Here is a 57,629-nt window from a genome sequence, read left to right on the forward strand (position 1 = left end):
TATATACGTAAATAAAATAAATAAAATACTTCAGCTAAAATACAAAGAGTATTAAAAACATAAATAAAATTCAAATAAAAGGGATAAATAAATGAAATACGAAAAACACTACTAATTGGTGATGATAGGTATGTGGGGATTTATTTTTGTACATATTTGAAATTTTTCATAATGTAAACATTTTAAGAAGTATTTTCTATGTCTCATAAACCACGGTTAAGATCACTAATCAAAAGTATATAAAAGCTAAAACACACAAAAGGCAGTTGCTGAATGTCAGGCTTGAAAATAAAGAAAAAAATTAGGGAATCCACGTTCTGAATTAGGAGTCTGTGAACTACATCCATCCCAAGGGACAGATTCAGAAAGCTGCCTGTTCTTGTCAATAATACCACAGTCTGGTCTGTTCGGTTAGGTATTACCTACGTTTGCTTTCACGCTACAGTACAGCAGTCGTACGACAGAAACTGTACCATCCACAGAGTCAAAAATTTTTACCATTTCCTCCTTCAAAGAAAGGCCACTTACTCCTGTTCTAAATTCCATATGTGTATTGTTTCTTGGGGAGGAAAGCTGGCCTCAAAAGATTTTCTGAGCTCTGTCCTTAGACTTTACCAAGATTTCCCTTGTGTAGCTTACAAATAAAAATAAAACCACCCACGAAGTAGGGTTTAAGTAACCCCATATGTTTTTCCCATAAGGGAATAAATCATTCCATAGCTTTAAGGTAGTTGCTACCTTTAGTAGACTTAGTAGCCCACTACATCTAGAAGCTTATAATGAAAGTAAACAAATAAGCCAAAAAAGCAGAAGTAAAAAAAATTTTAAATATCTATTATTATTATTTTACTTTAAGTTCCCTCAGTTTACTAAAGTAGCTGCAGGGAAACAATATATTACATATTTCAACACATTACAACCAAAGGGTGTTTCTATTTAGGGAAGGAGGGAGGGAGAGAAGGAGGAAACATATATACACAAACAATGCTGAGAATTTCCTTCTTATGAATCCAGCGAAGAACACTATAAACCCATGGGCCATTTTTTCTAACTATAAACTTCTGTATATTTTGGATTAATAGTTTAAACACATTCTTTGGCAGTCTTCAACTTAGCTTACATAACCTTCGGGTACACCCATGAGCTGATTAGTAATTTAAGGCCTGAGAAAAGCAAAGTTTCAAAGGAAAATACACTGAGACATGAATGAGTTTAAATATGCAAGTACACTAGCTAAAGGGCATAATTAAAACTACATCACTCCTTTAAATCTACATAATTATGTCCCAAAGACATTCTCATTAGTATCTTTTACTTTGCCACTAAACCAGAAAGAGCCTCAGGTCTACAGGGCTAGGAAATAAATATAAAATAAAAAGTTAAGGAATATTCAAGTCAAATAAAATACCTGCAAAATTCAATTACTGACCTTTCCTTTTTAAAGTAATTATAAAATCCACCAGTCAACCATTACAGCTAGTGAGTCCATATCAAAACATACTACCATAATATCTGAAGATCACCTTTGCCCCAAATTCCAGAGCAGAAATAACCAGAAAGGTTTAATAAACTATTTTTAATTTTAGAAGAGAGAAAGCAGCTTTTTCTGACACTAACACGACTGGAAATCTCTACTAACCAGCACTTCCTTTACTATGCAATGATAATTGATGTTCCTAATGATCAGCCTACAGCAATTCCAAATTCTGAAGTTCATTCTAAATCATTAAAAAGAAGATGGAATTATGTTCAGTTACTTTCGGTAGTGAGTGCACTTCATAATATTCTCATTATTTTAAGATTAGTAATATATTTAAGATACATAGGATAACTGTCCATCAAGGGGCTGTTCAAGTCAGATATTCACAGAGGCCATACTGAGAAGCTCTTACATTATGGTGGACAATACACAGGGAGGAAAAAAATCACTTCTCTCCAAATCTAGGGCACGAGATTCTGAGGTACTAATAGAAATTTTGTCTTGAAATGAGAGCAATTTTGTCTTTAAAGAATTTTTAAGTCCTTTCAGGGAAAATACTGGCCTAAACAGTGACCCTTCTTCCCCCTGCTTCTACTGAAACTGATTAAATCTTCTAAGACTGATTAAATCTTCTAAATCTTCTGAGAAGCAATTAGAAAGCTACTGTAATAATCCAAATAAGAGATGGTGATGGTATGTGTGGCCCAGCGTTGCGACAGCAGGGACAGTCAGAAATGATTCACCTTTAAGGCTGAGCCAAAAAAATTTGCTGACAGCATAGGTAACAGAAAAAGAAAGGAGCCAAAGATTGTGTACATCAAGGTCTACGAACTGCGCAACTAAGAGAATGGAACTGCCATTACCTGGGACAGAAAAGACTGCAGGAGGAGCTGGACTGGGGCAGGCAGGTGGACCAGGAACTCAGTTTTGGAGACTTCAAAGAAACATGACTGTGTTTTTATGAGCTACTGCACTTGGGAAATGAGGGCCTAGAGCTCAAGGAGAAGGAGAGGCTGAAGATATACTTAAGAGCCTTAAAAAGGGGAGTTCATCTACAGAATCGGTATTAAGTTTAAGAAAGACAAAAAAAATTCAAAACTATGTGTGCCCTGGGGCATAAACTACTGCAAAAAGAACAGAGTATTTCCTTAGGGATCTAGGACATCTAGGCATCTAGGACATCTACGTGCCCTAATATCTCACGAACTCCTCTGAAACATTTCTTCAAATTTTGATCAAAGGGTAAATGTGTATTTGCTGCAACTGAAGAAAGATGATCACCAAGACATCAATTAGATGGGACCCTGAGCTGAGTAGGTCACATACGACTTTGAGAAAGGCACAATGTGCTGCAGGTAGGAAGTACAGTTAAAACCAAAGAAAGACTGTGTGAATGCACTAGAACAAGTGGAACACTGAATCGGGCCATCATCACTTGGAGCCCCAAGAGATTTTTACTTCCACAGAGTCAACTTAAACCCTTTATGTGTGCAACCAAAAATTCAAGTAGCCAAAATGTGGGGCAAACATAAAGAGTGTGAGAGGCAATGACCTATAAGTTAGCATTCTGGCACTCATTGGAAAATTGATCTCTGAACAGATCCCATCTCAGCACTCCCCACCAACTTTCTTTGGATGCCTGGTATTTTAAAGGAAAATACAAACACATGCACCCAGTAACTATTTGTTTAGGTTTTCTACTCTCTTTCCCTGGTGATTAAGATCACCAGATAGCACTGAAGCCAGCCTCTAATTTCTCAGCATCTAGGAGGAATACTTTCACTGAGATTTAATAACATGCTCTCAGTTTTCACAAAGATTCAATATAAGAATCATCCTTAAGTGCCAAATCTATGTCTTTAGTCAAACCATAGTTTAAAAGGTCTTCCATTATGTACCCATAGCATTTCTCTAAACACTGTATAGATCATGAAATACTCACATGTCCCAATTCTGTTATGTCCAAATCCTGTCATCTTTCAAGGTTTGATTCAAGCACCCATTTCCTCAGGAAGCCCTCTCCAAGTACCCTCGGTGGATGTAGTATCTCTCTGGGGAGCTTCCCTCATACTACACATCATTTTCTATCCCACATTAGTGAGAACCAAGGGAAGATATTTTATTATCTACCATATATTAGTGTGCTGATGAGCAGTACACTAAGAGTATTATATGCAATTCCCATACTAATGCCATTACTATCTTTATTTGAGGAATGAGAAAAGTGAAATTTAGAGAGTATGACTCATCAGCCACACAGCTAAAAAGCAGCAGATGAGGTCTGAGCTCTGGTCTGATTCCAAAGTCTACGTTCTCCCTTGAGACTACACTGCCTTCCAAAACTACTGAACTATTCTGCTCAGGAGGCTAGTGAATTATTTATGAGAAAGGTTTCCAAGTATCCCATAAATGTTTCTTGAATTTAAATCTGAAAAAAGAAAGACAATCTTCACCCCTAAAAAAGCTTATACTTAACTGGAAGGTAATTCAATACTTGTATTATATTAAGATATCAGTCTAGTACAGACTACATTCTTCAAGGCTATGAGTCATGTATTCTGCATATTTTTTCATTCATAAACTCTTAAAACATTAGTATTTATAGAGAGGGTTTAATTAATATGAATATATAAGCTCTTCTAATCTAGAAAATTTATACATCTTTCCAAAAATGAGAATCATGGGATCTTCTTCCCCTTTAGCTTAATGTAGGGCTCACCTAGTAATTAAGTCACCTAGGTGTTTAACAATGTCTATTTCTCTGTTTCTTTCAATATTGTTTTTATTTTTCATCCTTCTATGTGAAGAAGTCAATACCATCAAGGCAATCGAGTATCGTGGTATGGTCTATCCAGAAAACAGCAAGATTATGTGAACCTTGCAGCTTCCAGTTACTAGGAAATTCACTGAGCTTCAGGATCTCTCTTTGCAAAATCTGAATAATAAGAATACTTACTCTCACATGATGACCTCCTGAAAATTAGGTAAGAATATTTACAGAAGGCGCGAAGCACACTGCAGGACTCAATATATGCTAGCATTCCTCGTTCTAATTACTACAAATGGCTTAACTATGCCAGAGGATAGCAAACTTACCCCAAATCAGCCATCTTTCCTATGAGTCACTTAAAATACTAAATAAGTTTTTTAAAAAAAGAATTTTTGTTTTTACTTCATTTGTCTCTATCATCAACCTTAAATATATCCCCTATGGATGGCTGCTCTTTCCTTCACTGTAGATAAGCCCTACAAACAGTAATAGAAAGTATTTTCCTTTAGAATTTTGGTTTATCTTCACAAAGAGAAAATACCACAAGCCATTCACCCTGGCACTCAGGGTCCACTTGCTCTGAAAATGAGCCACCTTAGAGGCAACAGTCAGAAGAGCAAATTATCTGGCTGGAGGGGTTCCCTGGAAGAATGACAACATGTTCCTGATCTTTTATGAGATTTTTTTTTTAAAGATTTTATTTATTTATTTGACAGAGAGAGGGATCACAAGTAGTCAGAGAGGCAGGCAGAGAGAGAGAGGAGGAAGCAGGCTCCCTGCTGAGCAGAGAGCCCGGTGCAGGACTTGATCCCAGGACCTGAGATCATGAGCTGAGCCAAAAGCAGCGGCTTAACCCGCTGAGCCACCCAGGCACCCTTTTATGAGATCTTTTATCTTTCATGTTCTTTACACTTTTTAGTTGAGAAGTGTATCTTTATTACTACAGCTAAATTCAAATGTGAAGGGAAAAGAAGAAAAAAGTAGCACAGCCTAGAACTTTTATTTTTTAAAAAGATTTTATTTATTTATTTGGCAGAGAGAGAGAGATCACAAGTAGGCAGAGAAAGAGAGGGGGGAAGCATGCTCCTTGCTGAACAGAGAGCCTGATGTGGGGCTGGATCCCAGGACCTTGAGATCATGACCTGGGCCAAAGGCAGAAGCTTAACCCACTGAGCCACCCAGGTGCCCCCTGGAAGAAAACGAATAGCTTGACATAGTGAAGACCATTTTCAACCAAATACATATTAAGGAAAGACTAGGTGTACAGCATTTTATCCAATGTAATGCAGTTGGTGGAGTCTCTGGCTACTTATAGATTTAAAATCTAGTTGAGATTATAAGGCATGTTCAGGAGGGTAGTCAATGCTGGCTCAGATATTCAGGAAAAGATCAACAGAGGGGCTGGGCTTTGGATGATAAACACAAAGGTTTCTTCGGCTCTTGTTTAAAGTAAATCTAATTCATCCCCAGTAATACTGAAATTAATTCCATCTAGTTGCCCTTTGATTATTCAGAATTCTCTCCCCCCCCATAAAAAAAATAAACCTCTCCCTCATTTCTAGATAATACACTTATCCATGCTATGGGAAGACTAAAATCATTTTTTAAAAAAATCAGGGCACCTGGGTGGCTCAGTGGGTTAAGCCTCTGCCTTCAGCTCAGGTCATGATCCCAGGGTCCTGGGATCGAGTCCCGCATTGGGCTCTCTGCTCAGTGGGGAGCCTGCTTCCCACCCCCTCTCTCTGCCTGCCTCTCTGCCTACTTGTGATCTCTCTCTGTGTGTCAAATAAATAAATAAAATCTATTTTAAAAAATCACATAAATTTTGTTAGCGACCTTGAATGTCAACATCTAAATCTAACAAAAATAGCACTTTTAAAATAATATTACATGTAAACCATATGTGCTATGGAGCCCATAAGAGAGGAATTATTATTGTTGACTGAAATGAAACAATATGGTTGTTAACAGAGACTAAATGGAATTGCCACAGTATCATTCAAACTGCATCTTTTATGTAAAAGGTCTCAAGGTTCAATCAACAAAATTAATAATTATAATACATAAAACTGTATCAGATAATCATCACCATAAAACAATGTTAAAATAATATATGTGTTGACTTATCAGAAAAAGCCTCTTATTAAAGACAGTTGTTTTTTTTTTTTTAACTATTCTTAGAGGGTCCATAAATTGGAGAACAACAGTAAGAGAAAGTTTTACATAGGGTAGGTATATCTTGGAAATCATCTTGGCTCTAGTTCTTTTCAGTAAGAATTTAGAAATTGCAGAAATACACAGTCTGAATTCACATGTGGACAAGGCAATGCTTTGCAAGGAATAAGGAAGCAATAAGAGGGGACAGGAAGTGGCCTTTGCATTATGACATCCTTGAAACTCCAAGGATCAAGCTAGAGTGTTTCCGTAGTCACAGTCTCACTGAAGAATGAGGACACCCAGACATCAAAGCAAGTAGGAGAGTCAAGGTTTTCATGGTAAGTTAATATAGGCATACCAGGAAGCAAGAAGAAAGGGCAACCAAAGTGCTTGCAACATTAGCCAAAAAGAGGAACCACCCCACCTTTAAAGACAGAAAGACTGGGACATTTCCTAGAAAATGAGGGAAAATAGTTCATAATCTCTTTTTGACTCATACTGGGTAAAATCGTATTTGTTACTGAATATCATATTCAAATAAACTGATAAAAATAACTATGTCTTAAATTTTTGATTTCCTAAATAAGTACTTTCAAGGGGAATTTTTAAATGGCTTTAAAAACTGAAGGTAGAATTCAAAGTGTTACTGTGATAAAATTCATATCCAAGAGAATTTATCAACATACATTTTTTCCTCCTGTGTGGGTAAAGAAACATCACATCTTTGATAAAATTTAAAACTGTCAAAGGGGAAAGCACAATTCATCTTTAAATATGTTTAAAAGTATTATCATTAGATCTAAATTACCATAGTTACACAAATAAAAATGTCTTTAATGCATAGTTCCAGTGAAATGTCAGTTTTTACCATTCTGACTTTACCTTTACATATGCATTAATTAAACATTATCCCTTAGCCACTACGTAAGCTAATGACAATGATGTATTGTTTCATAAATATTGATTCATTCTGACAAATGCTTTGTTCTCTACTGCACTGTCTGAATAAATTTAACAGGATAAAATACAATTTATTTGTAGAATTTTTAATATTACTATGCAGCATATCTGAAATGAATTTTCATCATGCAGTTTATTTTGAAAGGCTATAGGAAGATATGTGTTTATTTACAAAAAGAACTTCTCACTAAAAAAACTGCCCAAGGAAGAAAAAGAAAAGACAGGTGGAGAGAAAGCTGTGATTTTTTGCATGGTGATGACAAAGCTGATCTGACAGAGGCAGGGCTAGAACTTCAGTGTGTAAGAAATGATACTTTTCTGAGGTCTATGTGACAATTCAGAGAATGAGGATGACATATAGGAATCTATGTGGACAGCTGAAGAAGTGTTAAAACAGTGAGTCTGAACCGATGTAAAGGAAAAAAGAGAAAAGCTGAAATAAAAGTCATTTAGGAACAAAGATGTGGAGAAAAATTAAAGGACACAGTAGCTTAAATAGGATTAATTTAGCTCAAGACTCATGGACAATATTGTAGACATCAATCATTTCTCTCTTGGGGATATTTTTCCAGTGGATAAAAAGACAGGCAGAAGTTCTTTTGGAATTTTAGCAAGAAAGTCATCTTTCCCTGTCTCAAACTTCAGGACCTTAACTAATTCACAGTATCCTTAGGTCTTGGTATGATAATCAGAGTGTTACTCACTCCACTAAGCTACTAGGATCAGAGGGCCTGAGAAAGCCCCAATCAATCCAAGAGTGATCTCAAGCCTGGTACTTCATTTACAACTATAACCTTCCAAAACAAAGGGTCTGAAACCTGAGATGGAGTGAGCTCAGTATAGGCCTCAGTATATGCAAAGGCCCACCAAGGCCTGGCTTCTCACACGACTTCTAGTAAGCCTGCCCAAGTCTTACAGACTGGGAGTCAGACTCAACCTGTAAAGGTCCTTCAGTGTCCCTGCTGATCTCTCCTGAACCACTAACTTTGGGGCTAAATCTGGCTTTACTGCAGTTCAACTTTCAGAGATCCAAATCACTGTATCTAGGGTTCTAAAATCCAGTGCCTGGCTTTCTGGATACATTTGGATGGCTTTCCTGGCCACAAGTTTTCTTCATTGCAAAATGGTAAATACTGACATTTGCTTATGCCAATTCTACTAAGATATGATAAATAACAATAACGCCAAGCTGAGAGCTCTTATGCACAACCAAACTCAAGCTGTGGCTAAAATGTCATCTTTTGTTTAAGTTTTCCCTGACTACCCTATCCAAAACTACGTTCCCTATCTTTGTAAAACTGTCTCCATAGCATCTCTCACCAAAAATATATAATATACTTACTTTTTTATTTTATCTCTCCCACCAGAATATAAACCCTAGATAGTGTCAACATTTTTGTCTATTTTGTTCATTGTTATATCTCCAGTATCTAGAAGAGTGTCTGGGACATAATAGATACTCAATAAATATTTGTCAAATGGAAGAATCAAATATACTCTTAACATAGCCACCTACAAAAAGGTTAGCCTGTGCATATCTGAGATAGTACAAAAGAAAATGACAAGCTTACTCTGAGGACCCTATATCAAAAAGCAATCTACTTCTTAGGGCCCCTCATTAATATTATCCCCAAAGTCCAAATTTTCTAACCTGAGTATCTATGCCTCATCTTTCACTGAACCTAATTTCTCACTCAAAAGCCTTTCTTCACTGGGATTTTTGCCAGCCCAAAACATTAACCATCTAGACCTCCTCTTGAGCAAACTTTCTTCAGTGTCTTACCTGATTAGGGTTCCTACATTTCTGACTGAGCTAAATACGACCATAACCACACCTTTAAGGCATAATCATTCTCAGAGTCCCCACAGCCATGGAAACTTATAATCTCTTACTAAAGAGAGAAATGCAAGTTGACAAGTGCAAAATAGCTATTTGGTTATTTTTAAAATGAAATGAAATCCTACTTTATACAGAAGTAAACTAACTGGAAAGATGGTGCCAAGTATTTTTTTTTTTAAGTAAAACAAGAAAAAAATCAAGGAAGGTTTATAGGAACATGATCAATGATAGAGACATACAGGGTTAAGAAAGCCAAGAATATGCCTTCTCCATACACCACGCCCTTGAGAGTTCCTAACTTTAATAAATCTTGCAAAGGGGAAAAAATAAATCATTCAGTATCAGAAGTGTGACCCATTCTCAAACTTGTTCATACCCAATTTATTTGGAGACAATTTACCACCAAGACATGGTAATTAAGACATACTCTGTGAAAGGTTAAACTGGTACTTTCTTATTGTCATTCTCTCCTAAAAGCAATGCATACATGAACAACAAAATTTTTTAAAATGTCACTTTAATACAACCTAATCCATAGGCATCACTGATAAGACAACAGTTAAAAATAAATGATTAAAGTCTCCTACTCTTTATCTCATTTTCATAATTTAAGAATTGAAAAGCATTTGGAGTAGAACACCAAAAGCAATTAGACTTACTGAAGTTAATTTTTTCCAGAATAGTGTTGGGAGGGAGGAATAATAACATCTGTTTTATTCTAACGAAACACACTACATAATTTAATTGAAAATTTGACTAGCTAGCCTCTTGACAATTCATGAAATCAAGTCCAACCTGCTCAGTTCAATGTTTAAATATTAATTCTTATATTGTGTTATCTAAAATTTGTATTCCAAATGCAATGGAAGGCATGGAGATAAGAGATAATCCCTTAATATGCATACATCTTTATCATACATTAAAATGTTTAGAAGAGAGACTATAACAGATATTTTGCACAATAAGACTTTAAAAAATATACTCCAGATGACTTGGTAACTGCTAAAGGTACCTTTAAAATTGGTACCAAGAACAACAGAGAGATTATACTACTTTCACAAGAAACAATTTTTTAATCTCATTCAAATTACTTTCCTAGGATATCACTGATGCAAATATTCAAGCAAAACTAAGTTTGCTTTGAAAGAAAAACCAAGAGGCGCCTGGGTGGCTCAGTGGGTTAAAGCCTCTGCCTTCAGCTCCCGTCATGACCCCGAGGTCCTGGGATCGAGCCCCGTATCGGGCTCTCTGCTAGGTGCTAGGTGAGGAGCCTGATTCCCCCTCCACCCTCAGCCTGTCACTCTGCCTACTTGTGATCTCGGTCTGTCAAAAAATAAATAAAATCTTTAAAAAAAAAAAAAAAAAGAGGAAAGAAAAAGCAAAAATATAATTATTGTAATTAACATAACCAATTAGTAAACTATTATTAAGGTTTTAATCTACAAGTTAAAGGCTTATAAACACACCAAGAAAACATGTGAATGATCATAGAATAACATTTTTTAAAATTATTATTAACTAAAATTTAACACTTTACAGATTACACAGTATTTGACTTATCTACTTAATTCTTTGCAACACTTTAGCAGGCATTACTACTGTCCCCATTTTAACTGATGATATGATTGAATACCAGGTGATTAAACAAAACTGAAAACCTCTGTTCTTAATTGTGTCCTCTCAAGTCTTTGTAGGGTTGGCACACCAATGTCAACCTCAACAACATTATCTGTTCTTGAGAGTACTGAGGAAAGCACAGGGTTTAGAATAAAACAGACCTGGTTTCTAACTGGGGTCTGATCATGTACCACTTCTGCCACCTGGGGAAAACTCATTAAACTCTCCATAAAAGCAAAGTTAATATTTACCTTGCAGTGTTGTCGTGAGATTAAATGACATAAGGAACATAGGAAGGATTTAATAACAGCATGCCTATTTTGCCAGTTCCTGAATGAACAAATTTTACCTTCTGCCCTCTCTGCTTCTGCTCTAAGGCCAAAAGACATTCCTAAAGAAAGCAATACAAAGTGCTGACTTAGCCAATTACAAATTTATGGCCTAGTATAATATTCTCATTAATAAATGAGACATAAATGATACCTATTCCCTAGGACTATTTTAAGGATTCCATGAGACAGTGCATGTAAAGTATCAATTACAGTGCTTGGCATATGCTAGGCTCTCAGTAAATGATCAAATTGTAATCATTTCTTAGCTTAGCAATCGTTTTATTTATTTTAGGTGAACTCCTTAACATCTTTCCAGAAAGTGTTATCCTACAATATTTTCAACTTCCCATAAGCCTTAACTGGACCAGATCCTTCTGGTAAATAATTTGCCTGCCTACTTTACTGAAAAGCTGGGCAGGCAGCATGAGCTTCCCCAGCTCTTCTTCCTTCCTTCAAACACATCTTTACCAACTTAAAATCTCTCATATATTCTTCAGGTCTCAGACAAATAGGGATCCTCACTAAATTCTTATGTGATTCATTCATTCATGCAACATATTTTATTGAACATCTATGACCTTACAGGTGCTATGCTAAGTGCTGAGTGTCTGGTGGTAAAAAAGGCAGAAATGGTCCCACTCTCAGGGAGCATGATATGGGAAGAGAGATTTACACTACAAATGTATGTTTACAAATTACCTTTCCTTTTCCTTGAGCCTTGTTTCCTCAACTACTCCCAGCACATCTCCATTTCCAAGAGTTTGGAAATGATTCTGCCCAAGTGAGCATGAAAACAATCTTTGCTTGGCCTAGTTGTCCTCTACAGCTAATGTTCTATTTCTTTTCTTCCTGACTTCTCAAGACTTCCAGAAGAAATACTCTATTTCCATCACCTCCATTCTACATATGGTCAGTAAGACTAGGAAATTTGTCTTCTGTTCTTTTCCTAGAATGACTTCCTAAAAACAATATCCATGCTGAAAGTAACAAGTATGCCTTACTTGTGAAATTCTCCTCTTTTTCATTGCCTGGAACTCCAGACTGTTTTCTCCCTTTTACTCTAATATTTCTGATAAATTCTGCTTTTACTTGTGGTTCTTTTATTTCCATTTCAAACAGTGCATCCCTCACAGCTGATTCCTCTGCTCTCTAAATTTCTCTCTACACTCTCCATTCAGCAGCTTTTTTACCTTCAAAGGATTTTTCTTTCATTTTATTTCAGTTACTCTCAAACCCATATGTCCATGTTTCTTCTCACAGAATAGTACCTTTCACAATATAAGTACTCAATAAATAATCACAGAATGAAGTCAGGAACAAACAAGCCAACCAACCAACCAAAAAGACTTTCTACTTGGACATCATTTCAAATTTACACCTAAAATCGAACTCCTGATCAATTTCTCCTCCACCCTAATCCCAGACAATTCAGCTACCTGCCTATCACCTACCTATGTTAATGGAACTTCTAACCTTTCTAATTACTTAGGCTGATCACTTGAGTTTAATTTCATTCTTTCCTCATTCTACTCTATAAATTACTGCTCAAAAATTACTGCTCTTAAATCCACCTTTTCCACTTTGTTCTTATCACTATCACAGTAAGACCTAATCCGGTCAACTGTTTATCCTATTCCTACTCTCTCCCCATTTCAAGTGTGCATGTTTTCTCCAAATCAATCTTTTAAAAAATAATTCCCCTCCCCATTTAAAATTCACTAATGATGTCTTTCTCTTGACCAAAACCAAAGTTCATTTAAAGCAACTACATTCTGGCACTTATCTTTCTTTTTTTCTCTCTCCCAATCCCCACTATTTTTCTAAATTCTATACCACAAAGAAACTAGAACAGTATTTAAAACATTTTTAAGTAGCAAAATCCTCCATTTAAGTGAAATATTACACAGAATTCCCACATATGAAAGTAGATGAAGACATAAATATACTTGTTAAAGGTGGGGGGGGGCACAAATCAGACAAGTCAATCTCCCTGTGAATTTCTGTACCTTTTGCTCTTTGAACCCAAGAGCTCCCCAAAACACAGCCTGAAATCATTCCATTAGTAGATATCCCTTGAACATTTCCCAGAACAAAATATCTCTGTTGGAATTTGGTCCCTAATTCTCTTCTTCCCCCTTCACCTCCCTCTCCATTCTAGGTGACATGGAAACCTCTTAATAAGCCAGCACTAGGGCGCCTGGGTGGCTCAGTGGGTTAAGCCGCTGCCTTCGGCTCGGGTCATGATCTCGGGATCCTGGGATCGAGTCCCGCGTCGGGCTCTCTGCTCAGCAGGGAGCCTGCTTCCCTTCCTCTCTCTCTCTGCCTGCCTCTCCGTCTACTTGTGGTTTCTCTCTGTCAAATAAATGAATAAAATCTTTAAAAAAAAAAAAAAAAAATAAGCCAGCACTAACTTTATTCCACCTTTACTGATTACTCCATGTCAAGCTAATCTCTCCTTCCCAGGAATTGCTAGAATAAGAATAGTTAACACTTACTATACATAAGAATCTATACCAAACCTTGACTGCATCCTCACCATAATCAATAAAGAATAGAGACATATCTGTATATCTACATACATATATGTATATGTAATTACCATCCACATTCCATAGATAAGGACACATATCAGATGATTTGCCAAAGGTTTGTTACAATGGAACCAAATCTGAACTCAGTCTGACTCCAAATCTCTACTCTATACTTATTAGTTCTTTCCGACCTTTTCATGTCACTAAGTACATAGAAAATGATATTTGTAAAGCACTCTATAATAAATGGAAGAAACTACTCACAACGAAAGCCAATTAGCTCTGAGTAACCCAGGTCCAGCCCAGCTTCCTCAAGGGTTCATGGGATCAACACTGGAGATACTGGAAATTCATTAAGCAGTACACAGATGAGAAACTACTGTACATATTCATTCATTTAGTATATACTAGTACCTGCCATGTAGTAGGGATTCAAATATGTATGTGTGGGTTACTGATAAAGGACAACATATTCAGCTCAAATTGCCCAGAGGAGAACAAATAAGAGCTGAAGATTTTCAGTGTCTATATTTTGATAAGCTAATAACCAATTTATGTAAGTACAGTATCTAAAACACTGGTCCCTGATCATTAGTGTGTATCAATTTCTCCTGGAATTTTTGTTAAATCACCAACTGTGGGATGCACCCCCACAGTCTGATTCAGAGTGTGTGTATCTCTAAGAAATTCCCAGGTGATGAAGAAGCTCGTGCTACTGGGATGAGTCTTGGGAGAACCACAGGTTTTAAAGACAGAAACCTCAGCAATAAATACAACTCATACTCACACCACCACCCTCATCCAAATATTTAATCCTATGCTGGTCAAATTTTAATGACATAAGTTTGTTTCAAGTCATGATGGAGGCAGTATTCTAGGACAAAAGCTTATTTTTGGCTTTTTAAACAATGCTAAATGTCCTTTACCCAATTGTAGTAGACCTTAAGTATGTGATCATCAGGGACAGGAATTTCAGCACTATAAAATGTACATGATATATATTGTGCATAATATCTAATAGAGCCAGATCAAAGTAATTCAGAACAACACTATAAGCAATCTGATTAAGAGGACACATTGCTTTGAATTTATTAGAAGAATTACCTGGTTCAGTTTAATTCTTAAAGCTAGTGGCTGATACAATTTAATATTCAAGTTCCACGTGAAAAAATGTTTTAGGGGTATTTTTTTTCAGGCTTTAAATAGAGATTTGATTAATTTTATCTCTTTTTTCTCAGATAGTCTGGCATGTAAATTAAAATTACAACTAAGAAAAACTTGCATAAAACTGTACTATAGTTAATTAAATCTATTTTACTTCCATAAAGCATAGGTACATTTATTTTAGGAATCTAAGAAATTTTTTAAGGAATAAGACATTTAAAACTTCAAATACCTCTTGGAGAATCATTCAAAAATCCAAAGAATCCAGTTTGACAACCTAAGTGCAATTTTAAAATGTCCTCACCACCCTCCCAACAACAAGGGTAACCGAAAAGGCTTCGTTTTTGAAGTTCAGGTCCAAGAGAGTGACACAGAAAGAACCTTAACTCACTTCCTCCGTGGACACACCAAACCCACGGTTCTTCACAGAATCTTAACTCCTGAAGAAGAACCGGGGACTGACTGAACAGCTTCTGCATGACAGGAGAGAGAATGGCAAGAAACAACAGCAAGAGAGAGAGATACACGGTAATGAAGGGAATTTCCAACATGAATGCTGCAGCAGGGAGGGATAGAATTGAGGCACCAGGATTAGATTCATCTCCCTGGGGAAAAGGGGCGGGTTGGAGAAGCCTGGTTTAAAAGAGCAACTAGCATATAAAAGAGCCATCCCTAGGGCGGGGCTGCTGCGGGAACTGTCTCTGGGTCTAGGCGACACCACGGTTTACAATTCCCCTCCACCTTGAAAGGGCACCATGGAGCAGGATCCAGTCACCATAGCCAGCTTGCTATCTCATCCAGCTCCAGGTTCCTAGCCCACAGCAGCCCCAGAGGCACCTGGGCAAGGAAAAAAAGGGCAAAGAAGAAAAGCCATGGTTTCTAAGGGCAACTAGCAAACAAAAAGAGCAGCCCTGGAACTCAGCCAAACAGCAGTTAGAACTCTGTCCAGGTTTAGAGGGCTGGCAAAAGCCTTGATTTATGCTCCCCCCTTCACTTTGATAATGTGAAAGTGGGCAAAGTCCACAAACCCTAACTGATGCGCCACCTCAGTAAGTCCTGCGCCCACACCAGCCCTAGCCATTCAACTGTGTTCCAGGGAGTGTACACAGGGATACCCCTGAACACACCAGGCTCATATCACATCAGTTTCCGACAGCCTGCAAGGGTACATCCAGTGTAGAGCACTCTGGGATCTCCCAGACAACACCTGCTTCAGTTCTAGCTACCCTGACAAGGCGCAACCTGTGCAGAATGCCCAGAACTTCCAACCCAGGGGTACCTGGCTTGGAGCAAACAGAGCATGTGACTCTTGATCTCAGGGTTGAGAGTGAGAGTTTGAGCCCCATCACAGATGGAGAGATTGCTTTAAAAAGAAAAACAAAAACAAAAAAACTCAACCCATACCAGCCTCAGCTCCAGCTACCCTGCCAGGGTGATCCCTGCGCTGAGCACGCTGGGACACCTGGACTTACACCCACTTCACCTTCAGCTATCCTGCCAGGGCACCCTCTGCATGGAGAGCTCAAGGAAGGGCCACACTGGCCCACACCTACTTTAGCTTTAGCTGTCCTACCAGGGCACCTTCTACACAGAGAGCCCCAGGATCCCCATTTTGTATCCCCTTCAGCTACAATAGTCCTGCCAGGGTGCCCCCTACACAAAGAGTCCCAGGAAACCCCCTTAGCCTTCAACTTCAGCTGGTCCTGCCAGGGCATCCTCTGCAGAGAGAGCCTTAGGACCACCCCAGCCTAGACCTACTTCAGCTCTAGCTCTCTCACCAGCGTGGCCCTGTGACCCCTAGCCCATATCAGCCACAGCTCCAGCCAGCCAGCCAAAATCATGAGGCATACAAATGGGCTACACAGAGAACAACCACACACAAAATCATTTCTTCAAGTTTAGAAGTAACTGTTCCATCTAAATCATAGAAACAAGCACAGAAGGTAAAGCAAAATGGGGAGGCAGAGGAATCTGCTACGCCAACAGCACAAAACAAAACCTCAAAAAAAAAAAAAAAAAAAAGAAGAAGAAGAAGAAAGAAACAGAATATGCCTGAGAAAGAAAGAAAGAGAAAGAAAAGAAACAGAATATGCCTGATAAATAGCTTAAAGTAATGATCATAAAGATGCTCACTAGGATGTAGAGGAGTGTGGAAGGATTCTGTGAGACCTTCAACAAAGAGAATATCTAAGAAAAGAACCAATCAGGCTGAAGAATACAATAACCAAAAATAAACACTAGAGTGAGGCAAGGTAAATTCCTGGATGAAGGAAAGATCAGTGACTTGGAAGATAAGGCAATTAGAAAGCACCTAGACTGGGGCATCTGGGTAGCTCAGACCTGCCTTCAGCTCAGGTCTGGTGTTGGGGTCTTGGGATCAAGCCCCGCATCAGGCTCTCTGCTCATCGGGGGAGACTGCTTCCTCCTCTCTCCCTGCCTGCCTCTCTGACTACTTGTAATCTCTGTCTATCAAATAAATAAACAAAATCTTTAAAAAAATCAAAAAAGCACCTAGGCTGAAGGGCAAAGAGAATAAAGAATTTTAAAAAATGAGGATAGGTTAAGGGATATCTTGGACAAAATCAAGCAACCCTTCCCATAGCAGGGGTCTAAGATGGAAGAAATAGAAAGAGACAGAAAACATATTAAAAAATAATGGCTAAAAACATCATTAAGTTAAGGGAAAAATAGACACTCAAGTTCAGGAATCACAGAGAGTTTCAAACAAGATGTCCATGAAAATGAAAGAGGAAAGAAAAAGTCAGGGTAGCATTACTTCCATCAGACAAAATAGGCTTGAAAAGAAAGACTGTAGGGTACCTGGGTGGCTAAGTAGGTTAAGCCTCTGCCTTTGGCTCAGGTCATGATCTCAGGGTCCTGGTATCGAGCCCCACATTGGAAATGTAAATTGGTGCAGAAGTTAAAAATAGAATTAGCATATGATCCAGTTATTCCACTACTGGGTATCTATCCAAAGAAGATGCAAACACTAATTAAAAAAAAAAATGTGTGCATCCTTATGTTGATTGAAGTTTTTATTTAAAACAGCCAAGATTGGGGCACAGAGGTGATTCAGTTGGTTGAGCATCTGACTCTTGATTTCAGCTCAGGTCATGATCTTGGGGTTGTGGGACTGAGCCTCACACTGGGCTCCACACTTGGCTGGGAGTCTGCTTGGGAATCTTTCTCTCTCCATCTCCCTCTAACCGCCCTCCCTGCTCACTCTTTCTCAAGATAAGATAAAATAGCCAAGATATGGTAGCAGCCCAAGTGTCCATGATAAATGCATAGATAAAGGAGTGGTGTATATTGGCGAGGATGCGGAGAAAGGGGAACCCTCCTACGCTGTTGGTGGGAATGCAAGCTGGTGCAGCCACTCTGGAAAACAGTATGGAGGTTCCTCAAGATGTCAAGAATAGAGCTACCCTACAACCTAGCAATTGCACTATTAGGTATTAACCCCAAAGATACAGATGTAGTAAAAAGAAGGGGCACACACACCCTAATGTTCATAGCAGCAATGTCTACAATAGCCAAACTGTGAAAGGAGACAAGATACCCTTCAACGGATGAATGGGATAAAGAAGATGTGGTTCATATATACAATGGAATATTATTCAGCCATCAGAAATGATAAATGCCCACCATTTGCACTGACACAGATGGAACTGGAGGGGATTATATTAAGTAAAGTAAATCAAGCAGAGAAAGACAATTATCATATGGTTTCACTAACATGTGTAACATAAGAAATAGCACAGAGGACCAAAGGGGAAGGGGGGAACCCCAAAGGGGGAGAAATCAGAGAAGGAGATGAACCATGAGAGACTATGGGCCCCGGGAAACAACGTGAGGGCTTTAGAGGGAAGGAGAGTGGGGGTACGGGATAACAGGGTAAAGGGTATTAAGGAGGGCATGTGCTGTGATGAGCACTGGGTGTTATACTTAACTAATGAATCAATGAACACTACATCAAAAACTATGTACTATACAGTGGCTAACTGAACATAGTAAAAAAAAAGAAAAAAAGAGACCATATGTTGAAGACAGAAAAGCAGCAAGATAAAAAGAGAAGCCTTAAACGTTGATAATCACAGTTGCGCCATAACAGTTCTGAACTGCTCACCCACAGACTCTATTTTCTAAGGGATAAATAAACTTTTACCTTATTTTAAAAGAAGAAGAAGAAGAAGAAGTGGGGTATACTTATAAAATGGAATATTACTCAGTCACAATAAAGGATGAGATCTTGCCATCTGCAACAGCATAGATAGACTGGAGGTTATTATGCTAAGTGAAATAAATCTAACAAACAGAAGACAAATTCTGCATGACTAGACTTTTATGCGGAATTTAAAAACAAAACAAATGAAAGAAATAAAAAAGCGGACTCAGACCTATAAATATGGAAAACAAATTGGTGCTTGCCAGAAGACAGGGCAGTCAGTGAATGGGTAAAATGGGTGAATGGGAGTGGGAGACACAGGTTTCCAGTTAAGGAATGAATAATTCATGGGAATAAAAGTACAGCATAAGGAATATAGTCAGTGATATTATAATAGTGTTGCATGGTAACAGATGGCACTTTGCAGTGAGCCCAGCCTAAGTATAGGGTTGTTAAACCTCTATGCTGTATACCTGAAACTAAATTAACATCATGTATTAACTATATTCATAAAAAGTCTTTATTTTAAAATTTTAAATATATCATAAATATTCATACCCAATACAATTAAATGCAAGAATAAAAACCCTACCTTATCAAATGAGCATTTTGGGAGTCAGGTATACCCTAAAGCAATTAGTTCACACGATCATTCATAACCACAAAATATTCTCTTGGGAATGGTTGATGTTTTAATACAAAAATCTCTTCTCCACTAGTTCAATAGGCACCCAAATAAAAATGGTACTCAAATATACTGATAAAAAGTCTTCAAAAAGAAGCCTGAACACAGCAATTTAAAAACGGTAACAACCAAAATCTCAGTAACTCCCAAATTAGCTGACCAAAAAACTCCCCCTAAAACAAAACTTAAAAAGTCCTCAGTGAACAAACAGTAAATAATGGAATAATTATCAAATAATGAAAAACAAATAAGAGGAGCATGAACAATAGTTTGCCTACCTTTCTTTCATTTCTTGTTCATTGTACATTCTTTTCCTTCCCTACCTCTATATTCATCCATGTCATTCACTTCCTTCAAATCCTAATCCAAGGGCGCCTGGGTGGCTCAGTGGGTTAAGCCGCTGCCTTCGGCTCGGGTCATGATCTCAGGGTCCTGGGATCGAGTCCCACATAGGGCTCTCTGCTCAGCAGGGGGCCTGCTTCCCTTCCTCTCTATCTGCCTGCCTCTGTCTACTTGTGTTCTCTGTCTGTCAAATAAATAAATAAAATCTTTAAAAAAAAAAAAAATCCTAATCCAAGAATGATGTTCAAGAAACCTTCTCTAACACGATCCACTCTAATAACTTCCTTCCAGCAATACTTCCCTTTTCACCACTATGTTTTATAATTGTTTTCTAGTTACTTCTACCACTCAACTCACCTTGTTACCAAAGCAGACGAAAATCCTAAAGCAAAAGCATATTTAAAAAATTAACACTGGCCCATATAATCAGATATCCATATTTAAAGAAGCTAAATTCATTTGAACCAAGTGGAAATGCAAGTGGAAACTTTGTACTATTTTATATTTCTCAGTAAATCTTCGGAACATCTCATATTTACTATACAATTTTAGTAAATATTCAAAGTTATGAAGTTATGTACATCTAACTAAACTAAAATCATCAGTTGACCTTACACAGATGACCTGATCCCAATTAGCAGTTACCTATCTAGCAAGACCACTTCTACTGACCTACTAATCCAACTAACTTTAGTAACTACATTAAAATAAAAGCCTGTAGCTACAGAGTCATCTCTAGCCACAATTACACTTTCACAGTTCAGGTTCCCCCACCTATAGGAGAGGCCACACTCTTTTATCTAAGGGTCCCTTGAAACTCAGTCCCCCCAACATGGAACTTCCTTCTTTCTCTCTTACTTTACCTGCCAAATATGACATCCCCACTCAGTGACACATTCAGGAACTATTCTTTGTCAGCCCCTCTGCTCTGTTCTACTACAGAATCCTATGACCATTTCTCTACCATACTGATTATCATACTGAATCTGAATATTTGCATTTATGTTTTTTCCAGTAGTCTGTAAAATCTTCAGAAATAAGGGCTATGACTTTTATTGCAGTATCTCCAGAACAACACCTGCCGTGGTGACTCAATAAAAATCTGTTGAATAATCAATGAATGCAAAGTAAATGGAATAAGTATGTATGTATGTATAACCACACATGCACTTTTCTTTGTACTTTTAATGAGAATCAGAGTTTGACTACTATTATTATTTAAATATCTAACTGAAACTATATTTCTGGACATTAAATAACAGTGATGATAACTGGTTACCACTTCCTTTGCAGTTATATTATTCCTTCAATCTATAATTTTGATTTAGAAAAATACATGTAAGACAACAAATTTGGTTAGCTACTAAGATAACTGTTATTGTTTCATAACTTATTAGAAATACACCTCTATCTAAAAAGAAACAAAAAAGATTTATACTGAAAGCCACTTTTCAAAACTGTGGCAGAATTTACCATGTATTCACCAAACATCTAACAGCTACCAGGTCTTCTGCTAAGCCCCTGAGACCCAAAGTGGAAAAGTCATAGTCTCTGCCTTAAGTAGCTCAAAATCTAGTCATAAGACACACATGCAAACAAAGATATTACAATTTGATAACAGTTCTAAAGATGGTATGTACAAAGTTCAATGAAGATAGATCAATATTGGTATTCTATTCCTAAGACAGCAGGGAAAAAAATGGAAACTGAAATTACTGAATAAAAACTAAGTATAAGAGGGACGCCTGAGTGGCTCAGTTGGTTGAGCAGCTACCTTCGGCTCAGGTCGTGATCCCGGCATCTTGTGATCGAGTCCGACATCGGGCTCCTTTCTCAGCAGGGAGCCTGCTTCTCCCTCTGCCTGCCATTCTGTCTGCCTGTGCTCACTCTCTCTCCCTCTCTCCCTCTCTCTCTCTCTCTCTGACAAATAAATAAATAAAATCTTAAAAAAAAAAAAAAACAACTAAGTATAAGACAATAAACTAGAAGCCCTATCTTTTGCTATGATAACCTTTAAGAGTTTTTAACCGTTTTTATACCATGGCCCACTTAGGCAAGCCCATGATGACAAATCTCTTCTGATTCATAAAATAAATATGTTATTTTAAATTTCTACTATAAATTTCAGGTTCCACTAAAATTCTTGGTTTAATTCAGCTTCAAGTCCACTACAAGTAGAATAATAGCACATGAATAATCAATCATACAGCACTGTGCTCTGAGTTATGTGAAGGAATCTGGGGAAAACAGATGAAATTTTCTAGTTTTCTATGTATTTATTTGTATGGAGACTTATTCTTCAGTTCATTCAGTAAACATTTACTGAGTGCCTACTGTAAGTCAGGCACTGTTCAAGGTGATTGGACCTGCAACAGTGAACAAGACAGACAAGATACCTGCTTTTATACAGTCTTTGTTCTAACCGTAGGATATAGATAATAAACGAACAAATAAACAGTAAATATGAAGTAGTGCTAAGGGCCCCAAACTGTAAGCGTATAATCTGGTAGGACCAAGGAACTGGCAGCTATATAAGGCGGCATCTCTGCATTGTTGTTGTTGTTGTTGTTACTAAAGACTGTGTTAGTCTGAAAAAAGTTTTAAAAGAACAGGGAAATAACCAATCCAAACTAATACCTCTGAATAAACATTTTTACAGTCAGATGGCTACCTTTTTTATGCATAGAGGCACTGACTTAAGACACTGAATTCCTAATAAAAAATAACTAACAGTGAGCATCAGAACCTTAAGTTGCTTCCACAATCACATCACTACTATTCAAAAATGTTTATAAGAGAAAATAAGAATTGTAGAGTATAATACAAAAATTGCTAAACCTGAATAAAAGATATCTAGGGACATGCTACTTTAATACTTATACTCTTGATGACAGTTACAAAAACTACTACATTCAGATTTAAGTCATTTTACTCTCAAATTCTCCTCCAACATGAAGCATAACTTAGAAAGAAAAGTATTCATAGTATTGAACAACAACAACTAAATGAGTATCTGCAACAAGCACAAGCAAGGGAAGATGAGAGAAAGAAATAGACACTAATTAGGCAGTCAACTGACTAAGAACAGAACAACTTAATGTTTAGAAAGGAGTTAGGAAGAAGAAATACATAGGTTTAGGCAGTGCAATTAGGGAAGCTGGCAGTGGCAACAATGTTGCAGTTCCAACCTGCTGGAGACACAACTAGTTTCTCTGCTGCTTCAAAAGTAATGGCTAAGGACCCATAATTTTTGCTCAGATGCCCGAAGCAATGTATCCCAAATAAGGTACAATAAGGACATATGCATAAAGAGAAAGAAATCAGACATCTGGTCATTTGGAAAGCAAAAGCACAGAAGAATTTCAACTGAAATGGCCTACATCCCCACAACACATTTCTTGCATTGTCAGGAAATAAGCTATTCAACAGACGTGATTGTTCCAAATCATTCCTAGGTTTAACACCGAAGTCCTTTCATTGGAGCACTACAAAAAATGCCTAACACACTGTGTTCAAAATCATTCCCTGTAAACAGTATTTTAAGTCATCAATTTTCTATAATTCTTAAAAGGAGTATTCAAAAATTTTTTTAAAGATTTTATTTATTTATTTGACATAGAGAACGATCACAAGTAGGCAGAGAGGCAAGCAGATGGGGTGGGGGGAAGCAGGCTCCCTGCTGAGCAGAGAGCTCCATCTGGGCTGGATCCCAGGACCTGGAGATCATGACCTGAGCTGAAGGAACAGGCTTAACCCACTGAGCCACCCAGGCACCCCTAAAATTTTAAATAATTATATGTGTCAATAAATGGGAACAGTAATTAAACTGAAGAGAACATTTTAATAAACTAAGGGATACTAAATGACATCTCACTGCAAAAATATTTAAGAAAAGATATAATTGAGAAGAACATCAACATTTATTTACAAATACAGATTCTAGGGGCACCTGGTGGCTCCATCAGTTAAGCGCAACTTTGGTGCAGGGCATGATCTCAGTGTCCAGGGATCGAGCCCCGCATCAGGCTCCTTGCTCAGTGGGGAGTCTGCTTCTCCCTCTCCCACTCCCCCATCTTGCGCATGCTGTCTCTCTCTCGCGCGTGCTCATTCTTTCAAATTAATAAAATCTTATTAAAAATTACAAATACAGACTCTAACAGAGTCTAACTAGACAGACACAGTTAATTATAAGTGTAACTTAAACTCTTCAGTCAAAATAATATATTTGCTGTAATCAATAATAAGCTAATGAAAATACAGACTACAATATATAATCCAGAAAGGTAAAATTATTGGTTTTCTTTTACAATAATTTTTGAGGAAACTACTGTAACATTACAAAATAAAAAAGCCCATTTAAATTTTTTTTTTCAAACACACAGGTTTGAAAACAATTAAATACTCAGGACACTGATACACAGGCCATTCCAGATACACATTAAAAAAGGTGCTCAGTGAACAGGCACCTAGCACTTAAAGTAAGCTTCCCCTTCTCTCACTTTCCTCTTCCCCTATTAGTTCACCACACAGACCAAGCTAAAATGCTAGCTTAACTTTTCTCTTTCCACTCTAAAACCATGGTCTAACTTTCTCCACAGCTCATAAATATTTAACTACTGTGACAGTTACTTTTAGGTATCAATTTGATGGGGCCACAGCGTGACCAGACATTTGGTCAAACATTATCCTGGGTGTGTCTGTCAGGGTGCTTCCAGATTAGATTAGCAAATGGTACACAGAGTAAAGCAGACTGCCCTCCCCAAAATCAGTGGTTCTCATCCAATCCTTTGAAGAACTGAATAAAACAAAAAGGTTGACATATCCTCCTTTGAGTAAGATAGAATTTCCTCCTGCCTGACTGTTCTGAGCTGGGACATGGGTTTTTCCTGCTTTCAGACTCAAACTAAAACATTGGTTCTGCCTAGGTCTCAAGGGCCAGTCTTCCAACTGCAACTAGACTATCAGCTCTCTATTGTCTGCAGGAGGCTGACCACAGATCTGGGGACATGTCAGCTTCCCAAATCACATGAGCCAGTGGATATAATAAATAAAATATCTTTTCTTCCTGCCCTCTCTCACTCTCTCTTTCTCTCTTGATTCTGTCTCTCTGGAGAACCCTAATACATCTGCCTACTTAGTACACCAAATTCCTAATAAAAAGATCAAAAATTATTTTAAAATAATAGTATATAATGATACCAGTGAGAGAGAAAGACCGTCATAAAGCTTGATAAGAGTCTAATTTTAAAACCTTTTCAAACAGTCCTTTAATATAACATACATCAAAACTTTAAAGCTATGTATAGGTTTTCCCAGGTAAATTCACTCCCTGGTGAATATATATACAAAGGACATAATCAGAACTATAATCAAAGATTTATGTGCTCAGGATATTGGTTGCAATAACATTTATGACAGAGTCAGACAGACGCAATGAAATGCTCAGTAATAGGGGAATGATTAAACAAATTGTAATACTTTCAAAGAATATGTTATCATGCAACTAATCCAAGTATTTTCAAAAGTTACTGTAAACCTGGGGAAATTAACATAATAAAATGCTGACTTTTAAAATGGGGGGGGGGACCACATTGATTTGGCTAGCTATCTACACTAGAGAGAAAGGCTAACTAGTGACAAATAATTAGTTCTGAATGGGGAATTGGCAAGTAAATTTTTCTGTATTTTTCACATTTTCCATAATCAAAATATTACCTTAAAAATAAAATAACTATATAATAGAGGTCTAAGGAATATTATTCAGAATTGTGTTTAAAGAAAACTATTAAATGATAAATTTAAGAGTCTGTGGATAATTATCAATTGACAATTTAAAAAACTAAGGGATGCCCGGGTGGCTCAGTCGTTAAGTGTCTACCTTCAGCTTAGGTCTGATCCCATGGTCCTGGGAGATCGAGGGAGCCCCACGTCAGGCTCCCTGCTCGGTAGAGAGCCTGCCTCTCCCTCTTCCTCTCCCACTCCCACTCTCCCTGTCTGTGTTCCCTCTCTCACTCTCTCTGTCAAAAAATAAAATTAAATTTATAAAACACACACACACACACACAAACCTGTAAAAATTGAGTTTTTTGTAATATATCAAAAGAATCTGAACTTGTTAAAAAATATAAAGCTAGAATGTGTTATAAACTGAACTGTATCCTCCTTAGAGTCATGTGTTGAAGCCCTAACAACTCATGTGACTATATTTGGAGACAGAGCACTGGAAAAGGTAATTAAGAGAGAGAGGCAAACCAAAAAGCAGACTTTTAACTGCAGAGAACAAATGGTTGGCGCGCGCGGGGGGGGGGGGGGGGGAGGGAATGGGTGACACAGGTGATGCGGATTATGGAGGTACGTTTGTGACAAGCACCAGGTGATGTATGAAGTGTTGACTCACTATATCGTACACCTGAGACGAGTATTACACTGTATGTCAACTTAAAGTTAAATAAGAACTTTAAAAAAAAAATTAAAATGAGGTAATTAAGAAAGGCTACATAAGGTTGTAAGGGTGGGACTCTGACCCAATACGACTGGTGTCCTTATAAAAAAAGGGAGAAATATCAGAGAACTGAACACATAGAGAAAGGGCCACAAGAGGACAGACCAAGAAGAGAGCTAGCTAGCTAGAAGCCAAGGAAAAAGGCTTAAGGAGAAACCAAATCTGCCAACACCTTGATCTGAGACTTCCAGTTTTCAAAACTGTGAAAAAATAAGTTCCTGTTATTTAAGGCACTCGGTCTGTGGTATTTTGTTATAGCAGCTCTAGCAAACTAATAGAAGAAATAATTAAGTATCATTATAAAATTTAGTTGGTAAATACTCTTTGTTCTATAATTTATCTTTTCTAGGAAGAAGCAAACCAAGAAATAAGCATTTAAAAACTTGACTCATGGCACAGAAGGTACAAAAAAAAATTTCCAAAATAAAATGTTAATAGCTAGTACCACTACAGAGAAATAAGGAATAGGAATGGAAACCTGAATACTATGCATAGATGGAAAAACAGCTCTCAAGTTCCTAGTGATGTCTATCTAAAAATGCTCAATGACAGAATCTGTATAACACAATACAAAACAGCTAAAATTGTTTTATTTGTTCTCAATATCTCCTCAGCCTGAAAATAACACTATGTAAGCATGTTATATCCACACATACTATCTTAAAACTCAGAACCCAGTTTCAGTGTGATAATGACCTGGCTGTATACCTACAATGAATCACACCCTTCTTAAAGCATTATTAGACATCTTACATTGCTGTTTCATTCTTAACTCTTCAAATTAAACTTTCTCAATCTTTTGTTTAGCATCTTTTAGATTAATACAGGAGTTTCTTTTTACCTGAATGAAATTGTAGACACATTTATCTTTCAGAATTTTAAACTACATCTCAGAGTTATTTTAAAAATAGACAAGAGACCTTTAGTTTTCTAACCAAATCAAAATTTCAGTTACCACTCTGATTTTTCAAAACTACCTTGTCTGGGTCCATCTTTCCTCGGATAAATTCTTGCTTCCAGAACTGCAATGCCTGTTCCAGTGTTAAACCAATGCCCTTCAGGAAGAGGCCATACTGCATCCGGCCTCCATGACGAAGATGGTGATTTTCCCGCAAGGCTTTATGTAACTGACGCATGCAAGGTGGGAAGGATCTGGTAGAAAGCTACAAGACAAAAAAGTTTTTTGTTAGGTGGAAGATTTACCAGGTCTCTCACAATATCTGTTACAAATCCAATCTAATTTGCAAATTATAAATTCATTCTTATTAGAGTAAAAACAAAAATGATAAGGAAGTATTATTTACTGTAATTACAGACTAACTATTCTCTTAATATTTTTATACTGATTACATGCTGAGATGACAATAACTGGGATATACTGGGTTGAATAAAATGTATATTAAAATGTATTTCACTTATTTATTTTTAACTTTTAATTAAACTTCTTGAGATAACTAGATTCACATGCAGTTGAAAATAATACAAAGAAGTAACAGGCACCCAGTTTCCCCCAGAGGTAGTATCTAGCAAAACTATTATCACAACCAAGAAACTGACATTGATATAATCCACTAGTCTTAGAGATCTTAGCCCCTACTACTCTCTAACACTGGGTAACCACTAATCTGTTCTTCATCTCTCTAATTTTGTCATTTCAAGAGTGTATTATATAGTAAATAATATTTTGGCTTTTTTACTCAGCATAATTCCCACAAAATTCATCTAAATTGTTGCAAGTATCAAGCATCCATTCCTTTTTTTATTGCTGGATAATATTCCATGGTAGGGATGTACCACAAATTGCTTAGCTATTCACTTGTTAAAGGAGCTAGGTTGCTTTGAGCTCAGGGCTATTCCAAATTAATGAATGTACAGGTTTTTATATGAATATGAAATTTCATTTCCCTGGGATAAATGTGCAAAAACACAATTGCTGAATCACAGATGAAATTTTAGAATAATCTAAATACAAAGTAGAACACAAAAGTAAGAGAAATCATTCTCAAAAGGTAAGTTCAAAAAAATGTATTAAACAAATCATTAGTAAAAAAGAACAACTTTTCTATTTATGGTTTCAGCTGCATTCTCTTTACTTTCTCAATATCCTTCTTCCAAGACTTAAATTCTCACCCTCTCATGTAATCCTTGGCAAGTTCAACTTTGCCAAAGTGGGAGCAGGTCTCACTTTGTTTCTCTTTGCTGCTCCCTGCAGAGGACATTCAGTTTTTTCAACCTCTCAAATTAACAACTTTGAAATTCTTCTATCCCCAACCTAGTCCAGTCAGGCCTCTATCCTGCCTTGCCAGGACTACTGTTTTCATGCCTTCCTTCTTGTTCCTTCATACTATTACCGAATTATTTTTCTTAAACTTTGTTCCAATCCAAAAACACCACTGAAATTTAACATCCTTAGTAGGAACAAGCAAGGTTCTGTCAATGTCTGTAACTAACTACTTTTCAATTATATGTAACAGAACAAACAGGTATTGGGTGGTTTGGGAAATAAGAAGAGTAGCATGTAATTTTCCCCTTTACTTCACTTAAGTGAAATAAAAGGAAACAGTCACTACTATACAAGTTAACTCTCATAAATCAATTATAATGGGAGCTCTAACAAAGGCATAAATCAAGGGCCATGGAAGCACTGTGAGGGGTTAAAAAGGCCAGTATGCTACTATGCCAATATAAAGCCTTTACTCCAGTCAGCTAGATTATTCCATGATCACACAGTCATGTTTTGTACCTTCTCACTTTTGTCACTCCATTGACCCTGCCTGGGATACTACCCCTTCTCCTCCCCAGGCCATCTAGTCAAAGCCAAACCATTTGTTAAGACTCAGTTCAACTTCAGCTTCCTTTGGCACAATTCCTTAAATACTTTTTACTCACTCAATCACTAAATATCAACTGAACACTACTCTGTGTATAGCTTTGGGAAACCAGCAGTGCAAGGATCTTACATTCTAATGGGAAAAGACAGACAGTGAACACAGACATAAATAGAGATAATTCCCAAATCCCTGGAAACAGAGTTATGTGATTAAGTATAAAAAAGAGAGGAATGCTTTAATTTAGGTAGCCAATGAAGCCTCTCTGAGGAGACGGAATTGCACTAAGATGTATATTTAAAGTAGGATTCTAGTCAAATGAGATCCAGGTAAAGGAAACAAAAGCTAAGACCTTGAGAAGGAATGAATAGGATATGCTCAAGAGATAGCAAGAAGGTCCAGTGGCTGGAACCTGTGAGCGGGCCAGAACAGAGAAGAAGTTAGAATATTAACTGTACATGACATTATAGGCCATAGTTATGAGTTTGGATTTTAGTCTAGATGTGATGGAAACTCAATAGAGGGTATGTCAGAAAACTGACATGATCTGAAAACAAAGAGAACTCTGGCTGTTGTATAGTGAACAGACTATATAGAGAAGCAAGGAAGACACTTTAAAGAGACTTTGGAAGTAGCTGAAATAATAGAAATTTAAAACTTAGGGTCTAGGGTTGGCAACAACGGGACAGAAAAATGATTGTGGATACTGAGCAGACAAAGGAATTATAAGACCAGGTTATGGATGAATTATTAACATGGATATTGCAGAAGCCAGGAACAATAACAAGAGTAGTGCTAGTACAAGAGACCATGCCAGCGTGCTACAGTGGATGAGGGCAGGAGGTGGGGGCACCAGCAACAAGGATAACTATCAGTTGGCATAATGGGATTACAGTGCTTTAAAGGAGCTGGAGCAGGGTGCCTGGGTGGCTCAGTGGGTTACAGCCTCTGCCTTCAGCTGAGGTCATGATCCCAGGGTCCTGGGATCGAGCCCCGCATCGGGCTCTCTGCTCAGCAAGGAGCCTGCTTCCCCCCACCTCCGCTTGTGATCTCTGTCTGTCAAATAAATAAATAAATTTTTATTTTTTTATTTTTTTGTTTAAGATTCTATTTATTTATTTGACAGAGATCACAAGTAGGCAGAGAGGCAGGTAGAGAGAGACGGGGGAGGAAGAAGGCTCCCTCCTGAGCAGAGAGCCCGATGCGGGGCTCGATCCCAGGACCCTGGGATCATGACCTCAGCTGAAGGCAGAGGCTTTAACCCACTGAGCCATCCAGGCACACCAATAAATACAATCATTAAAATAAAAAAAAAAATAAAAAAAAAAAAAAAGGAGCTGGCGCTTTGCCAGTGGAAGGCAGAGAAATGATTTGGAAATAGTAATATGGAACAAGGAAGACATTCATCTCATACCAAATTAAGATGGTGGAGGGCCGGAGTGTGGGTGGGGACAGCCTCCACTTGAGAGGACCACTGGAGGAACAGTGTCATTGAGGGAGTCAGATTTCAGTTAGTAGAAAAATCTAAAAACATTTGAAGAAGAAACTGAGGATATCAAGGGATATGTTAATGAATGAGACAATATAGTTAGGAAGAAGTCAGATAAAGATGTATCTTTATCAATTTAGCACAGGGTCTCACACAGAAACCTATAGATAGGATTATCATAGCAACTTAAGATAATTTATCATGACATTGCTTATTTATTATTTACTACATTGTCTACACCTCCCTCAAATAAGGTCCATGAAGGGAGAGGAATTTTTTGTTTCATTCACCTCTGCACCCACAGCACAGTAGCTGGTACATAATTGATGGGCTCAATATATATTCAGCAAATGAATTAATGATTATATTTCTATGCTCTCCCACAGTATCCACTGAAGTTCATAGCTGCTTATGAATGGGAAAACATCTTGATAGAATTAGGAATAAAATTAACTTCTAACCATTCACATAATACAAACATAAATCGTATGGCAGGGAAGAAGTGTTAGTGATAATAACTGTTTGAGAAAAGTAAAGAATGCAGCATCCTTAAGAACAAATTCCAATTCAACTGTACAAAGTGGGCAACTTATTGTTATTTCTAGACATATTAACTGCAAATACTTGATTATAATTTTTCCAAACAGGAAAACAACTTATTCATTCTGGTCTCTAAAAACTCCTGGTCTCTCCCTACTCACCTTTTTCTTGTGTCTAAGCATTAAAATATCAGTATATTTTTAATTTATTGTAAATAATTTGTTAACTATCTAAACAAAGATTATTTATGGCTGGTGTGTTTTCCCTTTTTGGGACAGAGCAGAAATTCTACAATGCATTCAAGAGAAATTCTATAAATTTTAGTCAAGTATGCTACCCTTTCCTTCTACTATAGAACCACAGAGTGAAGATGAAATGAGCTGTCCACTAATCTAGAGGCAATACAAGCACAGGAGCCTATACTCAGTGTTATGAAATGAACTGTAATCTCCCAAAATTCATATGTGGAAGTCCTAGTCCCAAGATCCCAGAATGTGACTGTATTTGGAGATGAGGTCTTTAAAGAGGTAATTAAGGTTAAATGAGGTCATAGGGTTGGGGCCCTAGTCCAATGTGACTGGTGTCCCAAGAAGAGGAAGAGTCGCCAGGGATCCAGGAGCATGCTGCGAAAAACACGTGAGAACACACGAAGAAGGTGACCATCTAAAATCCAAGGAAAGAGTCCTTGGATGTGCCGACACCTTCATTTCAGGATACTAGCCTCCAGAACTGTGAGAAAATAGAATTCTGTTTTGTAAGGCATCAGTCTGTAGTATTTTGTTATAGCAGCCCTAGCAAACTGATATACTTAGTATTTCCCATTTCTCCTCTTCTCCGTATGTAAGGATGGTAGGTAGGTAGGTAGGTTAGTAGGTAGGTAGGTGGGCATTCACTCATTCACTCAATTTATTTTAAAGCTTATATATTTAAGTAATTTCTACACTTAATGTGGGGCTCAAACACAACCCAGAGATCAAGAGTCACATGCTCTTCCAAAGGAGCCAGCCAGGTACCCCTCAATGTATAAAATATTAAAATATAAATACACAAACACTTTTTAGTTATCATCAATTAAAGGAATTCCCCTTTGAAATAAATGCTTAAAATCTGTTTATCAGGGACACCTGCCATGTCTTGGTCAGTTAAGCGTCCGATTCTTGGTTTCAGCTCAAGTCATGGTCTCAGGGTCGTAAGATCAAGCCCCCCATCAGCTCTTCACTGGGCTTGGAGAGCCTGCTTCAGATTCTCTCTCTTCCTCTCCCTCTGCCCTGACCCTGCTTCCCTCTCTTAAAAAAAAAAAAATTCTATCACAATACAAATAATTTTCTAACTAAGTTTGGTTTTTCTGTAACTAAAAAAAAAAAAAAAAAAGCACATGTATAACATAGAGGATCTCCTTTAAAAATGATTGGCAAGCAATGAAATGACAATATCTCCCATCTTCTCACCCCAAAATAATCTCTGAAGAAAATCTGTGCTTCCTCATTGACAAAGGTCTAAGTTTTATTACAAGGATGTGATGCTTACCGAATCAATCTGATCCAAAGAAATCTTCCCAGCATTTTTCTGTGTGCTGTAATCTTGACCAGTGTAAGAATGACTAAAATAAAAAGAAAATATTAAAATGGGTTTTGTATGATATATTTTAATCACTTCAAAGGAAATTTATTCTGATACAGATTAAAATCACAGTAAGACATTTTACATATCAATCTTAAACAGAAACATAGCCAAGTGATTTAGAGATATTTAATAGAATACACTTAAATAACTTACCCAAAAGTAATACAAAAATATAGTGACTGTCTGGATCTCCTAATTCCTAGTATAACATTCTATTTCTATAAGCATAATGCAAACTGTTGTTAAAGCTCAAATCTCTACTACTGATCCCTTATTAATAGCATGGCAGCATAGCAAAGAATAAACCGGAGCTTAAATGAGGAACCATCACTTACTAACATAGGTCCTTCAGTAAGTTCTGTAAACTCTCTCTATCCCAAGTTATAATAATTTGGTATTTGGTAATTATTTGGTAAATAATCTGTCAAATGGAGACAATAATGCCTGTTTTGCATTGATAAGAAGTCTAGCCTGCAATAATTTTTTTTTTTAAGATTATTTATTTGAGAGAGAGAGAGAGCACGTGTGAGCACAGGGAAGGGGCAGAGGGAGAGACTGACTCTCAAGCAGATTCTGCACGGGGCATGGAGCCCACGAAAGGCTGGATCTCATGACCCAGAGATCAAGACCTGAGCCAAAATCAAGAGTCCGAAGCTTAACCAAGTGCACCACCCAGGCACCCCTGAACTAATTTCTGTTCAAGGACCTGACATATGGCAATCACTGTTTAGCAAAGCAAGTGACATCTGAATAGCACTTTTCACGGGTAGAGACTTTTATCCTCTAATTACATCCTCACAATAACCCTGAGAGAGTATGTTTATTTTATATTTGACAAATGAGGAAATGGGGGCTCAGAGGAGTTAGAAACTTGTTAGATCAGAAAGGAAGTCAGCAGTGCAGCAGGAACTCCACCTTTTAATTCTCCATTCCAATTCTTCGCTATTCCATTCCATCCTCTTCCCTGCAATACATTTCCTGTTGCATTATTTACAAATTAGGAAATACAGCATGGTATATACTATCTAAAGCCATCTACCTTTGCAAATTATCAGCTCCTTGACACAATGCCCACCTCCATCAACCCTGATTCAGAGGCAGATATTCAGGTATGACATAACGAACAACAGCTGCTAGATTACATAGAAAACCACAATCAAACCAAAGTTTATGCAGATCCACAACTAAAGGGAAATTCTGGAGTAAATCATCATTACAATCATAAAGAATTCCAGACTCTCTGCTTAATACTTGCTCAGTACAGATTCTTGCTGAACAATATGCACACTCAAGATACTCGGCAGAAAGGCTACAAATCTTGTAATCAGTCCATCTGCTGATTAAACAATGGGTATGAATTATGAAGCAAAACTAGAGTATATCTTGGGATGCTGAAGTCACTGGTTGGGAGACTGTTCAAAATGCAGATTTTCCCTCCCAAGAGTCCTCCCTCCATGGGCTAAGAATGGCCTGAGAATTACTCTGAGAGCAGGATGAGCGGAAGGAATGCCAGAGTAGTACAGAATGATCCCATGCCCTAAAACACATCCTCTTGCCCTTGGTATTATTTCTCCCTTCACATATTTTTGACATATTTCTGACAATTATTGTATCATTGGATTCCATCCATTCCTTTTATCAAAGTAGCAGCATGGCATACAAACCTCATGCTGAATTAAGCCAACAGTTGTCATTTAATGTAAGTATTTTACATTTTAATTCAGAGTCCAACCAGAGAGTTGTTTCAGTAGAATCCCTAGAATAAAGACATCTTTCACTTTCCAACATACCTTACAGTAGAGCAAAGAGGCAGCATGAGGCAATGAAAATAGCAGTAGGCTGGAATCTGAAGATCCATTTTTGGTTTTGTTTTTGAATGTACTGGTTTGGCAAACTAAGGCAAGTCATTTACTAGCCTGATTTGTAAACTGGAACTAATGATGCCAGCACTGCCTAAGTGACAGAAATGCTGGAGAAATGAAATGATATATTCAAAGTGCTAAAGAAAATCAGAAAATCATATTCCAGTCCACAGAGCAACTGCAATCTTGGCCGGGAAGTACAAAAAAGACAGGACAGGGGAGGAAGCAGCATGAGCCTGTGGAGGAGCCATTACTGCTGTGAAAGACCAGGCCACTCTGCTGACCTGGCTTCTCTTCTCCAGCTACAGATTGACCACAATCATCTAAGCTTTTTTTCAGATCAAAAAGCTTAACAAATGCAAATGTTCTCTTACAAACAGCAACATGATGTATAAACATAAGTGTTGTTACTGAGTAAACAGAGACAAAGGAAAATATAGCATACTACAAGAAAGTTCTCGGTCCAGATTATTGCAGGATACAAACAAAAAAAGAAGACATTTAAGAGGACACACACATGCCTGAATGGCACTGTAAAATGCCTGTCCCTTAATACTTTGATGGCTATGCAAAAGAGCTAAATTCCAAGGGGGAAAAAAAAAGTTAAAGAGAATGGTAACAATGATTAATGCAAAGGCCTACTGGAGGATATAAATAACTACCGACAATATAAGGAAACTGTATATAGACATCATACTTCTAAAAACATTAATAGAGAGATGGCCACCAGCCAAACCAGTAAGGGCGAGCATGAAACCCATGGGAGCAAAAATGATGCAAATGAAGATGTTAAGCATCAGAATTAGGATTGAGATTTCTCCTCCGCTCATTCATGACCGGAAGGCACATCCCATGTCTCGGTTAGGGAGTTGGTCTATCACAGCTATTTAATACATGTCTGAACTAGGAGTGGATAGATGAAACCGAGATGACAGGAAACCTCAGATACAAGAAAGGCAAATCACAAGAAGCACTGTATCCAACACTATGGAGGCAACAAAGAATTAGGAAAAGATTACAGGCAAGAATTTACAAAAATATTTACATTTGAAAAAGCAAGCAGTGTGGAGAATGACTAAAAAGGGTAGGGGCTAGGCAACAGCAATTTAGTTAGAATATTGCATTATTACAGGCAAGAAAGGGTGAGAGGCTGAAGTGATGGCAACAGGTGGCGAAAGGAAGGCAAAGAACGAAGAAAAAAACAAATAATGCCACCATAATGAATAAAAATCGTTAAGAACAATTCACATTAGCTCATGAAACTGGATCTTGGGGCTTTTACTTGAAGTGTCAAGGGATGTCACTAAATGAGACTTCTAAGAGGTACCCAGGAAAGGTGAGGCACCTTTATACCACATTCAATGTTCAAGTCAACTTTCTATCATCCTACTTCCAAATGAATGCAGCTGCTACACTAATGAACAAAAACATAAATAATGAACTGTCATATTATTTTCTTGATTAAAAAAAATAGATCAATTTTATGAATACTTTTTAATCACTGTTTGCGGAAACACAGGCATAGTAATTTTTAACAACAAAAACAATTTCCAGGGGCGCTTGGGTGGCTCAGTGGGTTAAAACCTCTGCCTTCAGCTCAGGTCATGGTCCTGGGGCCCTGGGATTGAGCCCCGCATCGGGCTCTCTGCTCGGTGGGGAGCCTAATTCCTCCTCTCTCTCTCTCTCTCTCTCTCTCTCTCTGCCTGCCTCTCTGCCTGCTTGTGATCTGTCCAATAAATAAATAAAATCTTTTTTTTTAAAGATTTTATTTATTTGACAGAGAGAGAAATCACAAGTAGGCAGAGAGGAAAGCAGAGAGAGAGAGAGAGAGGGAAGCAGGCTCCCTGCTGAGCAGAGAGCCGGATGTGGGGCTCAATCCCAGGACCCTGGGATCATGACCTAAGCCAAAGGCAGAAGCTTTAACCCACTGAGCCACCCAGAAGCCCCCAAAGTTTAGTTTTTATCATACTCTCTATAGCAGACTTTTCCCACATCCCAGTCATTGTCCTCACCTAATTCTAATTACCAAAAACAAAACAAAAATCCAAACGAACCAAAAAAAAAAACCCCAAAAGTTTTAAGAGTCCCTTTAGCCACTCAATCATTTATTAAGGATTTCCATGACAACTCAGTCATATTTGAGGAACTTTTCTCCTCCTTATTACCTTGATCGTTAAATAGTAAGAGGTAAGCCCAATTAGTTTTCCAATACAGCTAAAAAATCACAGTAAATAGAAAATTATAAAAATAAGTTTTGGGGCGCCTGGGTGGCTCGGTGGGTTAAGCCGCTGCCTTCGGCTCAGGTCATGATCTCGGGGTCCTGGGATCGAGCCCCGCATCGGGCTCTGCTCAGCAGGAAGCCTGCTTCCTCCTCTCTCTCTGCCTGCCTCTCTGCCTACCTGTGATCTCTGTCAAATAAATTAAAAAAAAAAAATAAATAAGTTTCAAATAAGTTAAAAACTCAAAGGTTGAAAAGCCTTTCAAAATATACATAATACATATTTACATGACCAAATTTAAAATGACCCTATTTTAAATCAAATTCACTCAATCCAGCGGGGGTGGGGGGGGGGGGTGTGGAAGGATGACTGTCACAGGAAGGTATAATCACATCAACACAGACTGGAGTTTTCCCCAAACACTATACACAACATCTAATTTATAGAATAAAAATACAGTAGATATACATATAGATAAATCTGCAACAGATACATCTGCATATATCTGATCTGCGAATCACGAGTGAAAGGCAGAAACAACAGAAATTCAAGTCCTGTTCAATGCACCACAAATATCAATATGAGCACTTAGGTACTCAACAGGGAACTGTTTCTGAGTACTGAAACTGAGAGCTGAAAACAAAAAGAAGTAGTTACATGAAAGTGGATTTGTGAGTCTCACTGCAAGATTACCGGGTTAAGAAAAAAAAAGGAAAAAAACAGTCGTTTCATGCTGTGGTGTTGATCGTTAGCAGAAGATGAATCATCACACCTCGGCTCCAAGAGTAGTATTCACGAGCTCCACTACTGTGATATAAATGCCACAGGGCATAACTGACAAAACAGAAGGTCGAAAGTAGCTTTTCACAGGTAATCACTTCATTTTCTCCTTTTCTAACCAGGGATGAAAACTCGAGGGAGTAAACAAGGAGTCATGGCATAGTTACAACATTTTAGGAATTAGCTCCAGCTCCTCTGTGTTTGATACATTTTCCAGGTCCAATTTGTCCAAGCCAGACACGGCGGCACAAAAGAATAAGGGAAGAAGCAGAGTGATGAAGATTACAGGTTTCAGAATCCACTAGTCATGGGCTTGCATACACTCACTATCTGTGTGACTTGGTAAACACCTTTTATTCTCTTTGTTTCCCCACTATTAAACAGAGATCATAAAAGGGAGCACAAAAGTACCTTTCTTAAGGGCTGTTGTGAGGATCTAATGAGATATCTTTTAAAAAGTTTATCACATTCTTCACTCAAATTGCCATCATTATTGTCATGCTCATTCAGTCCTAAATATATTAGGTTATTGATTTTCTTTATTCTTAACATTTACCAGTTTCTTCTCCTGAATATTGGAAGAAAATACATTTTCTTTCCTACTTCCTTTATACTATCATATAAAATATTTAATCTTGAAGTAAGAGAACTTAGATGTCCTTGAGTAACCTCATGATCTGGAAAGTTTTGCCTATACTCACACTCTTAGAAAGTTTCCGAAGTGTAAAAATTCAACCTTGAACAGAGGAAATTTCAAGGGAATCCAATCTTGTAGAGTTACACTGGCCAATATAGCAGCCATTTGCCAAATATAACCACTGAGCACTTGAAATGTAGCTTAGTCTGAATTCAGAAGTTCAATAAATATAAAGTATACATGGGTTTCAAAGACTTAGTATGAAAAAATATTGTAAAACATTTCATTAAACATCTTCTGTATTAATTACATGTTGAAATGATATTTTGGGTATGAGTTAAGATAGTATTAAAATTAATTTCACTTAGGTATTTTTAAATTTGGGGGTTCCTGGGTGGCTCAGCCAGTGAAGCACCCTACTCTTGATTTCAGCTCAGGTCATCATCTCAGGGTTGTGAGATCAAGCCCCATGTCAGGCTCCACAATGGGCATGGAGCCGACTTAAGATTTATCTCTCCCTCTCTCACTGCCCCTCTCCCCCTCCCTAATAAACAAATAAGTACATACATACATAAGATTACATATGAAGCTTACTGTTGGGCTGGCAGGAAGGGCTACCAAAGATGGCGAAAGTTCCCGCCACAAGACCTGAGCTCGGACAGGAGAACAAAGGCCCAAGCAGGAACCTGAGACCCCCGCCCCGGGCTCCTGTGGACCAATGGGATCCCGATGAGCAGGCGGGATATCCAAATAAGGGAAACTTGCCAAAAGACCCCTGAGCTTTCCCCAAGACCCCTTAAAAGCCCCCTCCTCCCTGCCTTGGGCGCGACTTCCGCCACTCTGCTTTCCAGAGTGGCGGAACCTCGCCCGAGGGTGCCCACCTCCTCCCGGCGCAACTTTCCTGGCTCCCCTTCTCCTGAGCCCTGAAACTTCGCTGGAGAGCGTTTTAATAAATCTTGCCTTGCACCCACTTTGCCTGGTGTTGTGTTTATCTCGCTGGAAAAAAACCTTACACTTACATTTGGTTCAACTGGCTCTCATGTTTTTACTGGACAGTACTGTTACACAGTAGGAGGGGGGCATAACAACATGTAGCAATCAAATAATCCTCTTGGGCACTAGGCATACCTGTATGACAGCCAACTGACTTACCCTTACTTCAAGTTAAGATTGGTATCTGCTAGTCATAAGCAGAATAAAACTGCAATTGGGTCCACTAAGGGAAGTGTCTCAAGTCTATTCCAAATGTGCTTATTTTCACATTTTATTTAGGAATCAGGTTTTTAAACTTTACCCACAGTTTGCCACCTAAAGTATTCGGAATGCAATCTTGAATTCTGATTAATTTGGAGGTAACCTGAAATGTTTCTTTTTTGGAGGGGAAGCTCTAATACATTTCTATTTGGGAGTTTGGGAAGCTGCCGCCCACTTCAACATCTAATTATAACTGTCCATTCTTCTCTCATTTGTAAGAAGCCGTGCATGGTAGGTAGGATATGAATACGGATGACAGCAAAACCCTGGGCCAGACTGGAAAGAATTCCTCTCCCATCCTCAGGGAAGGTCTCTCTGCCCTCCTTCCCCAACAACAGATAGATTCTGAAGGTCATAAAACAACAGCATATAAAATATATTTCCTTTCTTTGTCAAGCATTCCCAGTACTCTTGAACCTAAAGAGGTTAACACTATTTCTGTCTGGCAGCCTATAGTTTATCATATCTTAAAAACTGGTATAAAATAAAAAAGCCAGTGAAGAATGCATCACAAGTAATCAAAACTGATCTCTGCATCAAGGAAACATATTTATATGAACCATTAAGAAGTAAGCTAATACATCTTTCAAAATGCACTGTAATCTCCTACATCATTCTATAAAAGTATATCAAGTTCCAATACAACCTTTTCACATAAAGCCAGGTGTGATCATGGCACAAATGAAAAAACAATTTCAGAAAAGAGGAAACAAAGGTTTTGTGTATCACCCATATATCCACTTTTACAATTACAATTTTACCCACAATTTTGGATTTTGAAAAAAAACAGCCTGCCCACATAAGCTAGGCTATTCAGACATTTAGAAAGCACAGTCCCTATAGTTTGGATTTACCGGGTGGTAAGATATCAAGGAAGATGAAGTTACAATATATCATTTCCTGCTGTGAAGGATATCACAGGAAAATTCACTCAACAGCTGTCACCACTGAAACTGAAATGAGTTTCTTTTTACAAGCTAAATCCCTAGTAAATGGTATCCAACTGGTGTTAGCCCAGGTGATTTTCCCTGCAGTTATTCCAAATGAGAACACAATCAATAAAATTCTTTATAAATTGAATGTAAATTATTTTTCCACAAGCATGGTTTACTCAATTTTACATTTAAAAAACCCCCCAAAAACTACTGCTAGACAATACACAGTGTAATGATCTATATTTCTCTACAACTGAGAGAATCTGTATGATTCCAAGAGACTATATCCAATAAAAATCAGGCTCATATATTCCTATACTGGGTAAGAACTATACACAGCACAACTTCTACTTTAATTTAGGTTGGCTTCATTTTTCCATATTTTCCTATTTATTCCAATTTCTAAGCTGCAATAAGCCAATTAACTGTAAGATAACTAAAAGCTGCATCTCATTTCTCTATCAAAAATGCCTCTACCTTACAAAAGTTAAGTCATTATACCCTAAAGAGTATACCCTTAAAATTAGTTCATTTCATTGTATATAAATTATGCCTCAATAAAATTGACTTAAAAACTAAAATACAAACAGCCTTATAAGATACAAACTATAGCCTTACATAGGTATTTTCAATATACACATTTTTTTGAGGGGGTGTGAGGGGCAGAGGGAGAGGGAGAGAGAATCTCAAGACTCCGCACTGAGCATGGAGTCCGACATGGGGCTCATTCTTAACAACTCTGAGATCTTGACCTGAGCCAAAATTAAGAGTCAAATGTTCAACCAACTGAGCCACCCAGGCACCCCTCAATATACACATTTAAGCCCCCAACAACATCTCCATTTTTGTAAGTAAATTTGTTATATTCCTTCATGTTCTTAGTGTATATTCTGGTAATATAATGACCCTTAAAGAGAAGCTCTTCTGATTTGGTGTTGACCTAGAACAGTCAAATGACTACAGTAAGAAAACGCTGCCTGAGAGAGTGGTAATGAAAAATTGAGGGGTGGAGGGACCATGGAATAAAGTTCCAACACTGAACAGAATTAATACATTAAATTAATGGGTACCTTCTCATTCCCTCAAAAGTAATTTACAGAATGTAGAATGTTTCTGAAATTGGCTATCACCAGTTTATGTCATTCTAGGATTACCCCTCACATCTGTTTCCTAATAATAGCAGAGAACCAGGGACATAAGATTTTGGGGGTTCTGAGAGGAACAGGAGAAAGATGAGATGAAGGGGAGAGCTAATGAAGACCTAAATTAAAGTCACGGTCCAGAAGTCACATGCTTTCCCTATATAATTCTTTGGCTTTGAACAGCCATTTATACTGGTTCATAATACTTAAAGCTTTCCTTTAATAGATAAACCTATCAAAGTACATAATGGGTTTTTTTTTTTTTTAAGATTTATTTATTTATTTGACAGATAGAAATCACAAGGGGGCAGAGAGGCAGGCAGAGAGAGAGGAGGAAGCAGGCTCCCCACTGAGCAGAGAGCTCGATTTGGGGCTCGATCCCAGGACCCTGGGATCATGACCTGAGCCGAAGGCAGAGGCTTTAAGCCACTGAGCCAAGCACCCCTTTTGTTTCCTTTTTAAATGCATGTTTTCAAAATCTGAATTTATTGGGGAGGGAAACAGGGGATTTCTCTTCTGAGGTCACCCTGAAAAACAGAAAGTACTCTCAGTCGTCCATGATTAGTTCCTGATTTCATGAGAGTCCCAAACCCCCAAAGGATAAAACCAGCACTGAATTTCTGCAAAGGTGGAATCTTTACCAGAATTTTTCCTTGGAAATGAGAGAAAAGCCACCAGCTTTCTGTCTCAACTACCATCTCATTCATTCTCAAAATTTAGGAGTGTTAAAAATAAGACAACAGGTCCCAGAATGAAGTCACTTACACTAAGCCCCACAACATGAAATTAAGACTTCAATACATTTTGCGCTCTCTCAGAAATGGAATCTTAAACCAGCGAATCAGGAATCACCTAATCAGCACTAGTTAGGTAATCTGCCTGACAGACGCCTTCCATGCCCTATAGAAAAGTGACCTTGCAATAGTCAAGCCTCTTTTTATCTAGTATAATTTCCTTGTTCCTACTCCATTTTGCCTATGGAGGTCTTCCATTCTGTACAAGCTCCTTACAGCCCGTTTCTGTTAGACTAGAATTCTGTTAGACTAGACTGTTAGACTAGAATTCATGCCCGATTCATGAATCACTGAAAAAAAGCCAGTTAAGTTCTTTAAAATTCATTCAGTTGAATTTTTAACAGTAGCTTTAAAAAACTAAGTAAGAGGTAAAATTTTTAAAACCTGAAAGTGTTTTCTCCCATTCATTCACCCATTCAAGTGTTCACTTATTTTGCCAGCCATTGTTGTAAGTGATGGAAAGATAAGAGAAAACAAAGTTGACAAATTTCTTGCTCTCATGGAGCTTATGATGCAGACAAATAAACATTAAACTAACAAATAAAAATGATCATTTCAGCTAGTGACGTTTCTGTGAAGAAAAAAGACTAAGGTAATATACAGCACTGGGGAAGGGGCTTTAAATCGGGTGATTACAGGCAGAGCTCTAGAAGATCTGGGAAGACAGCTCTTAGACTCATGTGATGGATGTCCTTAGAAGCCTCCTTTAGATTGCATGTACACAGTATGGCACGGACCAAGGTAGCTCAATTAAAAATGAGTTTTTAATTCACTTTGTATTATCTTCTATAGAACAACTTTCCAAATAGTGGTTATAAAACAATTGAGAGGGCATTAGACCTCTGGTAAGTCTCAGCAGTCTGTCTTTCTGCACCCCAGTTTATCTAATTTTGTTTTGTAAATAAACCGGGATGGACCAGCATAGGTACAACACTTCCATCGTTACAGAAAGCACAGCACTAAACAAATTACTTTCTACCTGTTAATATATTACGGTTACCATCACAATGCTTTCTCGGTTTTTTAAGAAAGTTATTTCATACAGCATCATTTTAATTAATTTTCTTTTACTTAACTGGAGGACTATCAATGTTTTAAAGAAAAACACTAAGTGAAGAATAGGAAACTTCATAAATGCAGGTAATAAAACTACTTGAAAAGCATAAGTAATCATAAATTTTGCATTCGAGGAAGACTACCAGCATCCACAATCCAGAAATCGCTAAGAAACTATGGAATCAGGTGACTAACAGAAACCTAAAACCTCTAGTTATAGGTAAGCTGCAAGAATACTCCACAAGGCTTATTTCCATGACACTATGTACTCACACAGAAGCCATTTCTCTACAAGCATTATTATTTATTGTCATTACTTTAGTTAAAATTCTTCAACTGTTTTCTGATCAACGTTAAGCCCTGTAAGAACAGAAGTAAATATGCATCCTTAGAATCTAGCACTATGTCTTGCACCGAGCAGAAGTTCCCTTAAAATATGTCAGATAAATGATAATAAAACATACTCTTAGAATGCTAAAAGGTTTATGACCATATATTTACCAAAGAGCTCTCACACCAAAGTACCTCCATGAGTCACAGCCACTATGCACAATCTCATTACAAAGTCGACTATTTACAAAGGGGACATATTTGCTTGCCATGGCTACAAAGCCAGTCAGAGAGACAGGAAAGATCTTCCTATGTTCCTTGTACATCACTAAAAAGAAAATCAGTAACGAATTTGTGTTTCTGTAAATATATATTTATTTTATATATATATTTATGTTTCTGTAAATCATATGTAACCCTTTTTTCCACTTTAAAACATGTTGAACTAGCAAAGCGAATTAACCTGTCTAAAAATCCTCAGGAAAATTTAGTATTCTGTATAAATTAAAAGTGGTGGTTTACCTGAAAAACCAATGAAAAGTGATGGAAAAGCTGTTTTCAATCCCCCAAAAGAACCCCCTCACTGTAATAGGCAGATCAATGCCCTCTAGTCCCTGGAACCTATAAACATGTTAGATTACATGGCAAAGGAGACTACGCAGATGTAATTAAGGTTAAAGACCTTGAGATGGAGAGACCATCCTGGATATCTATGTGGGCCAGTCCGATCATATGAGGTTTGGCATTCCTCAGGATGGAAGCAGAAAGATGCAGCAGCAGCAGAAGTGAGAGAGGTCTGCACCCTAAGAAGAACCTGATGTGTTGTTGCTGGCTCTGTGAGGGAACCCAAATGCAAGAACCAGAAAGAGACCTCCAGGGGCTCCTAGAAAGCCTTGGGAATAAGGCAGTTTCTAGGGGTGAAGACAGGACCCTGACTGACAACCAGCAAGGAAACGAGGACCTGAGACCCATAGCTCTAAGGAACTAAATTAAATACTATGAATAAGCTTGGCAGCAAATTCTTCCCCAGAATCTCCAGAAAGGACGATAGCCCTGCTGACATCTTGATTTCTTCTTGATGAGACCATGTTAGATTCCTAACCTATAGAATTATATGATTTAAAAATGTGTTGTTTTACTCTACTAAATTTGTGGTAATTTGATATGGCTGCAACAGAAGATTCTAATCTGCATGCATTAATAAAATTTTAAAATTCAGCTTCTTCAATTCTGTCTTTTTCAAGTCACTGCCACTTTCTTGCCTGGGCAACATGACACACTTAGACTAATGAATTCTCTTGTTTCTTAAAAACCATACACCACCTAGTTTGCGCTGCTGCTCTTTGTTTTTATCTCCATCTGCTAGAAAACATCTATGTTAAATTCCTTCATTGTGAAGGAATTTAATTTCAATATGACATTTCTTCTCCCAGTTTACTTTATCTGGCCATACAGAAAATGCTAACATTCTTTAGTTTTTCTTCACAGGTTTATACAACCAAAAAACAAACAAACAGATAGACACCTACAAATACCCAATAAAATGGGAAAGGTTCAGTAAAAATAGACATATCTTCAATAGAGCATTATTAGAGCCATTTGCAACCAGACCCATGGGAATAAATTTTATACTTAATTATGACATATTAAGAGAAAAAGAATTTTTTTACTGTTTAACCACTTATAATTACATAAAATTAGAAAAGCCTAGCAGTACTTTTACTAGTAAGGTAGGGTTCACTTCTTCTATTTTGCCAAATTTCAGTGTGCCTATAAGTTTTATCAGAAACCATTTAAATGGCATTAAATCTGTAACATGATCCACATACAGATTCTACCCCTCACAAACACGATTTACTCTCCTTGGTTAAGATACAACAACTGCTCCCGTACAGCTTTGGGTGGAGGGCTGTGTGTGTTTAGGGAGATGTGTGCCTATAAAATGGTCTTCCCTTGACAGAATATAAACTTGTTAGCAGACCATATTTGCTAGTTCCTTAGTATATAATCAGAGCATCCTTCACAGTGCCCTTGACACAACTGATTTTAACAAATGCTTTTTGTACATTTCTAAGAAGTACATTTCTAAGAAGGCATGAACATTTTCCATACAGAGTCGATTTCTAAGGAGGCATGAATTCTCCACAGAGAGGTGGCAAAGAATAATTCAAAAACAATAAATAATGGAAAAGAAAATACTTCCTAATTTAGTAGTATCTTACAAGGCACCTAGAACACCTTCACAATAATCACTGAGCTATAAAAGCTTGTGTTGCATGTAGGAAAGAAAATAAATTGTTCAAAGTACTGCTAGAGGCTGGAACAGTTGATGAGAAAGAGCTGACAAGCAACTAAAGAAAGTGGACCACATGAATGAGGTTTTCATTTCAGCCCTCAATTGGTGGAAGTCCCGATGCACTAAACCTTTTTCTAGCACGTGAATGCCCACACAATTTTCTGACTTCAAAATGAGAACTAATTCAAAAAGAAACAGAACTGTACCACTATGGATACTGGGAAAGATTAGGTACAGAGATTACATTTGATATAAAATCTGTGGCAAGAACTTTAGAGAAGTAAATAGAAAGGGGTACATATTAACCAAATGTACTGCATTAGGAAACAAAGGAGTCTATAATAATACCAAATGAAGGAAGATGCTTTCATTATTTTAAATGATTTTAAAATAAAGGTTAATAAAAACATCTGTTTACAAATTCAGGATGCATTTACCAGTTAATCTATGTGATGCAGTCCAAGTATTTACTGAAGGCAATACTTTGCTAGCTTATTTTATCCTTCTTTGATTTCTATTTCATTGCTGGTTTGAAACATGCTAACAAAAATAGGAGAAAGTATAATACATGTTTTTAAAATTAGTTATTTGACTTCAAGTCTTGAGGAGGAGGGTTGAAGGACAAAGATCTACACACTGTGGGGAAAGGCATTATTTAAAAAAAAAAATTTGATCACACAACTAAAGTTCTCACAGGTGAGCTACAAGTTTTCCTCCCTAGTCTCACTTATTTATACTTACTAATTTTTAAGTGACATAACAAAAATAATCTTTAACATATGCCCTTGATAGTCTAATACCATTATATAAATATTATCCCACAGGTACTAAAATTAGGGTGGCAAAGATATTTATTCACAATAAATTTCTACTTTCACAGGAACATAGCCCAAGACCTTTGAGACTCTCCAAACTGAAAAATCAGTACATTATACAATTCACCCTAGAAAATGCAGTGATGGATGAGGACAACACTAAAGTCACAGTGCAATGTGACCCATTAGATGACACATCTAATGATAGGTACTTTAAGGAAAGCAGAAATGATGATTTACACAAATCCATCTGACATTTGGAAATTTTTTTGTGTGAGTAAGCAAGTTTAGTTCTTCCAATAGAGGAGTTGTTAGTAACACTTTCGAAAAAATAGTAAAGTCTTATGAAATAACTCATTCATCGTTTTAAGAGAGGAGAAATATAGACCCTGAAAAAGAAAAAAACCTGAAAAATCACATTTTCTTTTTTTTTTTAAAGATTTATTTATTTGACAGAGAGAAATCACAAGTAGACAGAGAGGCAGCCAGAGAGAGAGAGAGGGAAGCAAGCTCCCTGCTGAGCAGAAAGCCCGATGCGGGACTCGATCCCAGGACCCCGAGATCATGACCTGAGCCGAAGGCAGCGGCTTAATCCACTGAGCCACCCAGGCGCCCCAAAATCACATTTTCTTAACACAAACCTCTTAGAGTTCCATCACCAAACTTTAAAATAGGGATAATGAGGGGCACATGGCTGGCTCAGTTGGTGAAGCACGTGACTCTTGATTTCAGGGTTGTGAACTCAAGCCCCATACTGAGAAGAAAGATTACTTAAAAATAAAATCTTGAAAGAAATAGGGATAATAATAATAAAGGACCATCTATCAAGGAATGGTCCCTGGGGATGAGATGGTCTGAGTAAGAACTATAAAAACCCAGGTTGCAAGTACACTGTAAACTCTAGTCAGTGTGATTTCTTGGTCCCATCTCCTCCTACCTCTTCTAAAAACCTGCCCATTCAATTATTTCCTCTTAGTCCCACTGACCTGATTTTTCCCTTAACCTCTATATGTCCAGCTTTCCAATCGTAAGGAAAAAATACAATTTCTTCAACTATGAAATTCACAGATATCATCCTCTTTCTGTCCTTGCTCTGCCAAGAGTAATCTACACTCCCTATACTTTCACAGCTTAATTTCTCATCTCTTAATTTTTCATCAGTACCATTACAATGTGGTTAAGCCACCAATGGCTCCGGTATGACTAACTGAACTGACATTATGTAGTTCTAACCTGAATTTTCTGTGGTGTTTGATGGTGTTTACCATTCCTGTTTGATATCTTTCCCTTAGCATCTTTTATCCCATTGTCCTTTCTTGTGTTCCTGTTCATTCATGATATCTCCCCACTTTCTACTGGTTTCTCTTTTAATTTCTCTCCTACCTTCATTGCTGCCCATCACAAGTTACTTAAACACTGCTGTCCTATGTATAAGTTTTATTCAGGGCCATGTTCCCTTGTCACTCTATACTCTCTCCTGAGTGATAGCAACCACTGCCCTGATTTTAACCACCACCTAAAAAGTGATGATTAGCAAATGTCTCTCTCTCTGGTACAAACCTCACTCTTACACTGTGGTCTATATTCAGCTACTTATTAAACATTCCCCCCATATGTTCCACAGGCACAAGTCCAAAATGTCTTTTAACTACTGAACCTGGAATCTCAGCAACCACATTCATTCCCTAATCCCTACTCTTCCTTTATACTCCCTCGTTAGTGACAACATCATCCCCCAAGTGAGAGTAATGTTCAGTCCAATGGGAGCCATGATACTGTGCTAGGAGCATGGAATCCAAAACAACTAAGTCATGACCCCATTGTTTAAAGAAAAAATTCCATGAGAAATATGGTTCAAATAATAAAATCACATATTTTGTGTTTAATTCTATCAGAAAGGTTTACAAATTCTGAACCATGTTTAAGTTCCTAACTCTCAAATAAAGTCAAAACTATAAATCCCTTGGGAAGAGAAACTAAATCTTGTTTTTTTATTCCAAGCACATAATTGGCACTCAGTTACTGATGAATGGATGGACACTACAAATGATAAAAATAAGCTTGTATTTCCATAAGACACTGAAGCAAAGTGTTTCTCTGTGCTTGCTTTAACTTTTAACTAGAAAACTAGGTTCAACTAAGAAAATATGGACACAACACTTCTACATCCTCAGAATAATATATATTATAAGCAATATCCTAGCTTAGTAGGATGGGAGAATGTTACACTAATTCTCTTTTGAGTGTCTAAGTCCTGTAAAAATGATCTGAGAATTTCTTTGTATTGCTACTTTAATTTTTACATATTTCTATCATGTCCCAAATTATTCTTATTGACAAATTTAATTAAAATGCTATTCATCATTCCTCTTTGATCTTTAGAGGCACTAAACAAAATTAGACCTAATAATGATCTCAGTCTCAACTGCCTAATGTCTATCTCCTCTAGATAACATCTCAACTATATGGGTCATGCAAACCAATGATGATTACTTTCTCATAACAAGATTATTATTAGAACCTTTCAAATCAAGTAGTATTCTTTCTTATTTTGACCTAAGCAAAAGGAAGGTAAAAAGAAAAACATTACATTTAGACACCCAAAAAAGAATTCAATATGCTTGAAATGCATATCACAAGGTTATTTGTACAACAGAAAGTGTCAAAACTATGCACATCAACTGCCAGTCTCCATACAGATGTCTCTGACATGGTAATAAAATGAGAAGCTATTTCATTTAATAATAATAAAAAAGGAACATCAGTTGGTGCCTATTACATGTAGCATCTAGCCCTGGTTGCCTAGCAACCAGTCCAGAGTGAACTCCACAGAGAAAGCCCTAAACGAATGTACAGTTTGTGCAAGTTTCAAGGACTTGAAGAGATATGTCAGTGGTTAACCTAAATTCTAGCTGACAATTACCATACTGAGGTGGAAGAAAAAGAACCCATTATTTTGCACAGAATCAAGCATTAACTAGAGGTGAAATTCAGCTATGTAGGCTTCTATCTTCTGAATCAGGGCCTATACCCCCCACCCCAAAAAAAGGCATATGACTTATAAATTACAAAAACATCATGCAGGAAAAAAAAATAACAAAATATCACTGTTGTAACATGCACTCAATTCATTTGACAAAACACATAATGAATACCTAACATGTGCCAGATACTGTCCCAGCACTGGAAATACAAATATGAAAGCCACTTTACAAGCTAATAAGCAGCCCATATTATAATGGAGTCATCAGAAAGTAAACAAAGGATAACCACATTATGTGTTCTGTAATACACAAGTAGCCATGAGGGTATTGTGGAAACACATATAAAAAAGCATCAGATTCAGGGGCGCCTGGGTGGCTCAGCGGGTTAAAGCCTCGGCCTTCGGCTCAGGTCATGATCTCAGAGTCCTGGGATCGAGTCCCACATCAGGCTCTCTGCTCAGCAGGAACCCTGCTCCCCCCCACCCCTTGCCTCTCTGCCTACTTGTGATCTTTGTCCAATAAATAAATAAATAAATAAGTGAATGAAAAAACCAATAAATAAATACATCAGATTCAGACTCAGGGGAAGTGGGCCCACTGCAAACTAAACAGTCAGGGAAAATTTACCAGATGAAGTAATATGGGCTAAGTCTTAAGGGATAAGTAAAAGTTAGGCAAATTATAGAAATGGAGGAATGGGAGGACATTCCAGGCAGAAGAAAAAATATTTTCAAGGGCACAGATATCAACAAAAGCAAGTTGTATTAGAAGAACTTCAAGGCAGGACACCTGGGTAGCTCAGTGGATTAAACCTCTGCCTTCAGCTCAGGTCCCGATCTCAGGGTCCTGGGATGGAGCCCCACATTGGGCTCTCTGCTCAGCAGGGAGCCTGCTTCCTCCTCTCTCTCTGCCTGCTGCTCTGCCTACTTGTGATTTCTCTCTCTGTGTGTCAAATAAATAAATAAAATCTTTAAAAAAAAAAAAAGAGAGAGAGAGAGAAGAACTTCAAGGCATTTGGTTGCACTAGAAGTTGGGGGACAGTACTAAAAGAAGAGTCCAAAGAGACAGTACAACACCTTCCAGAAGGACTTCATAAGCCAGGCTAAGAAGTTCAGACTTCACCTGGAATGAAACTGGGAAGACAGAGAATGATTTTAAGCCAAGGGATAATAGAATCACTCTGGCAATAATGTGAAATATTTCCAAGAGTGCAAAGAAGCCAACAAGGAGAATACATAAGTTACAATAGCAATACAGATACTCAGGAGACAAAAGCAGCAGGAGAGGAGAGACTGGGAAAGTGACTTAAACATAACTCAGTAACAGTTCTCTAGAAAGCTTAAAAATCACATACAGTGTTTATGCTACTCAAGCCAATGAAATGTCAACAAAACAATTATTCAGAGGTTAAGAACTGTCTGTCTGGGAAGGAAAAGTCACTATAGAGAAGTGGTAAGAGAGACAGAACAAAAGAGGACAGGGAGAAGGGAGGAGGAAAAATATTTTCAATATTCCAATCCTGACAAATAAGCAACTTAGATTCTGAACAAATAAAAATTGAGGGGCGCTCGGGTGGCTCTGTCAGTTAAGGATCTGTCTTTGGCTCAGGTCATGATCCCAGGGTCCTACTGTGGAGCCCTGCTCCACGGGGAGACTGCTTCTGCTTCTGCTTCTCCCTCTGTCTGCTGCTCCTCCTGCTTGTGCTCTCTTTCCTTCTTTCTTGTCAAATAAATAAATAAAATCTTTAAAAAAAAAAATTGAGAAAGAAATCTTGTAAAGCCATACTCTTGTGCTGTCTGATACAGTGACAGGATCCTAGTCTCCTTTCATTCTCAATGAATTTTGTCTGAGTTCTGTGCAAAGGTAAATCCCAAAGACATTAACATATACATTTATACATAACACAAATACGTCAAATATGACAACAGTTTAATTTCCCAGTATGTACTACTTGGATTTACTAAAAGTATTTCTTTTTTTTTTCCTTTACTTCTTAAGCTTTACTTTTGATTTGAACAATTTGCCTTTCATCCGTTAGAAGAAGCCAAAAGGGAAATAGGAGTAAAACCTTGAAAGAGATGTAGGCTGTGAAAAGACAAACAGAGATCCGTAGGCCATGAAGAGACACACAGAGATCAGGATGGAATAAACCAGAGTGATTCAGGGTTGCTGACTGGATTCACAAAGGAAAAAAGGAGGAAGGAAAGGAGGAAGGGAAGGAGGAAGGGTAGAAGTGATGAAGTTCTAGAACCTAGGTGAGGTTCCGTGGGCTGAGGTCCGGAGCCGATGACCAAGAAAGAATTCTTGAGACATCTTTGGTGCAAAATGGTGGTTTATTAAAGCACGGGGACAGGACCCGTGGGCAGAAAGAGCTGCTGCTCTGGGTTTTGAGGGATGGCAGGTTATATACCTTGCAGTTGGGGGAGGGGTGGTGGTGGTGAAGGGATGGGAGGTTTCAATGGAGTTTTCATATGTTAAAGAGGGACTACAAGGTGCTGGGAGAAGGCCTTGCCCTTGTGGCTTGATCAATGTCGTCTTAGGTCAGCCATTAACATCAAGATAGTTGGGAGATTCTTGGTGGGGTGTTATGATCCTGCTATCATTTACATTCCTTTCTACCTCAGCCTCCTCCAGTTTCATTTATGATGGAGAGGGAGACATTAGGGCTTGAGGAACTGAGAGTTATTTGCCTCTGGAAATTTGTGCTGTTGATAAGGTAACCTCCCTGTTTGTAGATCTCTAGGACATCTGTAGAGCAAGAGAGATTCCTGTCCTGCAGGAATGTGATCTCTGCAAGTTAACTATTTATCGTTTTATGGCAGTCAGGGATGCCTGAGGAATGCCACACATATTACAGAGGGGAGCAGGTGGAGAGGGGGGTGCGAGGCACCAGCTCTTGCTCTGTCTTCAGCCAGCCTCCTGCTCCCTCATCAGAAGGAGTCACATACAAAACTGATTTAGAACAGAAGTGGACTAAGCTACTAATCAATAGCTTATTGGCATTAAATTCAAGAACAAAACTCTCTCAAAACAGGTTAATTAAAAAGAACTAGCAATTTTGGTAACCAGTGCAAGTACCAGGAAATTGGCCCTCAAACTTACTTTATAATTCATGACACGGTTTGTTTCTACCCAATGGAAGGGAAGCATGTGCTATCCATATGGGAATTCAACAGAATCTAAAACAGCACAGTGACATACAGCCATATAATAAGAATTTTGTCCCTCTATATTTAGGTCTCTTGGACATTCTAAAAAAAAATAAAAGAATAAAAAGAATCCATAAAGGAAAACACTACTGGTGTCTGCCTACATAAAACCTGTAAATGTATGTTGGATAATGTAACATAATCAAAAACTTTCAGAAAAAATAATGTAGCAACAAATACAACTCTGAATTACTATCCTTTATATCTAAAGTATGTAATATCAAATGAAATCAGGAGATGCTATCAATAAATGAACAAATATACAAATAGTTAATCCCACTCCAAAATGAAAATGGATAATAAAATGTTTTGAAATCAGTCTTAAGAATAATCAATATGAAATGTATTTGATTGCAATGGTATCTCCATGATTAACTATTAAATTAGCAACCATTTTTAGCTGTCCTATATCTTGTTCAGGGTACAGTGACAATCTTGTGGGCAATTTTATATAATCTAAAACTATAAGTAGAATAAGGTGTTTGAAAAAGAAACACATATACTTAAATCTTTAAAATGGCTCACTTGCTTTGACAAAGTAATTGCCCCTCCGAAAATCTATGCTAAGAAAAATGATCAAAAATACAGATAAAGATTAACCTGTGACATTTTTCATACTAATGAAAAATTGGAAATGGTGTAAATGCCCCCAAAAGGAAATGAAAACATTACAATACAGCCAAACAAGAAAATACCACGCAGTTACTAAAAATAATGTTTTTGAAGAGATGCTAGTAACAGAAAAAAAAAGTTCATTTTAAAGTGAAAATCCAGAAACTTTTTTAAAAGGTGCAATTTCAACACTAGATTTTTAAAACAGCACAGATGGAAGAAATACTACTTCTGAGTAGTAATGATGGGTTTTTTCCTTTTCCTCCCCTTCCTGTACTTGTAAAGTTTGGGTTTTTTTTAAATAATGAGAATATAATAATATTTTGTTAATTAGAAAACAAATCCCACCCATTTCATCTGTCCCCAATAACATGTGGGGGGTCCCAAAGGTATGCTCTGCATTTAAATAGCTCATTCCTTTGAGATCTTTTGGCAGTCACCTCTGTTCATTTTAATGTAAATTTACCAACTAGTTTTACACACTCTGATTGAATTAAAAAAGCCTTCCAATAGTACCCTGAAATCAAGGGCAGCAAGTATATTAAGAACTTCAGCTTACATCACAGAATTAAAGCAAGGAAAAAACTGTTAAGTTTTTAGTAACGGAAGAGGTTTTAATCATTTAATGTACTTTACCCACTTTAATGCACTTAAAAATCGTAAGCATAACCAGGGTGTGCCTTCATATTACCTGAGGTGGTTAAGTAGAGGCTGAAGTCTCTCATCCGACTGCACAGCAGGCAAGGACCTGGCTGTTAACTAAAAGCAGAGAATCGGGTTAGTAAAAACAGCAAAGACCAAATACTGAACATATCTGAACACTAAATGTAAAATGGGGACTGGGAGCTGAAAGAGAGGGAGTACTTAAAATGTAAGTACATTCTTTTCTTGTTTAAATTGAAGAATTGTATAGAAAGCAGACTCGTTCTATGAGTAAAGCTAACTTTATGGCCCTAAGTTTTGCAAGATATGCCACTGAGCTTAGAAGTAAAGAAAAAGGAGGTAAAGCAAAGAATAAGAGGAGGAGATCCTGAGAATATCTTTTCATGAGTTCATGAGAAAACTTTATGACATAAAAACATTATCTTCATATATAAAAATGGAAAAACTCCTAAATTTATAGCAACCAACCTTGTACCACTGAATTCTGGAATGATGAAGAAACTGGGGAGAGAGACCTCCATTTATAGCTAAGCCACTGTGAAATTGGTTATATGCAGAATTGGTTACACACACACACACACACACACACACACACACACACACACACACAACCATGCATTCCTTCATTTTGACATTACTCTAGGAAACCAAAAATATCTTTTAAATATACAAAAGCAACTAGAAGTATTTAATATTGACATATGACCCCAAACTGATCTAGAAGAGAGAACTTAAGAGTCAAAGCCTTGTTCTTAAATATTATATAGCTCAAGCTGACAGTGTATCATGAAAATGTGAGACTTTGCCTCACTTTATTGCAATAGTATTAGTGATATCTCTATGTATCTCTTACTTTTCTCTCTGTACTTAAGATAAAGCTCTCTTATCCTATAACAATTTAACCCCCCCAAATTAAAAACATTCATCCAAAGCAATCAGATAGCTTGAAGTAATCTTAATAAAACACCAAAACAAAAATAAAAGATTTCTTCTGGATTCAATTATGTCACAATACTTCTTGAAATGTACCCATAAATTATTTGAAAACTTGCAAAAGAGAACCTTTCTTAAGGCAAACAACAAACTGAAAGACATCCTTTGGTTTTACATAGGGTATCCTTTCTAACTATTTCATACATTAATTAAAATGTTCTGAAAACAATAAAGACATTTAATTAATACCACCTAATTTTCAGTATTATGCAAGTAAAATGAAACTATCACTTTTAACACATCTAATATATACCAAATTTGTGGGGGGAAAATGTTGACCAAAATGCCATATATGAAGTCATTTTAATTAAATTATGTCTAAGTAATAATAATGGAGAGACATTCCCACTTTGGAGCTAAAGTTAACACAAGTCAACAGTTACTAATTTTTTAAAAAGTGAGACAATTAGTCTGCTGAAATTTTAGCACAGCCAAAAGACTCTCAGTATCTAAGAAATGTCCAATCCAGTACTTCATGACATATAAAATGCTATCAAGGTTTTATAAACAAAACACTTTAAAACTTTAATATACCCTATATCTGCTAATGTCAAGTCCCTTAACAAAATGTCATTTAAGGGATGTCATGGCTCAAAAGTGAAGTTATGCTCTAAAAAGAAAATTTATCAAGATATTTCAAAAGTCAATTTTCTGAAAACAGATGGAGCACACAGATCACGCTTTTTCAGTTACTTCTGTCAATCTATATAGCATACTTTCTAATCAAACTGTCTTTTTCTAAATGAAGGCAAACAAAAACACCTCAGTAACAGTAATATATTTCTAAATGTCTGTTCATTCCACACAGAAAATATTTCTCAACTCAATTCTACCTTTAAAGAAAAGATTTATAATAATTTATTTATTTGAGAGAGAACAAAAGGAGGGGAAGGGAAGGGGAAGCAGACTCCCAGCTGAGCACGGAGCCCAATGGAGGCTCCATCTCACAACACTGAGATCATCATGACCTGAGCTGAAACCAAGAGTGGGTGATCGACTGACTGAGCCACCCAGGTGCCCCAACTCAACCCTATCTTAATCTTAGCCTTCATTTCTTTTTTCTTAAACTATTAATACATCTCCACTCACGGCTGTTTCTGCCTCCACTCTTGCCTCTTCCCTAAATTGCTCACACCAAGGCCAGACTGAAATTTTCAAAATGAAAGTTAACCATCCCCCTAACTAAAATTATTTAATAATTCCCTTAGACTCTCAGGCTGAAGTCATTACATCTGCTCTTTCACTAGACTTTCTCCTAAAATATTCTTTTAGGCCCCATTGCTGAAACACTGGGCATAGGCTGAGTGGGACTGACTACAGGCACACTGCAAACATAGTGCAAGTTCACTTCCAACTACCATAACTAAGCAAATACCACAAAACAAGTCAAATAAATTGTTTGGTTTCCTAGTGCACATGGAAATTACGTTTACACTCTACTCTAGTCAATTAAGTATGCAATGGCATTATGTCTAAAAAAATGTACATACTTAATTTAAAAATACTTTACTGCTAAAAAAAATACTAACTATCCTGAGTTTTCAGTAAGTCATAATTTTGTCAATGGAGGGTCCTAACTCAGTGTTGATGATGGTGGCTGTCTGATCCAGAGCAGTATTAGGTGGTTGTGGCAATTTCTTATAATAAAACAAAACAGAAATGTGCCACATTGATTAACTCTTCCTTTCAGAAACTATTCCTCTGTACTATAAGATGCTATTTGAAAAAACTGTACCCACAGTAGTTCTGTCAAAATGGGAGCCAAACTTCTCAAACCCTGCCACTGCTTCCTCAACTAAGTTTATGTCATGCTCTAAATCTTTTGCTGTCCTTTCAACAATCTTCCCATAATCTTTTTTTTTTTAAGGGATTTTATTTATCTGACAGAGAGAGTGAGAGAGCACAAGGAGAGCAGACAGTCAGGGGGTGGGTAGCAGACTCCCCTGCCGAACAGGAAGCCTGATGCGGGGCTTGATACCCAGACGCTGGGATCATGACCCGAGCTGAAGGCAGACGCCCAACC

The 57,629-nt window shown here is 37.5% G+C and overlaps 1 protein-coding gene and 1 long non-coding RNA gene across 2 annotated transcripts; both read right to left on the minus strand.

Annotated features, from left to right (window-relative positions):
• Positions 1-11,993: 11,993 nt before the first annotated feature.
• Positions 11,994-16,871, minus strand: LOC309858463. The gene is made up of 2 exons (XR_014308209.1): positions 13,564-16,871; positions 11,994-13,344 (listed from the first exon to the last, which is right to left on the minus strand). It is a non-coding gene; the product is annotated as an uncharacterized lncRNA (long non-coding RNA).
• A 9,485-nt stretch (positions 16,872-26,356) lies between these two features.
• LOC309858464 (DNA primase large subunit-like) lies at positions 26,357-54,709 on the minus strand (the record flags this gene model as incomplete). The annotated part of the gene is made up of 3 exons (XM_082751145.1): positions 26,357-27,708; positions 32,930-33,002; positions 54,642-54,709. Coding segments are annotated over 3 exons (357 nt in total), but the record flags the coding sequence as incomplete, so codon positions are not given.
• Positions 54,710-57,629: the final 2,920 nt, after the last annotated feature.

Source organism: Mustela nivalis (assembly GCF_964662115.1).
Source record: "Mustela nivalis genome assembly, contig: HAP1_SCAFFOLD_2521, whole genome shotgun sequence".
NCBI classification, from domain to species: domain Eukaryota; kingdom Metazoa; phylum Chordata; class Mammalia; order Carnivora; family Mustelidae; genus Mustela; species Mustela nivalis.